At 36.0% G+C, this 69,380-nt stretch overlaps 3 protein-coding genes across 4 annotated transcripts; 1 reads left to right on the top strand and 2 right to left on the bottom strand.

Moving 5' to 3' along the window:
* Positions 1 to 20,135: 20,135 nt before the first annotated feature.
* On the bottom strand, positions 20,136 to 28,798 carry LOC127835553 (carbohydrate sulfotransferase 13-like). The gene is made up of 3 exons (XM_052361988.1): positions 28,687 to 28,798; positions 22,823 to 22,890; positions 20,136 to 21,284 (listed from the first exon to the last, which is right to left on the bottom strand). The coding sequence occupies exons 1-3, from the start codon at positions 28,796 to 28,798 to the stop codon at positions 20,136 to 20,138; spliced, it is 1,329 nt and encodes a 442-aa protein (XP_052217948.1).
* Positions 28,799 to 39,609: 10,811 nt separating this feature from the next.
* Positions 39,610 to 52,393, top strand: LOC127835154 (probable methyltransferase-like protein 24). 2 transcript variants are annotated; one of them, XM_052361464.1, is made up of 6 exons: positions 39,610 to 39,829; positions 43,918 to 44,018; positions 46,664 to 46,792; positions 47,608 to 47,682; positions 48,930 to 49,068; positions 50,026 to 52,393. In XM_052361464.1, exons 1-6 carry the CDS (start codon positions 39,713 to 39,715, stop codon positions 50,356 to 50,358), a joined length of 894 nt encoding a protein of 297 aa, XP_052217424.1. In that variant the 5' UTR covers positions 39,610 to 39,712; the 3' UTR covers positions 50,359 to 52,393. The 2 variants fall into 2 exon arrangements, with proteins under 2 accessions (XP_052217424.1, XP_052217425.1); XM_052361465.1 differs by lacking the exon at positions 39,610 to 39,829 and adding an exon at positions 42,976 to 43,052.
* Positions 52,394 to 53,922: 1,529 nt separating this feature from the next.
* LOC127835153 (basic salivary proline-rich protein 1-like) lies at positions 53,923 to 59,119 on the bottom strand. The gene is made up of 4 exons (XM_052361462.1): positions 58,952 to 59,119; positions 58,037 to 58,144; positions 56,617 to 56,727; positions 53,923 to 55,163 (listed from the first exon to the last, which is right to left on the bottom strand). Exons 1-4 carry the CDS (start codon positions 59,003 to 59,005, stop codon positions 54,324 to 54,326), a joined length of 1,113 nt encoding a protein of 370 aa, XP_052217422.1. The 5' UTR covers positions 59,006 to 59,119; the 3' UTR covers positions 53,923 to 54,323.
* Positions 59,120 to 69,380: the final 10,261 nt, after the last annotated feature.

Here is a 69,380-nt window from a genome sequence, read left to right as displayed (position 1 = left end):
CATAATAGATGCACATTGCCAGTGATAACAAACGGAATGGGTGGCGTCAAGGTAAACGTTACTTAAAAGGAAAAACTGATTCCGCAGAATAATGTTAAAATTACACCTACCCTTTACTTTAGATTTGGTGCATAACTATAAAGACGCAACACGACACTTATTGGAACAAATCTTTCTTTCCAGCACTTTATGCAGTTATCAAGTATATGACTTAGTGTTTTATTTATGTGTTTATCCTTTATTGCGCCTTAAGTAAAGTATAGGATTTTCTATTTGGTTGTGGGTTTTTATATTGGAGTCTAACGTGACATTTTACAAAGAAATGTAAATAAATATCGTATGATGACGTTCAGTTATTTTGCGAAGTCATTGCCGTGAGGCGCTATATGGCGACATTGATGGGTTGGGATTATTAACGTGTAAACCTTGAATGGACTGCACATTTTAACCTTCTCTATAACAGTGTCGATCGTATTAACAGGACATAATAGAAATGTATTACGACTTGTCAATAGTACATCGTCAGCCTAAACCTTGTCATAAAACACATATCAACAGGTCATGTGAATAGGAAGTTATCATTCAGCTATAAGAAGTGTACATTCAATCTATCGTAATACATGAAAGTATTTTGAGAAAGAAGAAATGCATTTTTTTAATATAATTTTTTTATGCGGCAAGGTGGTTATCGTGTTGTTATATTTATGGAAATATACTTAAATGGAAAATTGAGTATCTTGCGCATACAATGTGGATTATTATGCTAATAATAGTAAGAAATGACACACATATTTTGCATAGATTACATTGATTCCATATGGCGGAAAATTAAATAATCAGACACATACGTTTTATATCTGTATGTAAACGAATAATTCGTATTTATGTAAAACAAATGTTGGCAAGTTTGTATATAACAAATACCATATGGTTCATTATGCTTATAGTAATAAACGTAAGATTGATTGTTTTAAATATATACACGAACAAAAAACAAACAATCACATCCACAATCAAACAGGCAAACCTGCGGAACATAAAAATTCAGCTGGTCGTATTCGTAGTATGTACGACATTAAATAAAGACGTTCTCATTAAAAGAGCTTCTTTCACAAAAACATAAACGTCTTTAGAGTACATTTTCTCATAACACTTAGGAATTTATAAACCGATGGTAGCTTGAAATAATATATTAATTTTGTCCTGATATCATTATAACAAGGGCAGATTATCATTTAATGGCATTCATCTAATATGTCACGTGAGTTGCAATATCTTTCTTCCTTTGTTGTGCGATTATTACTGAACCTTCCAGTTTACATTCCACAAAAATATAATATGAGGCTATAAGGAAATGCATCTTTATATTTTTCATATTCAAACGATAATTCAAATTCGTTGTACAATATTAAAACAAACGTGGTTTCATGTCTCTAAATTGTGGTTTAAATTGTTCTCGCTAGGTCTTCAAAGAATTGATAACCATGAACCCAAATTTAAAAAAAAAGTAATCTTTGCACATTTCTGGTATAAAGATATCTTTTTATATGTTTTTCTTTTTTTCACTAGATTGCTCTTCCTTTTGAAATGACCTCGCAAAAGTAAATATAGCTACCGATATAATACTTTGACAATAAATATTTATTTAGTCAGTTGTTTAACACTACTCACACAAACGGCGTTGTGCAATATTCTAATGTCAAGAGTTCGTACAGATCAATGTATTGTCCTTCATCAGCACTCGATCAGCCATATATTACACATATCCCGCCAACGTCCCTAAACCCGTAGCCACGATAAAATACAAATAAAATAGTTAGATAAGTTGATGGTAAGCATGCGTGTAAAAACTTTCGCTTGGTAATATATTGTTAAATATCATGGATTGATTATATACGGATATTAATATCGTAACGTTATTGGTAAGATACCTACCTTTTAAAAATTGAATTCGTGATCATCCGCGTGCGCACCGACTGCTAGTGCTGCACACAGCGCCAAAGTGGTTTACTTTCTAATTAATATTATTCACGAGTAAACACGGGTGATTAAAATTCGTCATTGTTTTCAAACTTTGCACTATTAAAATCAAAAAACAATTTCAACTTCAACCCCTTTGCTGGCCTATGTATAAGTCTTAAATCAAGTGCAAAATCGCCGGACGACATATTTGGTATTGCATACGACACTAATAGATTGTTGAATCTTTTTCGTCAAAGGAGAATTGAATCGACCTTAAATGAACGTCCTCTATTCTAATTTCAAAATGAGACTCTGACGATAAGACACATTGCCTTCAATGCTTTCCTCTAGAATAGAGAGAAGTTATATTTATATTCCACCAAACGAGCGACGTCCATTACGATAAGAAATTAATATATTCAATTAAATGAGTCAAAATAATGCTTAAATATTTCCAAATATGTGTCTTGTTTTGTCAATTCACAACTTCTGCCCTAGCTAAACTCTAGAAATACAGAGTTGAAGTAGATTTTTAGTTTTGTATAGACGTTCATGCAAATTAAATTCACTATTATCAACTGACGTATGTGCGTAAAGATAGAAACGTTACTTGAAAGTAATTGATGCACAGTCGGGTCTTAATTATTTTCTGTTGAAAATAAAAGGTGTGTCCGTTTCTGTGTAGTTGACGGCACTTTTTTACACTGTGTTGTGAAATAGACTTAAACAAACTTTGTTTTTGATTGGCTGTAAATGCTTCTAGATTAGTCGTTATATGACGTTTGTAAATATTTCACCTTCCTACGCCTTATTCAACATGGTTGATTTAAGAACATGTAGTACCACTAATCAATGACATTTCTTGGTTTAAATGCTTATTTACTTTCGAAAACACTTGGATTTATGTATTGACCAAAGCAGTTAAATGCAAACAACGGCAGGGTAGAAACTAAGATTTATAAAAGTTTTGAGGCAATTGTAAATTATAAATATCACTGCTCTTAGTATTATGTATACCATCACTTGGGGATACTATTCATGTCCTGTTCGTCCGTCCGTTAGTTAGTCCACTGTAACATACTTATATTTCATTTTTATTAAATATCGAGATCACATTCAGGCCATCTTTAAGGAGAAACGATTGCTTTCAAACATTTGATTTTAGAATTAAGAGGGTTAAAATTAACGTTATATAGGTCCAATTTGTAAAAGGTTTTATTTAAAAACAAAAACATTCTCTTTGCCATTAATGCCCACACTTAACACATCTGTAAGTTATGATTAATGCGCGATTTTAATATTTAATTCTGCATTTTTTTATCCTGGGATGTGTAATGACATTGCTTACATAACATGATCTTTTTTTATGTCGTTGGCTAAACATACTCTTTGACACCATGCGAAAAGAGAACTGACCAGGTAGATTAAATTCAAATGATTTTAAATGAATATTATTTTCTTGCATGTGCTCAACGGTATATGATCTATAAAAAGGTACAATGAGGCCTTTAGATTTGAAGGTCAGTATATCGCTTTGTAATAAGTATGTCACAACTGATTTTGAACACCCTGATCGAACTGCGTTAAAAACTGACTAACTTAATTTCTTAATTACTGTCCAATGTGTTCCCACATTAATTTTGTATAAAAAAAATAAGCAAACTCATTTCACACACTTCAAATGTAGCAGGTATTTATATTAAAAACTTAAAGGTTTATTTACATGGTTTTATAAACTTCAATTTAACTTGGAAACAAAGATTTTGGATGAACGAACTCGTTTCCCGTGTTCTTAGTGAATAATTGAATATGGGAAATTATTTTGGAAAATGTTGACCATGATCTAAAAATAACTCAGTAAAACGTTACCATACCATAACTATAAAAACTTATGAATACTATGCTTTCATTAAAAACGGTTTGGCTTGCTGTAAATATGTGCATGCAATGGTTGCCTTGGCTATTTTACCGCCATATCTGATAAGAATAAAAGGACACAAGTTGGCAGCTTCTTACAAATATGCACAAGGTGCCAGGCGTTTTTCGGTTTTACTCGAGACTATTATGATATTATTCACATATTTTATGTACGTATTGACTACCCACACCGAACGAGTTCTCGGAAGAGCATTTGACACGATTATATATCTGTTTATCAAAACAACTGACAAAACGTAAAATTATATTGTTTCATGTAATCGTCAGGCCTTATGTGCATGCCTTTACTTTTACTATAAGTAAGTCAGGTAGGATTGAATCATTATATTCGTTTGGTCGGTCTGTATTACCATAACTTTGTTCACATTGTAAAAACACACTGAATCCAACTATTTAATAACATTAACCTAGACTCAAATATGAAACTAAACAATGTGACGTGTTGCACACAATGACACGTCGCTGCCTTTGAGGCCAATGCAAGAATTTTACATGAAACTTCAAAGTACATCATGTTTTCAGAAAAAAGTTCTGTTTAGACTGCATATTATTGTATTCTTAATCAAGAGACACAGGTATGTTTCAATGTTAAAATAAGATGGTATATTGCTACAGCAAACACATTGGAACCTTTTATGTAAGAGTTGAACTTGAGTGTCAAAAGCAAAATACATCTTCACTGACAACAGTTAGTTCAACCTTTATACAATCCTCTAGTGCATTTAACATTATTCTGCACACATTTTCAATTATATGAGAGAGTTTTTGAAGTACGTGGCTTCAGTAAAAGCCAATGTCATACTTAGAAAGCAAATTTCAAAGTACAACAGTGTTTGTGTCAAGACAATTTCCCGCAATTAATATTAATTACGCTATTTGAATAAAATTGTCATTAATGTTTACTTATTAGCCGATTTATCGCGCGCAAGACCTTCGCCAAGAATGTCATACTTAAAGATCAAAAGGAATAATGACTAAAACGACACGGTCAAAACATATTTTATGAAGCTTACCGATTTAAATTAAGTCCGTCGAAAGCATTCAAAGTGATATGGGCCGCGACAAGATTTGGGGAGTTTGGCGCTCGTTGATTTTGGCGAGAACAACTTTAACAAGCATTTGAAAATAATTTAGCAAAAAATGAACCCTTAATGGCTGCTGACAAGCGTATTGCCAAAAAAGTTACATAAAATAATGCAGACGTACAGGCCATTAATATCTTGATGTCATCAGGGTACCACGATATTTGTCAAAATTAGTAAGAACCATTTGAATCAAAATAGCACTTCATCTAAAGACAAACAATTCGTTGGTGTAAGCAATGTATTTTGTGCGCATAAAAGGATTGCATTAAAAGGGAAACATACATCGTACAGAAATGGACACGGATATAAAAATGTTCATTCTCAATTCAAAACTTATCAGTTCTTAACCGAGGGAAGAAAAGCTATGTTTCACCAAAAAAACTTTCCCCATTTATATCAATGAATTTTTGTGTGTGGTCGACTGTTATAATAATAACGTTGCTGCTGTTGTTGCATAACTCTGTTTACCTGAAGTATATAGAAGTTTACATCACATGTATGAAATCTATCATGCTGTAATACCACCGTGGCGATTGAAATTTCGAGCTCATGCACATGTATGGTCGCATTTTTTACATTTATAAAACATATTGTTGATATTATTGTATCTATTAAGTAACAGTATCGTCAACACATCGTGCCTTTATGACCAAATGAAATAAGAATGCATGAATAATGACCCCGAATATAAAGTCAAAAGTTTATTTAAGTCAACTATTTTAATCAGGCCCATGGATATTATTATGCATACTGTAAGTCCATATGGCATACGCACACACCAATATCTATTTAAAACAAAGATCACGATACGTTTGCTAATAGTTTCTGTGAGGTCAAGCGTATAATAATTATTTTGCGCCCCACGCTTACTTTATTTTAAAGCATTTGCTGACAGTTATAAATCCATCATACATAAGTTCGTGTGTGTGGGTTTTCTTAAACAAGACAATAAATCGAATATACCTTCATACATCATATCATACATTGTATCATTAAAGCCGCACACCTTGAAATGAAATACATGTTAATCGATATATATAGATGCAATTTGAAAGTGTGCAAAATTGTCATTAAATATATAGCCTAGTTAGCAAGTATTTTTTTTTTCAATTTTAAAACCGAAAGTAGGATTTCTATACGTATATGTATTTTTCGACAAACGCGATTATTTTAAGTTTTAAAGCGCAAAATAAACGGATTTCTTCCTTGTAACCACCAGAAATATTCTAATTGGCATAGATCAAAATTAAATCTATAGCGTAGTTAGCAAGCAATTTATTATTTTTCAAATGGTACCGTTTTTAAAACCGAAAGTAGGATTTCTAGACGTATACGTCTATTTCGACAAACGTGATTATTTGTAAGTTTTAAAGCGCAATAAAAGACGGATTTCTACCTTGTTACCACCAGATATATTCTAATTGGCATAGATAAAATATGTTTCTTATTTATACTTATATTTACTATGACATGTAGTTCATGTCAAGGTGTGTCGCTTTAACAACAACCTGTTATAATATGATATTTATGTTAATACTGTTTTTGAATATGTTTTTCATATTTTACTTTATTTTGAAAAGATGCTAATAATAATAATCTTGCACAAAACGGACATATTTCTTTCACGCACATAAAATTGGATTTGTAGGATTAACAACATATTAGAAATAAAATATTACTGGTCTACGAAGATCATCATAAATATTTAAAAATGATTGCAATGCTTATTACTGAAAATAAATGGATTGTATGCTCATTTACATGCAATTGTATTGATATGATTTTAGCTCGTCGATTAAGACAAAATATATATGGTCTTAGTGAAAATTGTATTGTGAGTTAAACCACACGCCTTCAGTTGGGACAAGTTACTTAAGCAATCATAGAGGTGAATGAAATGAATCTAGTGTATGAGAGCTTGAGCTTATCTTACCTTATTATAATACATTATGTGTGCGGTAAAATAACGGAACTATGATAAATATTGAATATGATTGAGGATCAAATCAAATGTTTACGTGGCGCATGGCATGGCATAGATTTATGGCCTATGCATCGGAATCAAACGTATCGCTAGCTATAGCAGGAATCCTCCAACCAGTCTATCGGATATTGTAATCAACTGCCGCGCTCACTGGTACAAGATGATAATAGATAGACATATAAAGTTTTCAATTAATATATACAATAGAAATGTATGTATGTGCATACCTTGTTTTTCCCAAACATAAATAATGCAGATGGTATAGAATGTAATCTGCATATGGGTTCTCATGTATGAACGTATTTATGTTCGCAGTTTTGTACGGATTATTACAAGGTCATGCATAAGAAATGTCCATTAACTCCAAGTTAAAATGTGAAGCTTGTTGATACTAAGTTTCACGTGTTCACGAGCTGAAAAGTGTCCTGATATCAAGTCTAAAAATTTAAACAAGTAGTTACAAATCATGTCATGAAAAGCGTTTCACGTGCTCAAAAGCCAGTCACATATTTCAAATTAACTTTCATTTAAGGTAAAACTAGTTATTTTGTTTGTGTTGGAATTTTGTTTGGCATTTTCAATAGTATTTCAGTAATGTTATGTCGGCAAGTTGATCATCACTTGTTCAATAGTAGTAGCCATGTTATGGCGGTAAGTTTAACAACTCACAAGTGCGTTAAATAGCTGGTTAACCATTACTAAGTGCACAAACTAATGCACGTACCTGGCAATCGCCATATTTGAATCAGAGGTATGAGAGACTAGCCGTAGAAAAATTTCATAACTAATGCTGACACAAATGTTAATCGGATTAGTAGTCGGGCGCTTTACCAACAGAACAAGCCGGTCCGTAAAGCGAAAGAATTTACGTCATAACTCCCGTCTGCAGTATACCTTTGTCCTGCATCAAAGGAATTTCAAATACTTGAGCACAAGTGTTTAAGAGGGCTTTTTGTACGCTAAGAACAAGGTAAGTTGGTCGTCGGAATCGCCGTCTTCGACGTTTAAAAGTTGTATTAAGCTTTAAACTCAACACGTAGGTCGGATATTGAATCTGGCCTTCATTCATGGTTACCAAATGTGTAGTCCTTTAGTGGGAAACATAAAAGGATAGACGGGATCCAGGTCAAGGTCGCTGTCACTTAAAGTAAAGAACAGTTTGAACTAACTAAAACAAAACAAAAAACGTCAAGAAACCGTTACTACACGAGAAATACAGTTTCCGCATTGAATAACCATTATTTTAGGTTATAAAGACAGTCTCTTCCTAGCGCACCCTAGAGATATATTCAATTGTGCATTAACTTCCAAATTGTTCAGAGAAAGGATTTCGATACATCTTACGAGACTTAAAGACAAAAATGCAATGTTTTCTTGCATCTGATGTACAGTCGACAGGGTGTGTTTGAAACAAAGCTATTATGCAATACTAAATTCACACCGACGTCAAAGAAATGAAATCGAAACACCTAATTGCAACATGTAAACAATGTCATTTATAAGACAATTATAACAAATATTTCTTTCCAGCAGCTTCCGCAGTTATCGGACGAGGTAAGAGTTAACCTTCAAAGGGGGAGTGTCTTAATTACTATTTAGTTTAAGTGTTTATCCCTTTAGTTTGCTCAAATTAAGAATACAATTTTATATATAGTATACTTTTGTTTATATAAAACATATTTTATGCGTCTAAGGTGACATTTTACAACGGAATGTGTATAAATAACGTAAACAAACGTCAAGTTACTTCGCGAAGACATGAGCATGAGACGATGTTTGGCGACACCTAAGGAAATTAATGTATGAGGCATCAGTGTTCATCTAGCATGAACTTCACTTTTAACCTTAGCTGTAAGCGTTTCACAAGTATGAACACATGTTTGTTTTCAAGTCTCTTAAATATTATTGAATTGTTTACATCACGTCTTGAATGAGTATATACATATAAACCTTGAGACATTTTAGTGTTAAATATTGAAAGGATGCTGTATCTTCTTTGCACATTTCTTGCATGAATATAACTTGCATACGTTTGCTTTCGTTTTTTCTCACTGTAATCCCCTTCTTCTCGAAAAAGCCTAACGAAAGTAAATAGAGCTTTTTGTCTAATATTTTGAAAACAAAGATTTTCGTCAATTGTTGTCGTTTCCACTCTACAAACACACACATCAATGTTTCATTATAATGTCTAGACATTCTTAAAATGAAAATGTGTCTCTTTATCAGCACTCGATAAGTATAGAAAATGTATTATGCCAACAAGCTTAAAGTCGCAGGTATATTACATTGGATTGGAGTTTTAAAGCCGACAAACAGATGAATGAGTGATTTCGGTGATTGAGCTGGTAAGTGGCATTACTTATGAATTCTCTGGACGAGTTTAATAAACGAAAGATATGATATGACTACCAGCTTCAGATATTTTATGACATTATTAAGATAAAACAAAACACTTTAATTTGCGAACAAGGGGTGATAAATGGTTCTAAAACGACCTTTATTTGACATTGAAACGTCATTTTGCCAATAACGACGTGCGATTTATCGGACGAAAAAGAAAGCAAACACAATCACAAATTTATATTTAACTGTTTTAAAACTTAAGTTTGTAATTTTTATTATTACATGTTAAATTGTTGTCTATTATCTCGGTTCCGTATTTATAACTGGCGAGCTATGTTCAATATTTGCAACGAAAATTGTTAGGTTTGCTTCATTTATGTGCAAATATGTTTGTAATTCTTTAATTGTCATTCAACACAAACATGATGAGCTGGTTTCCCCAAAAAAATGGTCACACCTAAAATGCTTTTGTTCCACCTTTTAACGTCTTTGACCGTTTTTCATCTACGTACACGTTACTGTTGCTTTTGTTACTTGCTGATGCGCCGTGCATACATTACAACACGCTCACTAGAATTCACATTCCGGTTATTCTCATGGTAGTGTGAATGTAAGCACGTGGTAATTCTTGCATTATATCAGCTTTAAATTGCTCTGGACCAACGAAAGCTATGAAAGAAATGAAATAACTAATGACAGAACATTGTCACCATCTATTATCATCCTTAAACGCTTTAAAGAAATGGATAAAAATAATAGTTGAACACTATTGTTTTAAATTTTCATTGACTCATTTACGACTTTATTTATGCTTAATTTGGATTTTAAAAGCTGACAAGGCTTCAATTTTTATTTTATTTTTATTTCATATTTTTTATGTTGCCGTGTCTTAAGTATATTTTGATATAATCCCTAAGCAAACCAAGTAACGCGATAAAGACAAAACAGCGTTGTAAGGCAGGCTGTGATGGTGCAATTGACAAATATATGACAAGTAAATTGAATGTCGCAACTGTTTTATTCTCACGTTTTCTTGTTGACTGTTATCTTATTTAGTTAATAAATATCTGAAATAATTTCAATCTTTAATAAACAGTATATTGACGGTTGTTATATGATGCAAAGTTTTATCAACGCAAATTAAAAAATAAATATACACAAAAATCGTGCAATCCATAAACAGTTGCATTTCGATTAGGGACAACAATTTAAAATCAAGACAATTTAGCGTATTGAACTAGTCATAAAGCACTATGTGGCTATGTGCTGTTACTATTAACAGTTATATGTTAAGTTATTTTCAAGCCGTTTATACGTGAACATGTGCATGTCTCTTTAAATATCCGTATTGATCACACACGATGTTTATTATCTAAATGTAAAATGGGCTACGATTATTCACGTATTTCAAAGGAATATTCATCAGGACCAGGTTAAACGTATCGTATCATACCTTGTTGTTCTTATTCAAACGCATATTACAATTGCAGCTGTGTACTCAGTACTCACATAAATGTCAACCGTTGTGACAATACTGGCGAATGCTAATAACAATACGATAAGTGAATACTTTTTTTTTGTACGGAGAATACAACTTAACAAGAAAAGCGAGGCACCGGCCTTTCATCGGTATGATACGTAAAGTAACGAGTTAAGAACATGCAGTTGTGTTATTGCCCGTCTAGCATTTACTAGTACAAGTGTTGAACCTGTGTCGGTTTATACAAGAACATGTGCAATTTAATCTTCATAATGATTATATTCAATTCCCCCAAAGCAATACGTCAACAAGTATCTCTCTATTTGGTTTACTTTTTTTGGAGTGTAAATAAGACTTATCTCTTAATTTTGTTTGCTTTGTTGTTATGTAAGTCGGACTTTTCTGTTCAATTCACTGACTATGTGACTGTATGTACTCCGAAAGACCCATTTTTCAGTCAAACAAGTTTTTTCTCAAATGACCTTTCACTAAACACTAAACACTAGTATGACTATAATTTGCCATTTTTATTCGCCTTTTCATGACCATGAGGAAGATGTGTTGAATGTCTGTCGTCTCGTAATGAAATTTCAATTCTCCATAACACTCACGATATAGGTGCATGCATTCATTCTTTGTATAGGACAAGAGCAAAATGATTATAACATCTGCGTAATGCGGACTAGCAGTTTGAAAGATGAATTATTAACTTTAAGTCCATCGCTTTATGATAATACATTAAACTACACTTGGGGACTTTTCTAACGCATCACTTTTCAAACTTGAATATGTCACTTATGAGTAAAGATATATATTTAAAATTTTACAAACAATCATTTGACTACATTCTATGCAAATTCACGATAAAATTATTCATCCGTGACGATTGGACGCTTGAGCATGTGGGGTAGGTGTGGTTCCATATTTTTGAGCGTGGAATTGTTGAAACGCGATTTAATTCTAGTTTTATTTCAATTTAATTATTTTAGGTGTGTTCTTACACAAGGAAAACATAAAATTAATTTACAAAACAATATAGCTCGTATGAATATTCAGGAGCGCAATCGCGCACTTTGCATTTAACAGGCTACCTTTCCCACTTGCTAAAGCGTCCGATCGTCACGGATAAATGATTTTATCGTTAGCTTGCCCATATTGTAGTCAAATGATCACATGTGCAATTTTAAATAAAAAATATTTACTGATTACTGAGATATGTAAGTTTTAAAAGAGTTGCGTTAGAAAAATCACCAAGTGTAGTAAAAGGCGATATTCATGTTATACCAATTTAAGTTCAATTTCATAATTCTAGGTAAGTTTTTACACAAGAAAAACATAACATTAATTAAAGAAAAAAAATATGGCTCGTATGAATATTCAGGAATGAAACGGCTCAATTGGCATGTTGCAAGCCGGTCAGTTATTAAGACGTGTAAGTTTATGCGTTTTACTTTTCACATTGTTATTATTTAACGTTGTACGAATTTGCGAATTTGACTTTTGAAGTAACGTGTTTAATTTGTTAAATTTTATATTTTGTTGTTTTTCAATTTCAATTAAATTATCAGGAATTATCAGATATGTGTTGAATTATTCTTGGTCCAAATTTCAACACAAGCCGTTCAAAAAATAAGGGAGCTATATTGATATGATTAAGTGATGCGTTATAAAAGTCTCCAAGTGTATATTTTACTTTCGATTTTGTTCTGCCTGCGTTCCAGATCGCCTTGGAATACAGCGTAAGATACAAAACTCCTAACGGGAAACTTACTGTGCGCTCATAAATAAAGTGAAACTCCAGTTGCATCCGCAGGAGATATGTCCTATACTTGAGGCAAGTGGCGAATAGGCGTACATTACGGCACATGGCATAACACAGGACAAAATAAACATCAGTAAATAAATCTCGGGTCTCTCTGTGTTTTTTCTTAAGCTGCGACACTGTAATATTAAATTAGATTCGATTGTGAAATCGACTGCCTATTCGTGTAGTTATGAATGAGGCCGTTACTTTAGTAGGCTGACAGATTCATAAGCATTTCAAACATGTTCATGAGAACTACGTCGAGTTTCCGACGCAGACAATCTCGCGTTTGCTCGTAAATGTTCGAATATCGTCGCGGGAAATTCACATGGAATATATTGTCACACACAAAAATTAAAAAAAAACGAGCATTTTGTATCTCGTCAAATCTATATAACCATACCATATCGAGCGTAAATATTTTGCCTATTGCTGAAAGAAACACTGATTTGTTATGGGTTAACTTTATTTTACGAAATAATTTACGAAATATTCGCTGATTTTGAGTGTTTATGTGGCTTTAAAACAAAACAAAAAGGCATACAATTGTAAGCACCATCATACCATATTGTAACGTAGTGATTAGTCATCATCGCTTACTTCTCGATCACTGAGTATGCTTTTCGACATTTTGCTTTCTTGAAAGTTTTGTACGCACCTGATTTACGCATTCCGTGAACAGCCAGAGCATTCTCTGTATCGGATGTATCGATATCGACATATTTGTTAGATTCAAATTGCTCCATTTAAGCTAGCATGTCTTCTTCTTTTCTAAATCCGAGAATAGTGTTGATAATATATATTGTAATCTTATAAAAATAACGCTAGAACTCACAGCCTTCGCAACATCCTTTTTCAGGTTTTTTGCGTGTGTTTGTTTGTGTTATGTCCTTAATTAAATGCTGCGTTGTTACTGTAAGGCTTTATATTGGGCTAGTTTGGCATTAATCCGTAAATCCGTGCAAGTTTCTCGGAAAGGTCTTATATCTTTGAATAATCATCATGCGATACGAAGACACCTGAATCGATTTTAGAAACCAGAGTCTTTTTAACGCAGTGGTTCAGTACAGTATTTGCAAATCCCTGTATTCTTTTTGGTGTTGCATTTGTGTAGCATACCTCGAGGTCATCATTTATGTATATATAATAATATAACAATATATATACGTGAACAAAATTATATAAACGCATTACTTGTTCATCAATAGCTGCAATAGTCGAATGAAGTAAGCCTCTTTGGCTTTACTCACATACGTGTCTCCACATGAGCATGAGACGATGTTTGGCGACACCTAAGGATAGTTAATGTATGAGGCATTTGTGTTCATCTAGCATGAACTTAACTTTTAACCTTAGCTGTAAGTGTTTCAAAAGTATGAACACATGTTTGTTTTCAAGTCTCTTAAATATTATTGAATTGTTAACATCAAGTCTTGAATGAGTATATACATATGAACCTTGAGACAGTTTAGTATTAAATATTGAAAGGATGCTGTATCTTCTTTGCACATCTCTTGCATGAATATAACTTTGCATACGTTTGCTTTCGTACTCACTGTATTCCCATTCTTCTCGAAAAAGCATAACCAAAGTAAATAGAGCTTTTGGTCTAATATTTTAAAAACAAAGATTTTCGTCAATTGTTGTCGTTTCCACTCTACAAACACACACATCAATGTTTCATTATAATGTCTATGACATTCTTAAAATGAAAATGTCGCTCTTCATCAGCACTCGATAAGTATACGCTCATACAGAAAATGTATTTTGCCAACAAGCTTTAAGTCGCAAGTATATTACTCATTGGATTGGAGTTTTAAAGCTGACAAATAGATTAATGAGTTATGATCATATAGGATTTTATAGATACAAGTGATGTACTATGATAGAGTTCGGTAATTGAGATGGTAAGTGGCATTACTTATGAATTCTCTGGACGAGTTTAATAAAAGAAAGATATGATATGACTACCAGCTTCAGATATGTTTTCAAATTATTAAGATAAAACAAATACTTAAATTTGCGAACAAGGGGTGATAAATGGTTCTAAAACGACCTTTATTTGACATTGAAACGTCATTTTGCCAATAACGACGTGCGATTTATCACACGATAAGAAAGCAAACACAATCACAATTTTATATTTAACTGTTTAAAACTTAAGTTCGTATTTTTTTATTAGTTCATGTTATATTGTTGTCTATTTCAACGGTTGCGTATTTATTACTGGCGAGCTATTTTGAATATTTGCAAAGAAAATTGTTAGTTTTGCTTCTTTTATGTGCAAATATATTTGTAAAATCTTTATTTATCATTAAAAAAAACATGAGGAGCTGGTTTAAAAAAACCGTCCCAAATGCTTCTATCCCACCGTTTAACGTTTTTGACCTTTTTTTATCTATGTAAACTTTACTGTTGCTTTTATTAATTGCTCATGTGCCATTAATACATGACAACACTCTCACTAGAATGCACGTTGCGGTTATTCCAAAGGTAGTGTGAATGTACGCACGTGGTAATACTTGCCTTGTTGCTTTGTTCTGGACCAACGAAAGCTATGAAAAAAATGAGATGACTAATGGCATAACATTGTCCCATCTATTATCATCCTTCAACGCTTCAAAAGAATGGATGCAAGTAAAAGTTGAACACTAGTTTTTAAATTTTCATTGACACATTTACGACTTTATTTATACTTAAACGGATTTTAAAAGCTGACAATGCTTCAAGTTGTCATCATATAAAGGTTTATTTAAATGAATTAAGTATGAGATTGATAAAGTATTGAAGTGTGATGTATTTTCACAATACTTGACCTATAAATATTTTCTTCGTCATACAGTACTTCCTTGGAACTGGTTTGTCGAACATGATGTACTTATATGTTGTTAGTTGGAATAACACGTATGTAGAACAACAATCGGTTACAGAAATGAAATGAAACGATCCTCTAGGCTATTACTGACATGAGCAACAAATGAAACATAGTGTAAAGTATTTTATGTTCTTGTCCGTTGTACGCGGCTTCAGATGAAAAACATCATACTGCACACAGAGCAGATGTTTTATTAGCACAATAAAAAACACATATGAACTAATGACGTGCCAAAGTTCCGATAGGAACAACATGGTATTTACCCGATGGCATTTATCATTCAATGCATTATAACGACTGATATATATCGTATTGTCTTTGATTTTCATACTTATTAACATGCACACTAAGACCAGAAGCATCGATCACTTTTAATTCTGTTTGACATTTGAACCTCATACATAGCAATTTTGTTTACAGAATTTCAACCGTTAAGCAAGTTGAAAATTATTTGAGTTTTGTATTATTTGTGCTTTCTGACAAATGGTTTACTAGTTGTATCGTCGCGATCTACATGGTGTAGGCATGTTTGTTGTTGATTCATTCGTTCATTTGTTTCGTTCTTTCGTTCGTCTGTTCGTTTGCTTGTTTATTTGTTTGTAAAGTTAAGTGCCTGTTTTTGTGTGTTGTGTTTTGTTTGTTAATTAGCAGTTTGTTTGTCATGGTTTATAGTGAAAATGTGTTTTGTTTTCAAATAATTTGGAAAAATATAACAAATTTTACACAGCTTTTATATTGTCTATGCTCGGTCGGTTCGTTCGTTCGTTCGTTCGTTCGTTTGATCGTTCTTGTGTTCGTTTGTTTGATCGTTTTGTGTTCTTTCCAATCGATAACAACGACCAATGTCCGTTCATGGTATTGGTCGGGTGCTTGGTTTTTGTTGTTGCCGTGTCTTAAGTATATTTTGGTATAATCCTTAAGCAAACCAAGCAACAAACTAAAGATAAAACAGCGATGTAAGGCACGCTGTAATGGTGCTATTAACCAATATGTGACAAGTAAATTGAATGTCGCAGGTATTTTATTCTCACTTTCTTACAAATGAAACTCATTTTGATTGTAGTCTAATTTAGTTAATAAAAGATCTAAAATAATTTAAATCTTTAATGAATAGTACATGGAAGGTTGTTATATGCTGCAAAGTTTTATCAACGCAAATTAACAAATAAATTTACACAAAACTCGTGCAATCCATAAACAGTTGCATCTCGATTAGGGACAACATTTAAAAAATCAAGACAATTTTGCGTATGGAACTAGTCACAAAGCACGATGTGGCTATATGCTGTTATAATTAACAGTTATATGTAAAGTTATTTTCAAGCCGTTTATACGTGAATATTACCATGTCTCTTTAAATACCCGTATTGATCACACACGGTATGTATTATCTAAATGTAAAATGAGCTACGATTATTCGCGGGTTTCGAAGGAATATTTATCAGGACCAGGTTTAACGTATCGTATCATACCTTGTCGCTCTTATTCAAAATCATATTACAATTGCAGCTGTGTACTCACATAAATGTCAACCGTTGTGGCAATACTGGCGAATGCTAATAACAATACAATAACTGAATACAATTTTTTGTTATCATTTTGTGTACGGATATTGCAACTAAACAAGACAAGCGAAGAACCTGCCGTTCATCGGTATGAAACGTAAAGTAACGAATTAAGAACATGCAGTTGTGTTATTGCCCGTCTGACATATACTAATAAGTGTTCCACCTGTGTCGGTTTATTCAAGAACATGTGCAATTTAATCCTCATAATGATAATATTCAATTCCCCCAAAGCAATACGTCAACAAGTATCTCTTTATTTGGTTTACTTTGATTCAGTGTAAGTAAGACCTGTCTCTTAATTTTGTTTGCTTTGTTGTTATGTAAGTCGGACTTTTCTTTTTATTTTGCTTACTTTGTGACTGTATGTACTCCGAAAGACCCATTTTTCATTCAAATGAGTTATTTCTCCAATGACCTTTCACTAAACACTAGTATGACTATAATTTACCATGTTGTATTCGCCTTTGACCGTGAGGAAGATGTGTTGAATGTCTGTCGTCTCGTAATAAAATTTAAACTCTCCATTACTCTCAAAATATGGGTACATGCATTCATTCTGTGTATAGTACAAGAGAAAAATGATTATTACATCTGCGCGATGCATACTTTAATGCATAGCAGTTTGAAAGATGACTTATTAAATTTACTTTAAATCCATCGCTTTATGATAATAAATGAAACTATTTCATACTTTCGATTGTTTTCCTACATGCGTCCCAAATCACCTTAGCATACAGCGTCTGATACAAAACTCTTATGGGAAACTGTGCGCTCATAAATTAAGTTTAACTCCAGTTTCATCAGGAGATATGTTTTATACTTGCGTCAAGTGACGCATTGCCGTTCATTAAGACACAGGGCATTACACAGGAAAAAAATGAACACCAAATAATAAATCTCGGGTCATCTCTGTGTCTATTTTTAACAAGCTATGACACTGTAACATTAAATTTGATTCGATTGTGAACTTGACTACCACTCCGTGTTATTATGCATGCGACCGTAAAATTGGTAGGCTGACAGAATTTCAAACACGTTCATTAGATCTACGTCGTGCTTCCGACGCTGCCCGAAGCCGATCTCGCGTTTGCTCGTAAATTTTCGGATATCTTCGCGGGAAATTTACATGGAATATATTGTCACACAAAAAAAACACTAGCATTTTGTATTTCGTTAAATCTATGTTACCTTAACACGTCTATGAGTATCGTTGACATTTTGCCTATTGCTAAAAGAAAGACTGATTTTTCATGGGTTATTTTTATTTTACGAAATATTTTACGAAATGTTCGTTGATATTGATTATGTACAGTACAGCTCTAAGAAATTATTCATTTCCCGCGGTGTCACCGCGAACGCGTTTTTGGTAGGAATCGCCGCGGACGTCGGAGCTTCACCGGTCCGCGATGATCGTCGTGTCAAGCCACCGCGGACGTAATTTACTTCGGCAAAAACACAGCAGGCATTCGTCCACCGTGGTCCGCGTTGACGATATCCGGCATTACACCGTGACCTTAACTATTTAATCTCAAAGTAGATTTTAAATATACAAACATGTATTTATCTTTCGAATATATATATACATGTATCATAGCGCATGTTTGTTTGTTTGTTTTAATAGTATTATACATGTTATACACATTCAATGGAGCCGGGATCAAATTTTGAAATGGAATAGCGTCGCTTCATTCTGATTCCCGCCGTATTGGCTAATATTAAATGGATTAAATGATTATCAGTGTTCAGATTTGTAAACTGTATATTGTGTTATAAAATGAAATGAGTTGGTTTGGGTAGATTATCGATTTTATTTCAAGGGTGATCATAGAAAATATGAGTGGCTGCGCCACTCGTGAAAATATATTTTCTATGATCACGAGTGAAATAACAAACGATCTTACACTGACGTGAACAAATTTTCTGCTTCTTTTATGCCCCCTTTTCAAGAAAATAATTAACAGCTGTTTCCCTTTTGCTGAAAAGTTAACCTTTCTCTGAGTTTCTCCCGTGGCGTGCCTCAATACATTGATATGACTTCATTTTGTTGACGAAATGACGGCATTTTGTTGACGAAATTACGTCATTATTCCAGGGAAATTCTTCAGTTAAACTCTTTTACAATGTAAATAAACGGTAAACAAAGCATAAAACTAAAAGAAAACGTTTTTGATTCGGTGGAATATCGATTTTGTTTCACTCGTGATCATAGTAAAAATATAAACAAGGATATAAACAAGGGAAGTACATCTTGATATGATAATCTAAAAATAGAAAAACAAATTCCGAAAATGTGTTCTTTTCATCGGTGAAAAGAACAATTGTGTTATTTTCACTGCTGTTATTTCACTGCAGAAATGTCATATTTTATCATTAGGTATAAAAGAAAAAAAATATGTTCACTCGTGTCTTTGCAACTCGTAAAAATACTAATTTCTTTGATCACCTGTTAAATAAAATCGAAACAAGGAAATATCCTGTATATCCCTTTAAATGTGTTATTTGATCGTTATACTTTTGTTATAATGAATTATTGATGCAAGATGCAGAACTTTCATTTTCACATAAGTGTTTATCATAGACAATAAGGGCAATATAACAAAGGACATTTTAGTACATTATACTTTATTATTTATTTTATTTACATTAGTTGAACATATTGTCTTAAGATTTACCTGAGATAAATACTTTGACAGAGGTTAAATGAGAATATCGTGCATTTTCTGCATAAGTGTCACATCGAGAAATAAGACTCTAACCTTTGAAAACGTCCACACAAGCATTATAATAATATAGGTACCGCTGGATTAACACCGCAATTTTAGCCGACTTTCAATACAAACTATAAGGTTATGCAAAGGTCGCAATAGGTGTATCTAGGGATCATCTACCTTTTTTGAAGAACACAGTAAACTGCTGGCACACCTTAATATGGCCCATTATAAAAAAATTAAAGTATCTGCCATAAAGCGTAAACTGGTTGATAAAAAGGACCGGCAGTGTTCTAAAGCGACATAAGGGTGTGATTTCAAACTCATTCAGGGAAAAGTCTATTTGCGTATACTGTATTTTGAATGCATATTTAAACACGTCCTCAAGTTACAGATGGATGTGAAAGAAGCTAAACTCTGGCTTATAGTTTTCTATTTTTTCAAATGCTTTGGGGACGAGTTCATAGTCAAAAAGTTTAGCGTCAACGCTTAATTCGTTTGTAAGTTTCAGCAGAACGTCTGCGGATAGTGTTGAATAAGCTTCAATGAACGCCTCTCGTCTATTGGACTTCCTGCTTTCCGGTGGTCCCGAATGCGCATGCGCAGTAAGCAAATTCCGTTTGTATTCGTCAATAGAAATATCCCTGTCGCCTTCTCGGATGAAAGGATACTCCACGTCTGTGCTTATGATTCCCCGAATCTGCAACTTCCGGTAGCATCGGAAAAGTGCCTCGTGCATGGACATACACTTGGTAATCGCTTTCTGCATTGAGTACACATAATCCGCAGCGTCAACTATCGCGTCCCGCTCGGTTTCAGTTTGAAAGTCGGTAAACCGAACTTCAGAATCAAGTTGTAATTCCTTCAACAAGAACAGTGTATCCTCTTTGAACGTCTCCAGCTTACCAATGTACTCATAGTCAATTTCGCACGGTCTGCAGTGTTCAAAGTTTGGCACAAAGTGCGCGTCTCTCCTAAGATTGTTGTGTTGCGAGTAAATGAAGTAAAGCACGAACTCTTCGAACGTGACGTCATGTCCGCACCTTTTCGCCTCCGCCGTGGCATTCGCGCGGAATGTCTGCGTAATGAACGTGCCGATAAATGCCCAGTAGGCGGCGTTTGGCGCGAACAGCTTGTCTACATATCCGGACAGAAGACGCTCATACGGCTCTCTGACGAACATAAACTTTTTGGAATTTTTCAGAATATAATGTATCCTGTCGAAGGGCAGTCCCTTAGCGGTGAGGTACCCCTCGTAAGCCCTAATTCCCTGAATCTCAAATGGGTCGGACACGTTCTTAAACCCGCTTAAAATCTGGTATACCCGCTTCCAGAACGTTGATCCAATTTTCTCGATCGCGCAGTAAACCAGGTTGTGTTTGGTATCAATGGTTAGATGCTCCTTTACGGCGTTCTCCGAATTCTGCGTACCGAAGTAGCTCGGGAGGTCCGCGCACTGGTCCTGTAGATGACGCCTCCGCTGCGCGAACCGCTCCCCTACAGCTGTGTGCTGTGCAGGTGCGTCTGTAAGGTACCTCTGAAAAACAACAAGACCGTTTCTTTTTATATGGTGAACATGGATTGTATTCATGTTATTTGAGAATACGGTTATGTTAGACCTAAGAGCAATTCTTAGGTAAGTATCAACAGAGGCTATCAAAATGTCAAGGATTGTTAGAAAGAAAGACGACATTATGTTATAAGAAGTTTGTTTCAACCTAGTTATTTTAGCTCGATTGCATAGAAAGCATATGGCGTGTTTTAAGCCCTCTCGAGATCGTTCCTGGGACTAGAACCAGTAATGTGTGTCTACGGGGGAGAGCTTAGGAAAGCTCCCACACTGGGGATCAAATCCGTAACCTCCCGGCGCTAGGCGGACACGATGTCCACAACGCCACGGCGACCTATAAGAATGCTTACACTAAAACTGAATATAGACGTTTAATACACTACAATTTTAGCAAAGTATGTATTATAAGGTATATAATGGTTCTGCAAGGCGGATTTAGATACTGCTTAAAAGAAGAAAGAGGACGTACAGAAATTGACTCGGGTGCAAACGAGCCCATCAGTAACAGTGTCTTTATATTAAATATGCCGTTCCTTAAAAGCGAGAATCGACACTAATATTCCACCCTAAACAATGTCCACATAAAGACTTGTCATTCGCATTTACGACGAGAACTGGAAATATCATTATGTATTATCACCGTGTCGTTTGTAATTTACATATGATATGTAGGCGCTATTTAAAAAGTGCATATATTTATTCCATTTCGAAGGACATCGTGCTGGGACGACTCGTTTTTGTTCTTATTTATATTTTGCTTTAAAGCATCGGCTCACAACACACAAATATAATCAACACGATATAAACGCCTCATTTCCATAAAAAATGACCATGATATACTATGAAAAATCCATTATAGTCATACATATTTACCAGATGTATAGACATGTCTGTCCGTGAATTATTAATAGAAATTATGTTCGTTTCCTTTTGATGACTAATGCACATATAAATGACTGTAACTTAATGATTTGATCATTGTTGTGCGCGCCATTCGTACTTTGATTGCAATGCTTGACAGCTACGAATCTATAATAACCATGTGTATGTGTGACCGGTTGATGAAAACAAACATCGCTGTGGACTAGGAATATTTGTGTCAAGAAAACGCCCACATAGACGGATGAGATAAAACATCGCTCTGAGAAAAACGGGGCTTCATGCATGTGAGTACAGTTTCATCCCACATTAGCCTGTGCAGTCCGCCTGGAAGACACTTTCCACAAAAACAAGATTTTCGCTAAGATGATACTTCATTTAAACGAAGATACAACAAAAGCGGAAACTGTCGTCCATGATTGGCCTTTTACACCTAGTAACATATATATTTTACGTCTATATTGTAATTGAAAGATCATTGTTCTTTAGTTCGGTTATTGTTGCGTTCATAACACGCATTTCAAATACCCACCTAAAAATCATGTTCATAAAATTTAATATGTGACCTTCTAATGATTTAGGTTACAGAGAGATGGCAGATTATATAATGGCATAAATGTATGTACCTTTAGTATAGATCCTCCACCTAGCGTGTCGGACACTGCAACCTTCACTGGCCGCTTGCTGGTATGGACTGGAACAAGACATAGCTTATTTACTGAACTTATAAATGAAATAGAATAACTATATAATGCCCCACACTATCATTTTGTGGGGCACATAGAGTATGCATTGTGTGCACGCTTTTTGGGATTCTGATACATCTTGGTCCTGAATTGAAGGATTTTCATGACGACGGAAATGTTAAGATACTAATGCGGTTTGTTGCGCTTAGGACCCATATCTCTGGGTCAAACGTGAAAATCAAACTGAAAGGTTTTATAAAATTAAAACATATAGACCAACAAAACCCCCGTGAGCATCTTTTTTAAAGCCTCGTAAACACTCCATATAAACGAATATTTCCAAATTAAAGTTAACACATACAAAATAAGTGTTCCTTATAGCAATAGCCAAAATTGCAACGTTATATGTGGTCTTTTAACATATATTTAACGTGTAACACAATGCTCGTTTATTCGTTTGTGTGACAATATATTCCATATGAATTTCCCGCATCGATATCCGAACATTTAATAGCGAGCGGTAAATCCTGGGTAATTCAATTGAAATTTATTGTCACACTCAAAAAAACGAGCAGTTTGTTTCCCGTGAAATCTTTGTTGCAGTGCTGTTTGTTTAGATTTCTCTCCATCACATGCATCTCCAGGTCCAGTTTGGTTATATAAAAATAATAGATTGTTTGGCAATGATTTGCATGCTGTTGGTACTGTAACTAAGTGCCACTTCTATCAACAAAGCAGATGAAGATTTTTTAATTTGACGCTTTCACGACTTTGTTTATGCTTACTTATCTGAATAAAATGCAAATGAGACAGCTGGATGACATCTACGTTGATTGGCCATTTTTCCTACCAGCTAGTTCTAGATAAAGTCATGAATAATAGCCTTTTATATATGTAATAAACAAAGATTGCAAATAGTAATTGCTACTTGTAATGAGGTTAAACATAATAACAATAAAATTGCGTCATTTTGTCCTTCAAAAATACTAAGAAAAAAAATGCAGTCTTCATTAACAGTTGGGTTTATATTTATGAAATTAAAAACAATAATACAACTTCTTAATTATCAAACCATTGGAATTCTTAACAATCCTTTCTTTGTCTTTTTACGCCACTGATGCGTTCAATATTGACATACTGGCGACTTCTTTAAAGATGATATGCTACACTAGGTGGGGGAAAGCCAACCTTAAGGAGTTGTGTATTAAGTTGAGTTTGTGCTAAGTGTTTGTATTGACATTTTGGACAATACGCGGAATTTAATAAGGTGACATGTATCGTTTAACAGTAGACAAATTGTATTTTGAAGAATTGATGGAATCTATGATTGATTCAAAAGCTAATACATATATGTATTACGAGTCGTAGGAAATTTAATGCCGCAAACAACATCGTAAACACTATTGTTTAGTACAATAAATGGTGCTACTATCTTGCCAATACACCGAATATACCAGCTCAAAAATGGCATGCACTTAAATCACAGTTGATTATTGTTGAATGTAGATAAAAGGTAATAAATATGTATTCATTTTAGCATGCACGTTATTTTGTTGACGGCGATTGTTGAACTTGATTTTGTAGTAACGTACTATTAATTTGTAGTAACGTACTATTAATTTGTAGTAACGTACTATTAATTTGTAGTAACGTACTATTAATTTGTAGTAACGTACTATTAATTTGTAGTAACGTACTATTAATTTGTAGTAACGTACTATTAATTTGTAGTAACGTACTATTAATTTGTAGTAACGTACTATTAATTTGTAGTAACGTACTATTAATTTGTAGTAACGTACTATTAATTTGTGCAATTACGTTTCTTATTTCTTTCAGTTACTTTTTCACGCATGTTAATTTTGTATACTATGTGCCTATGGTTTTGTCACTATTGAAATCATAATTACCCCCAATCACCAACTTTTAAGCCTCTTACCCAGATCGATTTTGTTTAACTTTTTTGATGACATGATCTCAAATGTGAGCGGGGCTACAATTGTGTTATAATAGTGATATTACAGAAACCTGGCGAAGTTTATTTGTCAGTATAATTATAACTGTGTCTTATTTCACAAAACATCAGACAAGTCAAAACTATTGCATGTTCAATAACCTGATTGAGCGATCTTCGATGAAATTACAACACATACAACAGTTTTAACATATTATACAGTATTATAGGATCATAACCTGTGTAAATAATTTAACACGAAATGTGCGATATTCATAAAAAGCACAAACATACACGTAAAATGTCAAACTTACTTATATGAATACGTGCAGATTTGGTACAATGTTAGTGGTAGGTGACACACCGATGAATGACTTTTGTTTGCATTAGGTTCATACAAGTGCTAAAACATCGATCACTATTAAGGTTGGATTACGCTCATTCCATTTTCCATAGGATCCAATAATAAAACTGCCAACTTTCATTGCATTTTTCTTGCCTTTCATATTAATCAAATTTTCAAAACATCCAACCGTTCTTGCATCCATCTTATGTGTACATTTTTTATTCAAACACATATTCACATTGTAACTTATTACTCGCATAATTGTAATCAGTTGTAACAGTATTATTTAATGTAAACAAAACTTCACCAGTAAGCATACAATATGCATGGCGTCTAAAGGGGCATTTTAACAGATTTTGGCATGTTTTGAAGTTTGTCAGTAAATGCTTTATATTGATGAATGTAAACATTGGATATAAAAAGTTCCAGTAAAAAATCAAGAATACAATTAAAAAAAGAAAAAAAGGTAACCCTCAGCAGGGCTCGAACCACTGACTTATGGAATCCTGGAGTAAAAAGTCTACGACTTAGACCACTCGGCCATCCTTCCAGATACAATTAATGATGTATTGTATACTTTATATAGGCAATCCTCGTAGTTTCCGAAATATAACAACAACAACAGAACTGTCCAAATTATTCATTCGTTTCGCGTTGCAACGCTTTATAATTTTCGGGTTTTTAAATCGTCAAAAGATGCATATAATGATATTTTAGAGCATGGTAAATGTTCAGTATTACTGTTTCCTTCACAAATATCATAAATATAACGAAAATTTGCGAATCTGAAACAAATTTTTTCAATTTTTTGTCAATTTACCGAAACGTGAAAAGGCCTGTTTAACAAGAAAAATATTTGTTTTGGAAATTTCTTTACAACTATTTTCCAACTTTAACTGTTTACTTCCACACAGTTCAGTCCTTACTGTCTGATGAAACAAACAATAAAACTTACAGATTTTTTGCACTGATTAATAAACACCAAAATCATCTAAGCAAGGCAAGATACATGTTTTGCCTTGCATGTAATTATATATATATATATATATATATGGGATGGGATGAAACATACAATGGCATGACGTTAAAATCGTGATATTGTCAAGTTATTTGCGATTGTAATTAAAATATCATATATGAAGTCATCATATATGTTGATACATGTCAAACCGTTATAATAATGAGGTAAACGTATATCGTAACTTTATGGCAAATATAAGTATGTGAAGGTTAATTAATGTTAAGGCATTACGTTCACGTTGACGCATTGCTGTATATAATTGTGTGTGTTGTTTCCGACATTTTAAAATAAAATATATGTCCCTGACTATCTAATAAAACGATAAATTAATCATCATCAGCATGAACATCATCTTCATTAAACGTGCTGAACACACAGACCTTTTTGCAAGCATGACACATCAATAATTCGTTTTGGGTCTGAGTTGTCGACAATTGATAAATACTCTTGTCGCAATTAATGGTCTGGTCTGGTAGATATGTCCTTATGGTCGGTCTGGTTTATTTTGGTAGCTGACCTGCTTTAAAGGGAAAGTTTTTCTTAGCGTTTTGGTGATTAGCAAGTTGGTGTATTCTTTAACTAAATGGACCACCGAAATGCTACTTTGTTTTCTTTTATAAAGATTTATTGTGTTTTTAAAGATAATTACATAAATTATGATGATATGTGAACGGCTTTATTGACCGACCTAATACCTCAAACCTGTTTCATTTTATTTTGTGTTCATTGTTTGCATGTTAGAGTTAAGAAATATCTGTTATTAACGTGCAGCGACCATGTCGCTCACTTCAAGACCAAGGTCAAAGAGGACACTAGAAGTTTACAATTATTCCTCAAATGGGTATAAGTATATGTTCATCTCCCACTCATGTTATGCATTATGGGGATTCAAAATTCATTGGCACGACTGATCAACATTAAAAACGCACGTCGCGTGCAAAACTAATGTCGCTCATTTAGAGGTAAATGTCTAAGTTCACACTTTAAGGTTACATATATTCTAAATAATTATGTATACAGTGGAAGAACATGTGTGTGTGAATTGGCACAAATGAAAGTACAATCATGTTGCTTGCTGAAAGGTCAAAGTACAAGCAGACTCTTAAAATTATAAAATATTATTCTAATGGATAAAGTGTAAGTACATGTTCGTTTCATCCCATAACGTGCTTTGTTTGGATTTCGAAATGAATTCGCAAATGTTACGTACACTAATCATGTCTCACACATAAACGTCTCGGTCACATTGGACAATCGGATGTCGTAAATATTCCCTATATGTAAACCTGATAGCAGACTGTCTTGTCTTTTTTATTGTGCATGATGAGATTTCGATATAAAATGGAAATGCTAATGATCGTGTCAGGACGACATGCCACACGCACCAATGACACTCGCTTTAACCCATTTATGCCTAGTGGACACTTCCCATCCTTCTAAATCGATTCAATTTATTTCCAAAATAAGGGATGTATAGTATATTTATTTCTATATTTAGAATATTTATTACAGAAATTCCTTTAAGCAAACAGCGTAGACCCAGATGAGACGCCGCATCATGCGGCGTTTCATCTGGGTCTACGCTGTTTGCCAAAGCCTTTTTTCTAGACGCTAGGAATAAATGGATTTAGGTCAATGTTGCAATTGTGAAAAAGACCTTTATTTATAAAAAAAAAACAGTTTCGAAGAATGAATCAAGTTGTGTAAATTGAACACGTTATTTATGTCAGACAAAATTCGTTTCTATGCCCGGTAACATACTGCGCCGGCGACCAGCTTTATGTTGACTTCCATCCAGGAAATTTACCTATGACAATTTTTACATTACTCATGCAACAGTCTTAAAACCACAAACTACACTAGGAGATGTCAATTAATGCAACTTCGAGCGAAAATGGAATAAATGCATGCATAATATTAAAAAAATATGAAATATAGTTAGCTTTTAACTTGGCGTAGCTAAACTTGGTTGTTAAAAATAGGGAATAATGCATAGAAGCATTATAACTAGATACTTATTTCGTCCTCTAGACTGTTTATGTAAGTATCCAATTGCATACCGAGAGTATAACAACATATTAAGCATTACAATAAGCATACTCATGATAAAACAGTGTTCGCCGTCCTGGAACACTCAAGCAAAAGCTTAAACAGGTTTCAAGGCGCGCCAGACAATTACATATTTTTATATTTTTAGCTATTGGATTAAATGAATGAGTAAACGTAATAAAGTATTATCAGTATATAAATGTGAGATTATTTTGTGCTTCTGCTAGTCTTTTAGGCATGTGATAAATTGCATAACAAAAACATAGCAATAAATAAAGTGTAACAATAAGCATACACATGATACAACTTAGGTGAATGCATAAATGTTTTAAAGTAATAAAGCTTAAATACCATTGTTAAAAGTGAGACAGGCGAAGGGCCTGCATTATACCTAGTGAATATATATACGTGTAAACGTGATAAATGTTGGTTACCGTTGTTAAGAGCGAGGTAGACGAAGGGCATGCAGACTACGGCCATAAGCAACACGAGACATCTGGTGGAGGTTCCGACCTTCTTAACCAATCTAAGCACGAGCATCCGCATCGTACCTCTTACACGCCTTCTTTCAAAATCCGCACACCTTAATTGTGAATAATGTAAGTTATGTTGGCGGATAACTCACACTTTGTCGGCAAAATACTTATGTTCAGTTGGTAAAAACTCCTCGAAATCCGTTGGTCAAAACAATTTAAACGAAATGAACCCTTCACTCGATTGTAAGAATGTAAATTCAGCTGGGAGTACCCTATTGGCGAACAGCCACTTCGACGGTTACGTCGGCGAACATCCTTCATACAGTCGGCAAGAACTCAACAATTCGTGGGTCAAAGTCATACACGCCAGAGGTTAACAACCTAAACTAGGTAAGGTGAGAAACTAAACCAAGTCGACGAAAACGCAAAACTCCGTTGGCTGAGACACCCCAATCCGTCGGCCAAGCATTCGTCTCTCCGGAAGCGAGCAATAGTGATAGTTACGCGGCGACGAGTCTTCGTTTTGTATCGTTTCAACTTTTATACAAAACGAAAAAGAGAGTTTAAAGTTCTTCCCAAGAAGTAGTTACTGAACATGCTTTAAAGTATACAGATTTTACTGCGCCGATTTTGTCGTATAAACTCCATGAGTGAATCTTTAACACAACTACATGTATGCTAAACGTGTTCACTGTACATAATAAGTTAAACGGTGCGAGTCCTCACTCATTATTATATGAATATTCGTATACACTATACTGACACTCTTACGACAGTTATTCAGGCTTCCCCAACGCCTTGGTATTCGTGTAATAAACGTTTAAACCGAATAAATATGCAAGTAACGTCGAGCTCATTAATGTTAACATTTCATTAACAATAAAATCCGTATCAAATATCTTTTTGCATTCGTAGTAAAAGCCCGGTATCTATATATTTATGTTTTTTATATTTGTATTTATTTAACGCACTGATTTTTAAAAATAATCCTTTGGAAATCAAACATTAGGCGCTCTTAAAGCACACATCGTGTAGCACTCACCAACGTAACAACTAAATCTCAATAAAGACGTTATGTTAATGAGACGATTTGGCCCGAGGCATGACGTGTAAAACAACAACATGACAGAGACTTAGGGCGGTTGTCAGCATGACGTTTTTTGTCTTGCGTTACTCAAACGCCTCGATCTTAAACCTTGAAGATATACATACACTAATATGTCCAGTTGTCAATGCGCAAAAACCCAATTAATGTCCTTGTTAACGCGATTATTCAGTGTTGCTTTTAATCAATGCATAGGTTAATGAATTAACAGCGGTCTTATGTTTCGGTATATGTTCTGTTGTCCTAGCGTTGTAAATGTTTTATTGCATGCTTAAGTTCATCAACACATATAGGCACAATCCTGTTTGGGTTTATCCTCTTGCAACTGAGTTCAAAGTATGTCCACTAACTAACTTGACAAAGGTCACTATCAGTCAATACAAATTCAATCTGCAAACAGTTTCAGCCACTATTTTGAACATCATGCATGCAGTGATGCCTTTCATAGGGGCATAACCAAATATGTATTTGGTAATTTGCACGTATGATGTACACGTTAAGTGATGCTTTACATTGAGGAAGCAAACTCAAGTAAATGGTTGTGCATGAGTAAATAGCATTACCTTGTTATCTCACTTCCCTTGCAATATGTATCGACCGGAGCGTTTTTACATCTAAGTACTTCAGTTTTTCCTATATATAAGTGTATATATAATAAACTAAATTCTCTATTTCTGCTAACAAATTAACAACCTGTGTTTATATATCAATGAGCCTTCGTTTGTGTCAAGTTCCAATTTAAAAAAGGATTGAACGACCAAAGTGTGTCTTATATCTATTAAGAAGCCTAGGACATCTCTATCTTGTGATCTTACAATTAGGGTCTTGTACAAAATCAAGTTCTTTAGTTTTCCGCATATATATGACAGTGCCTCAATCACGTTGTTGTACTGTTCAGAAAATTTCTAGCACAAACAAAAAACTGTTGACCCACCGTTGAAAAAAAAGACAACTGTGTATGCTTGACCTACTTCTTTGGTGGCAGAAACCGATGTATCAAGTATATGTGGCGCACTAGAATTTTTGCTTATTTTAACACACAAATAGTCTGTTGAACTTTTGTTTGCCATACATATTTGATAACAACCGGAAATTCATGGGAAATTATCAAAGCAACTGCCAACTACCATGCAGTAAAATCAATTTAATGCGTTGAATTACACTGTTTTGAAGTCATACTCGGGTCGTTTGTCAAAATGAATAAGCTTGGCTCAAATTTTGGTTTGGAATAGCATGGTCTGATATATAACTCCTTTGGTGTGTCTCTTTTATCTTTTGTCTTGGGCACCTGAGATCGCACGTCATGCGACGAATGAGTCTGTCGAGGTCTCTTGCAACACAATGTCGTGTGTGGAAGGTGTTGCACCAGCACCAAGCGGTGTTTCGTCAATCGAATCAAAGTTATTCCATCAAAAGTATAAACTATTGTTTTCAGTTGAAATGTTTTGGATGATATTGCTCCTGAATTTATGGTCGCATTCCACATGGCTGTTTTTCAAGCTCAATTGCCTATGATATATTTGTGCATGACCATAGCGGTTCAATAGTGTGACCAGTTCCGGTTTTTCGTGTAATAAAACGGAAATTCCGACAGTCATTGATACGAGAATATCCTCTAAGTGCTAGATGCATAACATAGATCTTCGGCAATGGACCTTTTTTGTTGAACATTGTTGCTAACATGTTTGTCTTGAATTTCATTCTTGACTTGGTGGATATAACATACACAAAGAAACTGACTGTTGGAGGGTGCCGTTCCCCTGAAAGAGTCCATCTTGCTAAGGTCGGCCATGACATAGGTTATGAATTTTGGCATGATATCAGAATAAATCTGCGTAGAATCATCGAACTTTCACACGGTCGCCTTTCGTCAGATGCAGCAAGTTCGAACCCCTTTACATACCGTAATTACTGTAAGTTTTCGGACACTTAAAATATTATTTTTTCGTGTACGAAAATTTAGAGACATATATGTTATGTTTGTTTGTCAATTATTATATTGAAATAAAACCAATTAATACATGTGCAATAATTGTATTGTGTTGTACTCTCCTGTCTCTGCTTTAAATAAAATACAACTTCACTTCTTTGCAATATCTTACCTGAAATTGTATATTAAAACGTTATTATAAGCAACCATACTGCTTCCTGAATACGATATAATTTCAAATGCTGTTGGGTGAAACAATTGTTTATTTCCGGTAGACACGCTAATCTACCCAATACCGTAGTTGTAATGGTCCGTTGTCCGCGGGGCATTCTATGACAGGTTTTATTATCTTAATCCGGATGTAAAACTCCATGATCGAAAAGTCCCAGATAAGCGAAAACAGCGCAGAAATCTAGTAAAATAGCTCTGGTAAATATTTTGTCCGAACAATTGGAGTCATTAATTATGGACGAAAACCCGTATGTCCGAAAACTTAAGTGTCCGAAAACTGAGTGTGTCCGAAAACTTAGAGTAATAACGTTATGTTCTCCCTCTACATCAGCCCATAGACTTGTTCGCATGATGTGTTTAAAGATTCAGGCTCCCACAGTCGGATTTTCATCTAAAAATTGTTTCAAGTTATCTTAGATTTTATAGGTTTTTATTGTTTTCGTTATATAAGAAGGGTGGTATTGAAGAATGTAGAGCTATGGTATCTTTTCTTAACGAATGGGAGCCAAGTACAATATGCTCTTCAACATAATACGTTATTAATTGTAAAGGTTTGGTATGAACATATTGATTAATTCTTGCTTCTAAACCATTCATGCCTTTATTGCGTGTCCTAGAGCATGCATACTTTCTTTTGCGTGCAATATGGTACATTGATTCACGAGCAATATGGTACATTGATTCACGTGCAATATGGTACATTGATTCACGTGCAATATGGTACATTGATTCACGAGCAATATGGTACATTGATTCACGAGCAATATGGTACATTGATTCACGTGCAATATGGTACATTGATTCACGTGCAATATGGTACATTGATTCACGTGCAATATGGTACATTGATTCACGAGCAATATGGTACATTGATTCACGTGCAATATGGTACATTGATTCACGAGCAATATGGTACATTGATTCACGAGCAATATGGTACATTGATTCACGAGCAATATGGTACATTGATTCACGTGCAATATGGTACATTGATTCACGTGCAATATGGTACATTGATTCACGTGCAATATGGTACATTGATTCACGAGCAATATGGTACATTGATTCACGAGCAATAAGGTCTTGATCCTGAACATAACAAAGCAACAGTTTATAACAATTGTCAATTGCTGCTAATTTTAGTGATTTTTCGGCGCATACAAATAAATTAAAAAAACAATTCCCCTCACCTTTTGAGTACATTTTGTGACAACATTTTGTTTCGTCTGCGCAATTAAAAAAACAACAAAAATACAAAAAATAGCGGGATTCAAACACGGAAGTAACATTGCTATAAGATTATAGTTGATATTTATGATTGTGTGTATCTAAGATTCATTATGTAAGTGGATTTTTTATGTATAGTTTCGTAATGGAACGGTCTAGGCTGAAAAACCTGTTATTTAACAAGAATATTGCTTTAAATGATACCATAGAAGCACGCAATAAAGGCATGAATGGATTAGAAAGGATCAAAGTTTGAAATCATTTAATAATTCAAATGTCACATACTGCGAAGATCAAGAGTTTAGTTTGAAAGTGATTTTGTGTACAATAGCGCTTGAGTATTAATACCGAATATTGAATAATACATTATTATTGAAATTAGAAAACGTGTTTGGTGGACTTAATATGCCATGTTATGTGTACTTAACGAGATCAATTAGTGTAAGGGAGATAACATGGTCAGTAAAATACAACAAACAGTTATTCTTATATTCCATATCTCCTGTATACTACCACTTCTTCTACTACTACTATTTCTACGTCTACTACATCTACTGCTGCTGCTGCTGCCGCTGCTGCTACTGCTGCTGCCACTGCCACTGCTACTGCTACTGCTACTGCTACTGCAACTACTACTACTACTACTATTACTACTACTACTACTACTACTACTACTACTACTACTACTACTACTACTACTACTACTACTACTACTACTACTACTACTGCTGCTCTTACTACTACTACTACTACTACCACTTCTACAACTGCTACTACTACTACTACTACGACTTCTACTGTTGCTGCTGCTGCTGCTGCTGCTGCTGCTGCTGCTGCTGCTGCTACTACTACTACTACTACTACTACTACTACTACTACTACTACTACTACTACTACTACTACTACTACTACTACTACTACTACTACTACAACTACTACTACTACTATTACTACTACTACTACTACTACTACTACTACTATTACTACTACTACTACTCCTCCTATTACTACTTCTACTACTACTACAACTACTACTACAAATTTGCATTATTGACTTATTCAATAACTAAACTCGAACAAAAAATAACACAAGTAGTCTTTTAAATGTTTCGTACTTATCGGGTTTAAGTAACCCATAAGGTCAAACTCTAGAACATCACTGCATACTGAGTTGTTAACTATGTCAATAAATGTAATTATAATTTTGTTTATGCCTAGTAAAATCTAAAATTATTTTGGCCGTGCTCTACGAAAAGAGGTTTTAGTGCATGTGCGTAAAGTGTCGTCCCTGTACATTCCGCACAGGCTAATCAGATACGACACTTTCCGCTGTATGATATTTTTTGTTTAAAGGAAGTCTCTACTAAGCAAAAATCCAGTTAAGACGGAAAGTGTCGTCCCTGATTAGCCTGTGTAGACATCACAGGCTTCTCTGGGAAGACACTTTGCGCTCATACATAAAATGCTCTTTTCACAGAGCACGGCTCATTTATAAAATTTTAGAAAAATGCATTCCTAGAAAATATTGCCTTCACCTGGACTCGACCTCAGAAGCACATTTCAAATGGTTCATTCAAGCTTAAAAAGATAAATTCGTCCGTTCATGCATTATTATTATCATTAATGCATTATCATCTATAATCTTATAAGTGTTTTGAACACATAATTATCAGAGTACGTCATTCTTACATGGATGTCTTAACCAATGCGACATGTGTGTTTTTGCACAATATTGTAATAAAAACTTGGTGTTTTTATTGATTGATTGCGTTGTTGCCGCGCATGAGTTATCTCTTTCCCACGCATGAGTTATCTCTTTCCAACGCATGAGTTATCTCTTTCCCACGCATGAGTTATCTCTTTCCCACGCATGAGTTATCTCTTTCCCACGCATTGTTGTATAAATTCTACATCTAGGTATCACTTTAAAAAAATTATTAGTTACGAGAGTCCGTTTTCTCGTCCTCTTGACATACTAAACCGCACGAGTGCTTTATTTATATTCACGACTTAATAAAAGTAAAGTGTGTGTTTATCATTGTGTCACCTCTGTCAGTTGAGGGTCGGCCAGTTATCACTAATGAGCTATTTTTACTTACGAATATCTTTACCCACGATTCCTATCGTTAACCCAATTATGCCTAGTGTCTAGAAAAAAGGCCTTGGCAAACAGCGTAGACCCATATGAGACGCCGCATGATGCGGCGTCTCATCAGGGTCTGCGCTGTTTGCTTAAAGGAATTTCTGTAAGAAATATTCTAAATATACAAATAAAAATACTAGGCATCCCTAATTTTGGAAATAAATTGATCGAATTTAGAAGGATGGGAAAGTCAACTAGGCATAAATGGGTTAATGCTGGTCGATTGACAGGGAGGCAAGCGGACCCCTCGATGTTACCAGCTGTTGAGTAGGCAACAGGCCGCGTCAGAACATCGAGTGAGGTTCGAACCATCGATATCCCGCTCCGTAAGCCAATCTCCTATTCAATAGGTCAAAGGGGCTGTCGACATTATATTATGTCGTTGACTCCATAGTGCGTCAATTTGCTATCACGCCTGACTTAATAAGCCGTAACCAAAAGTTATGAACTAACATCTCTTTCGGACAACAAAATAAGTCATTTGCAAGAGTAAGTTGTCCAGTTCTAATGACTCCGACAGTAATCAGCATTATCTTTATGCTTAATGCACTCAAAATACACGAGCATTTTAATGTGAAATCGATTAAACTCTGCAAAGAAACTTCGGCAATTGCTGTTCCAATGTCATACAAAGGGGTTATAACTTAACTTAAACGATTAGATGCAACCTCCGCGCAGAGATTTGACTTGACTGAAATCAGCACAGCTCGATCAAATCAAGTGTCATTTGGAAGTCAGGTCCCAAAATATGCATAAAAGGAAGTCAGTTCAAAAAAGGGGGCGTAAACCAAGTTTTTGGGGCAATAAATTAAATAGAGATGAAACGGCGTACGGAAAATAAAATAATCGTGATTTAAGTTATATTTGTTGGTAAACGAGCTACAAAACTGTGTATTTTAATCCGATTTCGCGAATGTTACGTTAGTAGACAACATATTTGTGGACGATTTTTCTTCATTAACTTTTTTGTTCAGACGACTACGATCTTGAAACAAACAAAAAACGAGGGACGCGCAAACATTGTAGAGCCGAAATGGTGTAACCATTAAAAAGAAGTATAAATAAGAAGTGGCTTACCTGGTGAAAATATCCGCTACTCTTTCACGAAAACACGCGAAAATGACGCCATCTTGGAAGTAAGTTCCAACTAACCTCACTTAACCCGGTAAGCTCCGGTATCCGCATGACCTCCCCCCTGCAAATCTGGTAGGATTTTCTTTTGATTGCAGAGATTGTTTGTGAGATCAAGGAACGACAACTCTGTGTGGTACGGAATCCGGATAATGCCATTTATAATCTCGCCCTACTTTCATCAAGGGCGACACTAGACACACGAAGCGATCCACGATATTTTGCGCTACAGTCGCGGCGACGCACGATATTTTTCGCGACAGTCGCGGCAACGCACGACATTTTGCGCGACAGTCGCGGCGACAAACGATATATTTAACACGATATATCGCCTTTTGGGCTACCCACACAAGGGCGATATATCGTGTATGTCGAACGTCGCCGCGACTGTCGCGCAAAATATCGTGCGTCGCCGGGACTGTCGCGCAGTATATCATGTATCGCTTCGTGTGTCTAGTGTCGCCCTTGATGAAAGAAGGGCGAGATTATAGATGGCACTATCCCGATTCCGTAGCGTGGAGATTGAAAGATTGTATGTGAGTGCATGGAACGACAACACTGCGTGGAGATTGGATGCGATGCGGATATAATTATATTCGTACCTAAGGGAGAGAAATGCGCGCGAAAGCAACACAAAAGTTATCACTCAAGACCACTGTTGTATACCGTTTTATCAAACTTAAAAGGTGAAGGGGAAGGGGAAAGGGAACTCACACTTCTTTTATTATTATTTTTATCTTGAGTTTCGTCATATTAATTTTTGACGTTATTCGAATAGCAAAGTACGTTTCTTGGTGCAGGCTCGTACCAAGGTGGTGGGCCCAGGGGCCCGCCCCCCCCCCCCCCAGCTGGCTGTCGAGTTATTTTTTTTTTAAATGGGCCTACTGCAACATTTAATCTCATGAAAGGGCCTAAAGTACAGTTTCACTCAATAGAAAAGAGCAGACGTGTTTTATTGTCCCTGTTAAACCAAAGACCTATCTATAGGTCTTTGGTTAAACAAAGGGAAAAGCGCTAATTTACTCGCCAGTGGAGATAAGCCCCTAGGCAATGTTTCCTTATCGCCTTGTACACACATCACCTATCAGTCAATTACCCCTTGTGATCCTGAATGCTTCATCTATCGATGATTGATTTAACAGGTCTTTTGATTGGCCAAGGAAAGAAAAGCAGCGAATGGAAACAACTGATACAAAAGTCCGTAGGTCTTGAAATTGCTGACGTTAATAATTGGTGAAAAACAAACAATATTGGAAGCAATAAGAGAGGTGATGTGGATAATCGTCTTTGTCCAAGTCAAAGACCCATTACTTCGTCAAAAATGAATGAACCGGAACGAAACTGATACTTCATCCGTAAGTCATGTAGGTAGACTCACACACCCAATATCGGGTAAATATCTTAAGGCTATTTGAAAAAAAGGCCGGAAAATGAAATGCCGGACGGACGGACGGACGGACGGTCCGAATGCTATATGCCATCCTACCGGGAGCATCAACATCAGCTCTATATTTTAAAAAGTTGCGATAAAACCTCATGACAACGGTTATTACAGTTCGATTGGTCATTGTCGGCTCGGGTACTCTTGAAATGTACTCCTAGTACTCTTAAGCATACTTTAATGTATCCCGGGACCAATCGAGCGTTATTATAGAGATTTGTTTAAAGTCCAAAGCCCATAACTACGCCAAACATTATTGGACCGGAACGAATTTCACACTTCATCTGTTGGTTATGTAGGTAGACTCACATACCAAAATTCTGCTCAATATCTGAAAGCGTTGCGTAAAAGAACTCCGCAAAACGGTTATTATAGAGAAAATTCTTATCAAATGTTGGAGTTGTAGAGATTGTGATGGTTTATCTGTGTTGATGATGGTGAAAGTAAAAATGTGTAGTAGATGACAAACATGTTATTAGGAATTTATTTTTAAACTTTAGAGGAGGTTTGAATTCAAAGCGAAAATACTATTGTGGTAATATGCCAGACATACTTGGTTATACATTTCTTAATAAAATTGTTTGATTTTCAAAGTTTGCTTTCCTTTTTCATCAAAAATCATGCATTTCTTAAATCTAAAGCTTTAAACATTGGTGTGAATTTCACACCAATCTTTAAAGCTTTAGACTTCAGAAAGTTGATGATTTACATGTTTTATAATTCCATTAATTTATGTCACAAAATAAGTTTTTTTCAAGCATAAAAATTGACCTTAAAACGTGCCACATTAAAAAAATCGGAAGGGGAGACCCCTCCCGCACCCTCCCCACTTGCCAGTCAAAATATCCTGCGTACGGCCCTGTGGTGTGTTTAATAATGTGTTCAATGAAATATACTATACATAAACCAGTTCCGTCATATTAACAACTAAACGTTAAATAAGTTTATTGGTGTGTTAAAAATATATAAATAAACAAATAATAAACGAGTTTGGTTATCCGTATTTTGTTCTTGTTTCGGTTATTTAAAATTCGGAAAACGATCTATTATGTGTTGAAAAACGCTATAAAGAAAACAGCTTGGTGTTCTGTATTTTGTTTGTGTTTAAGCAATTTGAGAATTGGAACACGAACTTATATATGTTTATTTTCCTTTTTCGTTTTCGTTAATGCAGACCGTAAAAAGGAAAAAGGTACCGATTTGTAATTGTTTCTTTTTTGTATAACAAATTAGGAAATCAGTACATAGTTACACGATTATACATGCTGTATGATAATCTTGAAAATAAATAAATGAACAAAACATTACATTTTCATTCTGGATACGAATTATTTGAAGAAAATAAATGTTAAATATATAATTGTAAACGCATGTAAAATTGTAATGTCCACACTGAGTATACTTGATTTTATATAGATGATGTTGACTAATACTTTAACACATTTATTCCTAGCGTCATGCGGCGTCTCATCAGGGTCTGCGCTGTTTGCGCCTCCCAATTTAGAAGGATGGGAGAGTCCACTAGGCATAAATGGGTTAATATAAGTTCTCGAACAGAAAACGCTTGAGGGGTGTCTATTTACCAAATCTAAAACTGCCATTAATTTTTTAATTTTACTTCCTCGTGCCGCAGGCTTCTGTAGTGTCATCGTCACCTTAAAAAAATAATAGTACAGCATTTGGACAACACAAAGGCTAAGCGTACAAAACTGGTACCTTAATTAATTGTCATGAACACATATGCAATAATTTAAACAAATTATCGTGTTGGTTAAAATGGCTGAATTTTCGAAGAAACGTATTTTATTCACCGCCGTAAGTGCTATGTGTGTTTTGACCGTATTGTCTTTGTATGGATATTACACAGAAATATCGTGTGAAGGTTCAAACAACGTAAGTATAGTGTGTTATTATTTACATAAAATATATTTATGAACATATTTGAATAACATGCAAATTTCCTAGGGATATCGTGTGGAAGTTCAAACATCCTAAGTATGGTTGAATAAAAACAAATAAAATACATATTTTAATTTATTTAAATTACATTTTAAAGCTATTTATGCCTCCCCGCCCTTTTTCCAAGAGAATTTTTAAGGCAATAATGATGAAGACGATGGTAGACGTCCGGCAAATCTCTCTGGCGTATGTTATCTTTTATAATACATATGATTAGATTGGTAACTTCACTTAAATGTATTATCAAATAAGTTTTTCTTACTGATATAAAATTTACGACGTGTCTCTTGTGATTTAATATCTGTGACGAAAAACACCAATTTCCGCTATACTTCTTGGTTTTTTATAGTGCAATGTTATTTAAAAAAATAAATAAAAAATTAGCGAGCGAATCCAAAACATATTTTGGATTGTGTGTCCACTGGGGGCTGACGAGGTCAAATCGTAGTCCGTTTCGCTACGACGTCGGGTATAGGTTTTACTACGAAAACATTGTGTAAATATACTTCTTAATTAGGCGAGTTTCATCTTTTCTGGTGTTTATGGATTAGAGAACGGAACATACAGTAATAGTATGTACTTATTTTCAATAACAAACTAATAACAAATACGCGTAATTGCAACCTTTAAGTTTATTTTAAGCTAAAATCGAAATATTTTGATTTGAAGCAATGCATAAGGTGGTTATTCTGTTAAAATAGCTAATTACGGTTACTTAAATAAAATAAAACTACATGTTTCTTTGATTCAGTGTACATTACACATTTTAAAGTGCAAAACAGGTTGCGAACATATTTTTTAATTATTCAAATGCTTTTTTTCGAAGGAAATTACAAGTCACTTTATGTATAGGTTTCGCACAGAGTAGGTATTGGTTGCGCAACGAAGTACAAATATAATGTATAGGATGCTCAACGAAGTTTCTGTATCCATTTCAGGACAAATCACATGCAGTTTGCAGTTACTGCAGACTGCCATTTCCCAGTGCAAAAGATGCCGTGCTTCACTGTGCGCATGAACATCCAAACGAAAAGGTTGAACCCGGTGAAAGTCGGTAGAGTCCCGGCAGAGTCCTGGTATACCGTCACTACGCCGACACTCACCGGGACTATACCGGCATCAGACCCCGGCAGAGCTGCGGCAACGCCCCGGTTTAACCGGGGACAACCGGGACTCCACCGGGAAAATATTCAAATGTTTCATACCGGTTGTTCCCGGTACAGTCCCGGTTGTTCCCGGTGCCAAGCCGGTCGTTGCCGGTCCTACCCGGTGACTCCCGGTTCATCCCGGAGGTATTAAACATTTTAATACTTTCCCGGTGGAGCCCTGGTGGAGCCCCGGTTGTCCCCGGTCGTCCACGGTTCATCCCGGTGGAGCACCGGTTCATCCCGGTAGGGCCCCGGTTCAACCCGGTAGATGCCTGATCACGCACTGGGGCTCCGCCGGCATCATAGTGAGACTGGGCCTTAACCGCATTGTAACACGAGGTAAATTTACCGGCTGTCATGTACGCAGTAAACAATAACCTGTGACAGAACCCACTGCCACACCTTTACAACAATATATTGGTTATGCAATTGCGGATTTGTGGAATTGGGGTCCTACTTTCCACACCTTACGGCTGTTACAGGTGTGGATTTTACAGGTAAAATCATGTATACGAACATGAAATTCATCTCAAAATTAGTTGACGATAACCGATTTTCAAGAAAATCGCTTTGATATATACAATGTAAAAATCAAATTCCGTATGAGATAAATAATGATCGAAGTTGGGACATGGGATTTACTTTGACATAAGCAGAGTTTTGAGATAAGCGAGTTGGGGATAACGAGAATCGAATGTTATTTGATAAAGAGTACCGTATGCTGAAAACCTATCGTCGGTCTGTATCAAAATGAACGTATAAGGGATTGTCACGAGGTAAAGATGCGTAATTTTTATTGAGACCGACGACATTAGGTTATCGACTTTCAACTGTCATCTTATATTATATGGATTTTCGAGTGTAATCGTTTCATTTGGCCTAGTCGTGAATTTAATTATATCATAATAATGTGCAATACAATGTCGACTGTGCGCTTCGAATCATGTTGTGCCGTTGTTACTACCTCTTCCTCAAAGGAAACATTCAGCCACTCCATGACTCTGTATTAACTTTTTTTTTCCATTATTTTGCCTTCGAGAGATAACCAATACGTCTTCTGTGAGAAACGCATACACGCTAAAGCGTTGTCGTAGCAAGGCTTATACGTATACTGTCAGAGACATGATCATGCCTAATAATAATATTTAGCCTTTATTTCTGATAACTGAGTCACCCTACACATTTCTAAACACACCAGTGGCTTAACGATACATAGATCAATATGGAAATTGTAAAATTGTGTTAATTAAACACAGTTGTAAACCTTAATTGCATTTTTAAAAGTGAAACTTGACTTCGCTTTGAAAATCAGCGGTATATTTCATGTTTAACCGCATAAACCAGACACATCTTGGATTATAATTTGATGTAACAAACCTATGAAATGTCATTATGCTTAAATTCAGAGTTTTGTTATTAGAAAAGCATGATTTTACATGTTTAAAACACAATTTTCGACTAATCCGTTCTCGATGTCATATGTTTTTAAACAATGTTGTCGTAGTAAAACATATACCCGACGTCGTAGCGAAACGGACTACGCTTTGACCTCGTCAGCCCCCAGTGGTGTCTGCCATTCATAATTTGAAACTTCGATCGGAATAAAATGCATCGCTTTGACCAGTCATCAGATTTAATCAATAGTGTTTTGGTGAGCATGTTGAGCATTCGATACAAACGTTTCTAAAAGGTTTAACCCATTTATGCCTAGTGGACTCTCCCATCCTTCTAAATTGGATAAATTTATTTCCAAAGTTAGGGATGTCTAGTATATTTATTTCTATATTTAGAATATTTCTTACAGAAAGTCATATAAGCAAACAGCGCAGGTCATGATGAGACGCCGCATTATGCGGTGTCTCATTTGGGTCTACGCTGTTTGCCAAGGCCTTTTGTCCAGACGCTAGGCATAAATGGGTTAAACTAGGTTCAGATCAATGTATGAAAGGAAGTGTCTATCGTTACAATTGTTCTATTGTTACAAGTATTGGATTTAAGTTGTCATTGAGGTAAGCATGTTGTTTATTTAATTTAGTGTGATTACTCCTTTTAAAGCTCAAATAGTTTCATCGATATAATCTACAGTTTCAATTTTAACCCATTTATGCCTAGCGTCTAGAAAAAAGGCCTTGGCAAATAGCGTAGACCCAGATGAGACGCCGCATAATGCGTCTCATCAGAATCTGCGCTGTTTGCTTTATTGAATTTCTGTAAGAAATATTCTAAATATAGAAATAAATATACTAGAAATTTTGAAAATAAATTGATCCAATTTAGAAGGATGGGAGAGTCCACTAGGCATACATGGGTTAATGGATTTATCTCTTTTCCCCATTGTGTCTTACGTTCCACTTTTTTCGATTGTTCGTTGATTATTTTTTTGCTGAATTGTATACTATGAGTATCACCGTTGGCTAAGACTGTGTGTGGGCGACATTTCGTTCAGTAGAGGTCGCGATATCGGTTTCATTTCGTTTTACTTCAGGGGTCAGTGGTTTGAGCCCAGTTTAGGGTTACTTTTTTCTTTCTTTAATGTTATTAATTTTTTACTGGAGCTTTTTATATCCAATCAATATAAATCATTTAATGACAAACTTCATTACATGCCACTTTCTGTGAAAAGGTCTCTTTAATGTATGTGCGTAAAGTGTCGTCCCAGATTAGCCTGTGCAGTCCTCAAGAGAAAATCAGGGACGACACTTTCCACCTTAACTAGAATTTCGATTAGAAGAGGCTTCTCTTGAACAAAAAAAAACGATAAAAAAGGAAAGTGTCGTCCCTTTACGGATTGCATAGGTATCTTAGACAACGCTTTGCGCGCATGCATTGAGTACAGGTTTCGCAAAACGCGACACATTTCATATGATTTTAAAGGGGCAACACAGACAGCGGCTTGAAGCGGCGGATTTTACGATCCCCAGCGATGACGTGTTGGCCAACATGACTAGAGCGGACTGGCTAAACGTATTCTGGAAGTAAGAGCATAGATACATAATTCGTGTTTATATAGCATTTTCGTGTGTGTTTTTTCGTGTTTGACAAAACGAAAATCGAAAATACACTCATATCAGTTCTTTTTCCGATTTTCAAATAACCAAAACAAAATCGAAATACAGAAAAACGTATTGTTTTGGTATAACGTTTTTGCTGGACTTATTATAATACAAAATGTACGAAACGTATTTATCGTTTCATACACCGTTTCATCCGAGTTATCATCCGGAAACCATTTTACTGTGTCGAGTCACCGTGACCTTGACCTTTGACCTAGTGACCTGAAAATCAATAGGGGTTATCTGCGAGTCATGATCAATGTAACTATGAAGTTTCATGATCCTAGGCGTAAGCGTTCTTGAGTTATCATCCGGAAACCATTTTTCTGTTTCGAGTCACTGTGACCTTGACCTTTGACCTAGTAACCAGAAAATCAATAGGGGTCATCTGCGAGTCATGTTCAATGTACCTATGAAGTTTTATGATCCTAGGCATAAGCGTTCTTGAGTTATCATCCGGAAACAATTTTACTATTTCGGGTCATCGTGACCTTGACCTTTGACCTAGTGACCTGAAAATCAATAGGGGTCATTTGCGAGTCATGATCAATGTACTTATGAAGTTTCATGATCCTAGGCGTAAGCGTTCTTGAGTTATCATCCGGAAACCATCTGGTGGACGGACCGACGGACCAACCAACCAACCAACCGACCGACGGACCGACCGAGTCGTGTTCTGAGAAAACTGGGCATAATGCATGTGCGTTAAGTGTCGTCCAAGATTAGCCTGTGCAGTGAGCACAGGCTAATGAGCGACGACACTTTCCGCCTTAAAAGGATTTTTAGATTGCTAAGAAGAGACTTCATTTAAACGAAAAATGTCATAAAAGCGGAAATTGTCGTCCCAGATTAGCCTGTGCGGACTGCACAGGCTAATCTGGGACGACACTTTACACACATGCATTATGCCCAGTTTTTTCAGAATACGACTCATATATACAACCAATTTTTTTCAACTCGGTTTTAACGATTTAAATATTACTCCAAATCATTATATATTTATCGATGGCTAAGTAAAAGACCTAAGTGCTTATAAAGATACAGGTTTTCCAGCATTTAGTAAATGTCGTTTTCGTATTACCGATAGTAAAACAGACAACTTCGGTTTTGAACTATGTTAGAAATAACAACCCATTGTTTGGCATAGATGTTTGTATGCATTTAGTCGTTATTAAGGGTAATTCAAATAACCAAGTGGTTATTTGATGTAACCGAAATATAACTGCCTTCGGCAAATAAGCGTATACAACGTATCAATATGTCAGAAATGTCGTTAACATACACAAAATGAAGGTAGAAGACCTAACAGAAACTTGGGGTACCGGTACTTCAGTTTTGATACCTTTGTCATTTGCAAGAGTAAAATCGACTAAAACGCTTCGGGTCGGATACATAATAGTTTGCTACTTGCTTAATCGAAGGCGCCTATTGCCATCCTGCTAAGCGCTTGACATAAAGGATTGGAATCGTGAGTACAAAAGTCTATCCGTAAAAGTGTCTTATGAATCAAGACAAGGATGTCCTCAACTAACAATGGTGACTTTATGATAACACTTGGTTATTTTGATAAGTTTAAAATAACTTTTCCGTGATATAACCGACTCGTGGTAATGACTTATTTAGCTGTGGTAACCAAGAGTTAACCAACATGTAGGAACCACTTTGTAATCGTTTTAAATTATATCTAGATAAATTATAGAAATTAATATAATGATGCGTGTGAACGAGATTATTAACTCGTGACAACGACACAATCAATAATAAAAAATCTGCGGTTTGAGTTTAGTTACAAACTCGATCCTTGCTTATATAAAGTAAAAAATACATCTCCTCACAGCATGAGCACGGATGGCCGAGTGGTGTATGCGGCGGCCTTTTTACTCTAGGACACTAGGAGTCAGTGGTTCGAGCCCAGTTGAGAGTCACAATTTTTTTCAATTGTATTCTTGTTTTGTTTACTAGAGATTTTTAGATTCAAATGTTTAAATGTATCAATATAAAGCATTTAATGACAATCTTCAATACATGCCAAAATCTGCGAAAAGGACCCTTTAAAGTAAGCAGATTTATTTTCCGTATCTTGTTTTTGTTTTGGTGATTTGAATATCGGATTACGATGTGTTTACTTTCGTGTTTCTTTTTGTCGTGTGACCTATTTCAAATGTATTCGTATTAAATGTGTGTTTTATTATATTCTAATAATGGTTTAGATCCTAATGGAAGTACGAGAATATATAGAATTAACTTTTCCGAATCGTAGAAGTATTCCTTATATATCTATATAAAATGCTAGCAAAGTTTTTTGTGGAAGTATATAAATGAATAGTAGTTACGTAAACTACTAAAGAATTATTCTTATAACAATTTAATAAGAATGCTAGATTAACCCTTTGTTGACATGTGAAACAAACACATCTTTAGCGACAATCTACATATTGCAAAATTCGTAGTGGAAATATGTAAATAGATATCTGTTACTTTTCCCAATGGTAGAAGCCCTATCATCTTGTGATATCCTATTTCTTGAACACCTTTTAACGAAGGAACTCATGCGAAATATGATGCAGGTACATCAACCGCCTTCAGGCGCTGTGCAAGGACGTGATTAGGGTGGGGACTCTAAATGACGGGGGTAAGGAGATATGTGTAGACGAGCCATACAGACCGCGGGCTCCTTGCATCATATACTCGTTCGGGTAGGTGCACGTCGACATTACATTCCTGTTTGAGGTGTACAAAATATATAACTTAACATGTATACGGTTGGCAGAAACATTGGCGATTATGTTTAAGTACGTTTATTATGTAAGTGCAAAATGCGAAAATATTGCCACCCACAAAATTGAGTGTATATATTTATAATTTATATGTATACTTACTTGGGTGGGTGGACATGTTTTTACATTGTGATTGTACTGATCTTACAGATGTACGTAATTGTGCTTAGGAACATCAAATATTATCTAGGTGTTTTCTCATTAAGGCTAGTGGCACATTAATAACCGTTTGGGAGGGTTCACACTACATGTATTTGGCTTGATGTACTTTATTCCTACGGGTTAGTTTACATTTTCTGGTTAGTTGCACATCAAATACTTGTTTGAAGGTGTGTATATTTAAATTGACTTGTAATATATAATAGAATTATTCGATTAAGTGTAAATAATTTGGCTTGGTGCACATTATATGCATCTTCCAAGGGTGTACATAAGTTTGCTTTGAGCACATTGACTTATTGCACACTATATACCTCTTCGGGTTATGTATAGAAGTTGGCTTGGTGAACACTATATACACCTTCCCAAAGTGTATATAAGTTGGCTTTTAGTACATTGACTTTTTGCACACTTTATACCCCTTGGTGCAATTTATAGAAGTTGGCATTATAAACACACTCGACTGGGTGTACATAATTATGCTTGGTATGCATTATGCACTCGTTTGCATGGTATACATAATTTGGTTTTATAAACAATGTACAAATATTAATTTTGTTATGCTTTCCTTTCAGGATTAATAATAACTTTCTGTTTGACAATGCTGCCGTGGACTTGTTCGGTTGTGACGTGTATTGCTTTGATCCTAGGTATGTGAACTATCGTAGATCTAAATCAATCTCTTTCACATCTGCTACCTTTCATTCACCTTTGTAGTGTGCTCAGAAAGAAGTTTCTTATAGTTTTTTTTAACAATCCGACTTACGGATGTTTATTTCTGACATTCAGATAAAGGAAAAAGTTAGTGCTTATTGGTGGCCCATGGCTTGTTAATGCTCGATTAGTCATGGTCGGCTCGGTTACTACTTAAAAGTACCCTCTTAAGAATACTTAAATGTACCCTGGGTGCGGAAAATATACTTAAACGTACCCAGGAATTCTAACGCTAAATTTGTCGTTGTGGGCTATTTTTTTACAAATTATTTATGTTCATATGTATGAAAATATTATGTAAAATAGCCTCTGTATTAGCGAAACTCATACTCAATAAAGAATATCGAGGCAGTTTTTTTTTCAAGAATTGTGTTTCGTATTCAGTAACGCGTTTTACGACATAATATTTTGGGCGGAAATTAAACTCGAGTACAGTCTAAAATGGCCGGGTACGTTTAAGTATATTTTCCGTACCCGGTGCACATTTTAGTATACTTAAGAGTACGCGGGATACATTTAAGTAGTACGCGAGTCGACAGTAACCAGTCGAGCCTTATTAATATACATTCGATTACAATGACATCGATTGCTTGCAATTTTGAAGTTAATATTAAAATATTAGACTGACGGTTTACCCGACTTTTAGTCAACTGTTGATGTAACTTCCGGCATGGATCGGTTTACTTTAGGCTAAAAACCATATTCCTCAAGTAACGGAACATAATATTTCCACTAATTAAAATTTACATTAATATAAATGCGTGGTATAATCTCAACGTTATTGTCTACATTATTAATGGAAACCTAGATCATACATTTTCATATAGCTATTACAAAATTGTGGAATAGATCTTTATGTTTTGATTGTAATATAAAACAAACAAAACACTGCAAACTATGTTGTCAGATCAAGTTAAAAATAAGCAATGTTCGCGCTTTCTTGTGATTTGACTAGTAACAATGCGCCGTTCTAGACAGCATGTATTGGGACTAAAGAGTTGATAATCTGGTAAACAAATGTATGTATCGACAACTACTAGTATTTGTCTTATAATAGTAATTAGGAAACAATTAGGACCGATTTAAATTATATAAATGGCACACATTTTCAATATTTTAACATTCAAAACATAACTGACACAAATCGACCTAATTCCACGCAGAAATGTTTGCTTCTTTCCAGCATGACGAATAGCTCTGGTCGTGTTTCGGAACACGTCTGGTTCTATAAGTTGGGCCTAGCGGGAGAAAATAAAGTGAGTTCGAAAGGATGGAGTCTAAAAACACTGGACGCCATTAAACAAATGCTTGGACACTCGAACGTAAGACGAAATCATTTTATTTATAATATGGTAAAATACTTTAGTTAACTTATTCGTTTAATGTATTCAGATCCAATTTTCAGGTATATGCATTAAGCAGAATAAACATGGTACGTAATCTAAAGTGATGTGGAATCTGGATAGAGCCTGCTTTGCTTGTTTTTGGCACGTGCTTAAAAAATAGCTTAAAAGTGTAGGAACAATCCACTCAACATTTTGATAGTAGAAGAACTCATATTTTAGGAACGTATGATGATGACCTTTTCATTTGGTTCGGTAAATGGTTTCTCTTAAATAGTTACTTGAGTGATCATGGTTACATTTTTATCAAGTACTAGCTAGACACATTAAACGTACGTAAAATTATTTTAAAATTGTCTACTATAAGGGATTTATAATGTGGACATGTTTTATAATACCTTTATAGAAGATTTAGCAATAACCCCAAACAGAGACCGTCATCTGTCATTTTAAGGCTGATTCCGCTTTTCAAATTCGGCGTCATTTTCCCCTTCAAATGTCAAATTTTCTCACCAAACAATATCTTCTTAAAACTATTGAACATATCCAATAATTATGCATATATGTATTTGTGTCATTATGTAATTGAAAAGAAACCCCATTAAATAAAATATTAAACACAAATTATCCCATCTCATGGCTTTGTGTGGAATTTCGATTGTAAAAACCATGCGAAATACTGATGATGTTATATCTCATTTTATTTAGTTATGTATGTCTTACTAATATTATGATTATAATTTATATCATAAATATCGTCGTCGCCATCACCATCACAATCGTCATAATAATAATCAACACCAAAATAACAACAACAGCTTGAAGACTTATGTTTAGACATATAAGTAAACAATTTAGTTTATAAGTGTGTTATGTATAATTAGAGTCAAAGAATTATATGATGTATTAATACCGCTTTTCACTGTACCCTTTCAGAAAACCATAGACATCCTAAAGGTCGATATAGAGGGCGATGAATGGGCTTCATTTCTTCAGATGGTCCCGGCGGGGTCGCTTCGAAACGTCAAACAGATTGCCATGGAAACGCACTTCCTGTCCAAGCATCCGCACTTGTCGGAGATGTTCGGAAATGATCAAATACCCGGAAACATGCAGTTGTCTGCCCTTAGACAGCTATACGAGGCGGGTTTCCGGATATTTATGAGGGAACGCAACCTAGTGCTTCACCAGAAGTGGCCTGGGCTGACAAGACCGATCACCAATCTGAATGAAATTTCCTTAATCCAGGAAAATTTCGCTTATGCGTAATAATTGGGCTTATTTTCGGGTGCCCGATCGACCACGAACAATTTCCGAACATAGCATCATAGTAGGATATTTAATTGATTGTCGTCATTATCAGAATATCAATTTGTCGGACGTCATTTCAAAGATCATCAACTTGTTTGGTGTTATTTTTGGATCACAAAATAGTTTGACCAAAGATTTTAAAACAAGCTAAATGTCGATTAAATTGTCGGATGTGTTTTGTGTTCTTGTATTTGTTATGCCCCCGGTAGGAGGGCATATAGTGATCGGACTGTCCGTCCGTCTGTCCGTCTTTCCGTCACACTTTGCGTTTAGGTTTCGAAAAATGCTCATAACTTCTATGTCCCTTGAGATGTAACCTTCATATTTGGTATGCATGTGTTTATGGACAAGGCCTTTCCATACGCACACAAATTTTGACCCCTGTGACCTTGACGTTGATCTTAGGGTCCGCGTTAAGGTTTCGAAAAATGCTCATAACTTCTATGTCCCTTGAGATATAACCTTCATATTTGGTATGCATGTGTATATGGACAAGGTCTTTCCATACGCACACAAATTTTGACCCCTGTGACATTGGCCTTGAACTTAGGGTCCGTGTTTAGGTTTCGAAATCTGCGTTTCGGTTTCGAAAAAAGCTCATAACTTCTATCAAGCGTTTATGGGGGCATAAGTCATCCAATGGTGACAGCTCTGGTTTTTAATTATGTAATGCCCTTATGATATTAAACACTTGTGATGTTTTGAGGCTCGGCATTTAAACGGCGTATCTGATACCACTTCTTCTGAACTTTTATTATAGTTTTTCATTTATCAACGTTTTATCTGTTTTGAAAAAAAATCGTTCAATCTCGTAACAACTTTCACCGTGAACATTGCAGAGTAAAAAAAACGTATCGAGCATGAAACAATTATAATTGTAACGGATTGACAAGGATATCGAGAACTATTTTACTTGCGCAAATGTTTGAAAGGTATATTTTATTAGGCATCTATTTATATAAATATTTTCTTTATGAGATAAAATATTTAAAATTACCGGAGAAATAATTCCCGATTACTTTTCTCAAAAGCGTAAATAAAGACTTCCTTTTTGAAAATGCTTGATTGATCTGAATGTCTTTGTCATGTCACGTGTCATGTCACGTGTATAATAGAAAATCATCAAACAGAATTGAAAATGAATGGCAGATTAATGTTAATTCTACCGTTAGTGCTAACTAATTTATAGTAATATTCAAATTGAAATCGTTACATTTAATTAATTTTAAAATTATTTTGAAATGCCTTACCTATGAGACAATATCTGGATGCTGCTGATTAAACCCACGTGGCATTAGAGCTGATCATCATAGTACAAAATGCATGTTAAAGTCCAGAGTATATGCAATAAAAATGTGTGCTAATCCGAGTTTGAAATCGTGTTTTCCATTCCACCTTTTCATTTCAAACGAGTTTTTATTTGTTGAAGTTATATTAACAATAACCAAATTATAATATAGTCACAGGAATTAATCATAATGTACTCGGTCAACCCCTACTTAATAAAATGTTGTCAACACGTTTCTATATACATTATAGATGACACACGCCAAAATCCTTTTTTGCAAGCGCTTTGGCCACAACGAATTGAACATTTGTTCTACGGATTTTATTCCGACCCCCCACCCCCCTAAAAAATGGAGCGAGCTAGAGAAATAAAAATAAATTTATTTGTATTATATTTTTGGTTTAATCACGGGCGGAAAATAAAAAATACATATATTGTCTATGTAAATTGATGTGTTTTGCCAAATAAATTAACGATATCTTCAAAATACCAGTACAAGATCATTTAGTAGTAATAAGTGAGTTTAGCCCTTATCAAATCTTTGTAAAAATAAATAAAGAAATCTCCAATAGCTGTTCTGCTTACTCACACCAGGTAGTGATTACTTAAATTTAACACGGTACACTGTAGTTACAACATGAAACAATAAATAATACAATAAATAACAAGAATAAACAGTGATTTTTTTTCTTCGCGTTATACATTACAGCCTTTGCCTTTTTGATTGGAGATAGAGTGCGATAAACCATGAAATTGGGAAAATTGAATCAGGATTATTATGATTATAAATAACAGTTAACCAATTGTTAATAAGTGCATGCTCAACTGCTGTGTATAATTTATATTATAAAACTGCTAGAGAATTAAACTACTGTATGATTAACTCAATAAACCAATAAAGTTTATTTATACAGTTTGGCTTAATTCTTTTTTCTTTTTTTTTGAAATTTTGGGCAGACATGTTGGAAAAAATGCCCCGGGTGCAAGTTAACATTTCCATTTGTGTCTTTGGCCGACACGACAAGACAGACGAACGCTGCCATTTTTTTAGCAAAAATCAATCTCATAACGCAAAGCGTTATAACAGTCTATGTCGTAAAATGCGTAGGCTGAACTAAACTTAATCACTTAATAAATATGTGAGCAGCAAAATTATTGCTGTGGACGCAATATAAAAATAAAAGTATTTTTATTTCGTTTTAATATTTTAAGGTGCGGCAAATCCGACGAACATTTAATCAATTCGTTATGGCCTCAACACCGGTTACAAAAGGTAATTTACCTGAGGTTAATTTATTATTGTTGTGCAATATGATATCCGTTTACATCTGTGTAATTGATATACATTTGGCACTTCTTCATAGGAATGAAGATTCGTTTTAACATTTATGTAATGTCAAGAATTTCAAGTCGTATATCTGGTTTCTGATCTGCGTCTGATTTCAGTAGGTCAGTTGTCAGTTACTTGCATTAACCCATTTATGCCTTGTGGACTCTCCCATCCTGCTAAATTGGATCAATTTATTTCCAAAATTAGAGATGTCTAGTACATACATTTCTATATTTAGAATATTTCTTACAGAAATCCCTTTAAGCAAACAGCGCATACACTGATGAGTCGCCGCATCATGGGTCTACAATGTTTGCCAATGTCTTTTTTCTAGACGCTTGGCAAAATGGGTTAATATGTGCACCCAGGACTGAACACCGCATGATAATTGTGGGTTGATTCACTATCTGCAGTGATTTTACTGAAATTAAACATGGTTTAAAACGGCCCAAACAAACTTACTTAAAGAACTCAATCAAATTATAAGTTATTTATAATTTTTAATAAATTATTTTGAAATGCCCATATGTGTGTGTACATATTGTGAGATTGTTTATTTATACGTGTTTCTGACTCGTTTCATTACGTAAATAATAATCTATCCAGAGCTTTAAATTTTGGGGAACGTGACTGATGAATCAACCACTACAGGTGACTACGGTAGTAGTTGAATATTCGTGGTTCAATCATCAGGATAACCGTAGCATACTTTGTACAAAACGACTTATCTATAACACAAAACTCTTCTGCTTTATTACGGATGATTAAATAAATTAAATTGAACATTTGTAACAAAAATAACATAAAAAGCAACATCAACAACACAACACAATTAACAATAATTCTTACATCAACACACGCGGACACAGTAAGACACAATAAAAGACACAGCAGTAAGACACAATAAAAGACACTGCGTTTTATTGTTAAAAACACATTCCACTTATGACGTCATACATTTGATGTAAATAAATAGGCACATAACGAATCAACAAAGGCCTTTTACTTTGAAAAATAAGCAACAAAAAATAAATACAAAACAATGAGTTTATATACAATTTCAATAAGCAAACGGTATTGGTCAAACAGGAATGCCATGGTAGCATTGAACTTGAAGTTTGCGTAAGATACTGAATAATGGTGCTTATTTTTAATAAAAAAGCTCATTGTTCTTAATCATGCAAACTGACTGTTCGCAATATAAAACATAAGTGTATTCTCACAGCATAGAACAAAAAGGATACTATACTCATTGCATCCGAGATTATATAACATTACAAGACGGCCAGTGGAAACGCCGCATTTTTAAGACCTGTTGAGCGCCGCTGGAGCGGGCGGCGTGCGCATGTCAGGGTCTTCCGGAACCGGGTAACCAGGTTCAACTCGTGGAGCGGCGGCGTTTCTCTGCACGCCGCTCATCAGTAACAGACGCAGAAGTTCCAGTGGCGGTGGTGGAGTTGCCGTGTTTCCGATTTGCGGCACTAAATAGCGACCTTCTACACCCTCAACTGTTTCCTGCATTCGGATCTGCATCGGACGCGGCGTCCCCTGCAGCTGCCCTTCAGGGTTTCCTAGAAGCAAGGGTGCATCGCCTGTTTTAGGTGCCTGAGAGACTATTGGAACCGGCGCGTTTCGTTCTGGCGGAGCATCACGGTCTGTGTAAACTTCTTTTGGGGGTGGTAGTAATTCGTCCTTGCCGGTGTTAATGGATGGAGGGTCATGATCCTGAGAAATGTCAAGGAGACGTGGCGCTGCAACGAGTTGTGCCTGGGGTAAATTGTTCGACAGCGGTGGGGGAATCAAACCATCATCTGTGTTCCCAAGCGGCGGTGGGCCGTTGTCCGTATCGATGGTGTGGTGGCTCGGCCCACCCACTGGCCCTGGCGGAAGTCGTGTAGGTGGTTCAAGGAAGCCGTTGTTCAACGCCCCGGGAGGCACAGGATTTCGTTGATTGGTGGAAGAGTCGTCGTCCTCAGTATACTCGCACAGTGGGCTTGGCTCTGAAATTCGGGGCGAGCCAAGGGTCGGCGGCGGGGAATCGCGTAACTGGTTCAACCAGATGATGTTGAGGCGCCTCTTGCAGTAATCAGTTATTTGTTCGCCTGCCTTCTCTTTGAGCTTTTCGATTTGAATTGGCGAACATTTCTGAAATAGTTATACTATCTAATGCGATCAACACAATACTTCCATAAGCATGGGACAATAATGGACATCAGCAGTACTTCCAGTTATAAGCAGTATAATCATTTACTCCCCTATCCGCGTTGCATCATACAATGTAGACAAAGAAAGGAAAGGTAACCAAGTATTCTACAGTTATGACAGATGAAGAAGTTGCAACTAAGTTATCTATATAGTTATCGTATATGTTTGATCGAGGCGTATTGGAAATGGTGTCCGTTTAGCGACCGCGGGGTCATGAGTTCGATCCCCAGCATGGGAGCGTTCTTTCGATCCCCCCTCCCACCAAAGACAGAATTTTTTTTATAAATTTGTTATACCAAGAAAACGGAAGCTTTCAATATGCATTGGGCTTTCGATGCATTCGAACTTGAATACATAGGTATAATCGTAGGTACCGTAATTACTCTAAGTTTTCGGACACTTGAAAATATTTTTTGTTCGTGTCCGAATATTTAGATACGAAAAATATTCAAAAAATACAAGTGTCCGAAAATTTAGAGACAATATGTTATGTTTGTTAGTCAGTTATCATATTGAAATAACACCAATTAATAAATGTGCATTCATTGTATTGCGTTGTACTCTCCTTTCACTGCTTTAAATATAATACAACTTCACTTATTTGCAATCTCTTACCCGATATGGTATATAAAACGTTATAAAAACAAACTGCTTCCTGAATACGATATCATTTAAAATGCTGTTGGTTGAAACAATTGTTTATTACCGGTATAATTGATAATCTGCCCAATAACGCAATTGGTATGGTCGATTGCGCTCAGGGCATTCTGTGCCAGATTTTATGACCTTAATCCGGTTGTAAAACTCCGTGATCGAAGTGACCCAGATACGCGAAAGCAGGGCAGAAATATAGTAAAATGGCGCTGTAAAATATACTGTCCGAAAAATTGGAGTCATTAATTATGTATTAATTATGTATGTCCGAAAATATAGAGTCTTAAAAAAATATTATTTTGGCTAAAAAGGAGGGTGTCCGAAAACATAGAGTGATTACGGTATATACGTTTATGACATAGGGACTTATGGCTTCATAGAGAATAATAGGTAAGTGTTGATTATAGATCAGGTTTATCATGCGAGGCTTAGAAAACAAAAAGCACGAGCCTTGGCGAGTGCTTTTTCGTTTTCGTGCCGAGCATGATAAACCTGATCTATAATCAACACTAATCTATTATTCTATTTATCCTACTTTTTATTTTGTAAACCTTTTTGTTTTAACAAAATTAGTTTGACTGGATAATTTCGCTGGATTTATGACGTCATTTCGTCGAAATATTTCCTGCCGTTGATTATAGATGATATTTAATCAACGGGGCTTTAATCAACCGAATTCGCTGTAAAAGTGGGATAAAAAGTTATCTACAATACGACATAGGGACATGTGGCTACTTACACTTGCCATTCTGAGGAACTCTTCTCTCTCCTGTGGCTCCAGTTCCCAGAACGGGTCGTAGTCGTTGATGAAGCAGGCACGTATCTTGCTATCCCTCAGCGCGGTCAATTTCTGCGCACAAGAAGCACTATTGAGTCTCGTTTTGGGAAAACGGTGCTTAATGCATCTGTTTAAAGTGTCGTCCCAGATCAGACCGTGCAGTACGCACAAGGCTTATCAGAGACGACAATTTCCGCCTAAACTTTATCATCTTTGAGAAGAGACATCCATCAAGCATACAAACCCATAAAAGCATAAAGTGTAGTCCATGATAAGCCTTCGCGGACTGCACAGGCTATTCTAGGATGACACTTGACGGACTGCACTGGCTATTTTAGGATGACGCTTGACGCACATTCGATTAGCCCAGTTTCTTTAAACGATGTTAAATAATTTTTCAATTCATCGTCTCGACAAGCAGTCGTCATCTCCATTATTTTATTATTTATAGTATAACATTTAAGCTGTAAAATATTTTCGGCATTTGAAACCATGATGTTTTACATTACATATAATATATCCCGTTTTACTAATGGATAATGAATTATAATAAGTTATAATTTACAATTTTACGTATCATTGTTTGTAGTAATCTCATTAAAGCTGATTAAAAGATTTTATTGCCAAAAAGTAATACGAAAATCAGCTAGATGCATGATTGTCTCTTTAATAAAAAACTAAACAATTTTACATAAGCAAGACACCGATTACAAAAGGCACTTGAACAGTGTTATATCAGTGGAAAGGTCAGGGTGCAGAATCAACGGGGTTTTCAGCGGCTTACACACGGGCTGGAATGAATGTAAACACACCGTTAAGAACTTTTTTGTGTGTGCAAATATCTCAAATTAGTGAAATGCATTTGCTAACATATTTCGTGCATAAAAGACAGTTTTCTTGCAGTTTGTGCCGATATCTTAAGGTATAAGGATAAATCCTTCAATACGTCTGAAATCGTTGACAAAATTTCACGTTTTGTGAAGCAAAACCTTTTAAATGTACATGAATGCAGTAAAATTAGAATTTTGAACAAGAACACATGCTTATTAAATGAAGTAATTATGACGTTTTTACATTGCCATAAGCAGCATAAAATATGCCTTTTGTGTACTAGTTGAAATTCTTAAGAAAATTGTTTTACCGGTGTGTTTACATCCATTAACGTTTAATTGGGAACACGACAAAGTCACGTGATCATGCACCCTGAAGTTAATATAATACTCATCACACATTAATGACTCTCCTGTTGCGTTGATAGGAACTATATCATTTATAAAAAACAGTCGTTATTATTTACTGATGTATCCGCGTTTTTGGAAAATTTTGTCCGGAAAGATGTATATTAATATGGGACTTCAACAAAAAATATATAAAAAACCACCTTTGTCTTGTCTGAAATGCGGCCTTGGGATTCGTCATACCCGTTGAGTACTTCCTCCACGGGACGGGAAGTGATGATCTGCCATGACTTCCCGCAATACAGCAGCGTCTGAACAACAACAAGCAATGGATAAATGTCAAACACTTCCCTGACAACCTCGAATTTGAGTCACGCTTGTGTAGGTGAAGAGGCTTTTCATGAAAAACATGGAGCATCCGAAAATCGCCACACTAGAACATTAACGAGGCACTTTAATACAAAAAATTCGGCGCGGATTGTATTGTTTACTTTCTCGACAAAATTTAGTTATTTCTTGGTGAAGTACTTCGTGTATCGGGTAGACAATACATTATGCAATGTGTAATATTTAAGCAGTGTATTGAATACAGCAATATTTTCTCCATGAGCACCATTGGAAAACGAATAGTTAGTGGTATAATGTTAGTGACAGGGTCAAGTCCCAATGTTGTTTTTTTTTAAACAAATTGAATTCTATTTGTTTTATTTTTAATGAATATTTATTGTTTATCTGTAAATAATTGCTATGGCGTTTTTTGTTTCCTCAGTGATTTTTTTTAATTTTCAAAATGATCGAACAAAATTTTGATCGCTACATTAAAAACACCATGTATCTGTTTTCAAATATCCTAATATTTCATAATTAAAAAAAAGTAAAAAAGCACCTCAAACGGTCAATTAAAAGATCGTCATATATGATATAGCCAATCCCATGTAATAAAAGACGGCCATCGTAAAGCGTTTTGCAATTATTAAAAAAAAAACAATAAAATGATCAAATACATGTATCAAACAACATGCGAAATTAGCCGTCGTTTGTAAAGCAATAATAAAATTCAATGAAACAATTTAATACTTATTCTCTGTTTGTCCAATTTAAACAGTAAAAAATATTACCTGAAAAATCAGCGCCAAACATAATATCATATTTGAAGCTTGCGTCGAAAACATTTCTGTCTCACGATTAGTGTACGTTTTGATAAAGATTTACCGAGCCGCCGGTTAAATAGGTAACCTTAGTTCACGTGGACAAAAACTTACAAATAAAAACAAGTTATTGATGTTGACAATTAGTGGAAATCTAAACATATTATATTATACGTTATCGTCTCTTTGAAAAGCTTTGTAAACCCGAATATAGTCTATCAGCGATTAGCGAAATAAGGTATGATCATTAATATGGTAATCCTGCCATCACGTATTTGCCTAAGAGAGTATTAAAAGAATCTAAATTTGCAAATTTGAATAAATTGCTGATAACAGTGTTTAAAGAATAAAACGGCAATTAATTCGTCACTACCTCCCAGTTTGGTGAATTCTTATTTAGATTGCAATTTATATATCCGTATCTGCCATTGCCCATTGCCAGATATAGACGTTACGATATCGTTTCTCTGGTTGAAGTAAAAATCGTGAGCGCGGTTTCGACAGCATTTGATCCCCGACTATTTCAGGGGCTCGTAAATTACCGTTTTTGTTATGGAGAATAGAAACTGCATGGCATATGTGGAGTTTTTTCCCCGACAGGTTCGACACGAATAAATTTAAAAATGACCCCAAATCGTCGTAAATATCCCATATCGACAATTATATATCCAAGGATCAAAATGGTTTACATAAATTTATGGGCAGATTTATGGTTTAAGAGGATGCACTCTGTTAAGAGCATTCCGCAACGTTTAGTGAGTTTTGATGTGAATCTAAATGCGATTTAAGGCATTCCTTGCATATCTGGTTAAACACAAAGCTCGTTTTTATTAGGCCTTACGTACGTACAATTGATTGACGGATTCTTCCTATTATGGTATATTGACAGTAGATATAAAACTTCTTGAAAACTGTGTGTGTTGTGTTAATTATATAATAAACAAAAACCCGCTTAAAAACAATATCTTTTATTAATAAAGTAGATTTTTTCAAACAATTACACGAACATGCCATACATAAGATATAAATCACATGGAATAAATTGAAATTTTATTCATTGGTGACAAAGTTAAAACACTTTTACGGACGTTCATGCGTTGTGGAGAAAACGCTGTCTAGAGATCTTTAGCCTCAACAAGGACCCGTTTGCATCAAGCTTTGCTCGTTATTGAGACTTAAAGTTAGAAAAAAACGCTTTTTGTTAAAAATCGTTTATTTATATTTAACCAGGTATTCTGATATTCTTATTACATAGATCTACACCATTTTTATTTTTATTTTGAACAATTTGTTCCAGATATTAGATGTATTGGTAACCACAATATTTGCAAATTCAGCTATTGAAGTATTTTAGTCTATTTTGAATTGTTAATTCCAAGACAGAGATGGTAAGTTACCCGATTGCGGGGATAAAATCTTGACGTCAACTATTCACATATACGCCACTGAGCAACTTTTTATCAACTTGAAGTCAGACTATAGAACGCTATTAAGGAGTGTAATTTACTATCCATTTGCTACATTAAACATCGAACAAAAATGGTCTGAAAACTTTACTTTGTCTTCATTTGTATGTAAACAAATTCACACCACCATACGGTTATTGCCAAATTTTGACAACAGAGACATGATTTTCACACACTTAGTACAGGACCACTATCTAAAATGCCATTACTTATTCTGTACCTATGGAACTTGTCCATTAGGATAATACAATTTTTGAAATTATTTTAACTAATAAAGTCTATACTAAAATGCGATGTCTGTGACGTGGCCAGTTTGTACCAAAAGGAAATAATTTGAGCAAACTCTGCAGAGTCTTATGATACGTACTAAATACATGTTTACATAAAGCTAAAAGCTTTTATGATATTTTGCTTCGTGCCCATATTAAAAACGTGACCCCTGGCTCGTGGTAAGCGTTCACATAAGATAATGATTTTAATAAAAACAATTGTGAAGACCCCTCGATGCATTTTCCGAGCAGAGATTTGACTAGTTCCTTGCATAGCTCGCTATCAAATCCCTGACGTTTTAACCAAACACGTGATGATAGATGACGTCTGACAGAATCAACGGCATTGATACAATTTTCCCGTTATTATTTTACGTTTTTAAATTTATGTAATTTTTTTATAATGAACCTAATCTAATACAACATTTTTCAAACAACAAAAATAAAGTAAAATCCGTCCAGATCTGGAAGGATTTTCCTGTGATCGCAGTGGTTATCGCAAGTAACCGTGTGTGTGTGGGGGGGGGGGGGAGGGGAGGTGTGTAGAATATGGCGTAGATGATGCCAGATATTGAAGAATGTGGCTACACAGTTCCACAAAAGAATAATTGTGAAGGCTTACTCTATAGAAGTCACGGTTAAACTGGTGACCATCGGGGCGAAACAACGGGCATATTTTGAAAAAAATGTCGATGACATTTGTATGAGGCTTAACACTAAACATTATAGCATTGGGATTTGCGGTTTCAGACAATATTTTAGCTTTTTTTCTACATGTTTATGTGTTTAATGGTGACCCAACTTGGCAGGAATTGTTTTGACCCCATGGGAATAGTTATAAAAAAAATACACAGCATCTCTAGACAATGCTATATTACAAACAAGAAAGCCTTAGCTTTAAAATTACAAACAAGTAAATACAAATATTTTTAAGATTTGTCCTACATATATTTGTATTGCAGCGGACTCCCGCGGCGATTCTAGCTATGAATCAATGAGCATGATTTGAACAAACTTTGAAAAGGACCTTTAGTTGATGCTACATGAAAAATAACAGCAATGGTATCGCGATTTCAAACGAGAAGATTTAAAAGGTTTGTTTCGATAGTATGTGTAAAACATGAGGATCTCTGAGGTGAGACCGGTTTTTACCTCGGGGGGTGGGGGGAGGGGCAATTTAAACATATCTGTAGAGGACCTGAATATGATGATGCATACCAAAAATGAAAGCAATGGTCTTAGCTGGGACAGAAATAATATCTTAAAGGCTTTCCCTATACGTGTATTATTCTACTCAAAAATGGTGACCACTGGGGCGAGGCCAGTTTTGGTCCCCATGGGCATAATTTGAACAGACTTTTTACAAGACCACAATACGAGTTTACATACAAAAATATTAAAGCTCTGTGCCATCATGTGCCATGCTGTTTCATAGATTATTGAGTGTTCAAGTTTTAAAACCAATTTTTGAGCCACGTCACCAAATAAATCAACGGACCAGAACGATTTTATTATTTTTAAAGATGACTACCCAAGGAACAATCATGTGAAGTTGTTCTGCCCTGCGGTTTAGGAGATGCCGTTTGATGACAACGAACATGAGCCGAATACGTAATGCAGCGTGCCCAATAAACGACACCACCCACTTACGTTTTTTTTGGTCAGATTTGATGTCGCACTGCCAGAAAAGGTGCTTACGTGACATAAGCCACATCGGGGAATATTTATAAAGACGTTAATTTCGTTCGGTGTTTATTTAATACGGGCTATCTCTCACAGACAAGTTTAACATCACATTATGCATTTTTCACCTACACGAAAACTTTTTTTCAGTCCAGATAGACAGGGTGTATTCTCATGAACAGCCAGCTTCTCAATATACCATTCACAAATGTACTACTTTATCGCGTATATCAATTGAGATAGCATTCTTTTGCTCGGAGTTATCCGTATGCATTAATTTTGAAGGTGACTCATTGCCATTCAGCTTGATTTAGAACCGAAATAGACACAATTACGTTTGCAACATGAAACGATTTATCAAACATTTCAACAGCAGAAGAAATACGGCTGCATGATCCTCTTAACTCGTGTCATTTATAAACACCTATTCTAAAGACAATGTAGTCTAGAGTCTAGATTCTATACATTCATTTTACGTTTTTTTCTCACATTGCATCTTGGAGTGAATGATGAAATACCGCATCAAACAAACGATTCACTATATGTTAAAATCAAATAATACCACGAATGCACGATAAGATGAAAGTGAGTATCAAATGCATTTAGTTCCCTACCAACAACTGTTGTTGTTAAAGAGAAAAAATGATCATAACACAGATGAATTAAACCAACGAGTAAAACAACAAGAGGGCCATGAAGTCCTTATAGCGCTCATTTAAGTACGAGTGGAACAACAAAAGGGCCACGAAGACCTTATTGCGCTCATTAAAGTACGAGTGGAACAAAAAAAGGGCCACGAAGACCTTATTGCGCTCATTTAAGTACGCGTGGAACAACAAAAGGGCCACGAAGACCTTATTGCGCTCATTTAAGTACAAGTGGAACAACAAGAGGGCCACGAAAACATTATTGCGCGCATTTAAGTACGAGTGGCACAACAAGAGAGCCATGAAGACATAATAGCGCTCTTTAAGTACTAGTAAAACAACAAGAGGGCCACGAAGACCTTATAACGCTCTTAAAGTACGAGTAAAACAACAAGAAGGCCACGAAGACCATATTGCGCTCTTTAAGAACGAGTGGAACAACAAGAGAGCCACGAAGAATAATAGCGCTCTTTAAGTACGAGTAAAACAACAAGAGGGCCACAAAGACCTTATAGCGCTCTTTAAGAACGAGTGGAACAACAAGAGGCCCATGAAGACCTTATAGCGCTCTTTAAGTACGAGTGGAACAACAAGAGAGCCACGAAGACATAGTACCGCTCTTTAAGTACGAGTAAATCAACAAGAGGGCCATGAAGACCTTATTGCGCTCTTTAAGTACGAGTAAAACAACAAGAGGGCCATGAAGACCATATTGCGCTCTTTTACTACGAGTAAAACAACAAGAGGGCCATGAAGACCTTACTGCGCTCTTTAAGTTCGAGTGGAACAACAAGAGAGCCATGAAGACCTTATTGCGCTCATTTAAGTACAAGTGGAACAACAAGAGGGTCACGAAAACATTGTTGCGCTCATTTAAGTACGAGTGGAACAACAAGAGAGCCATGAAGACATAATAGCGCTCTTTAAGTACGAGTAAAACAACAAGAGGGCCATGAAGACCTTACAGCGCTCTTAATGTACGAGTAAAACAACATGAAGGCCACGAAGACCATATTGCGCTCTTTAAGAACGAGTGGAACAACAAGAGAGCCACGAAGACATAATAGCACTCTTTAAGTACGAGTAAAACAACAAGAGGGCCACGAAGACCTTATAGCGCTCTTTAAGAACGAGTGGAACAACAAAAGGGCCATGAAGACCTTATTGCGCTCATTTAAGCACGAGTGGAACAACAAGAGAGCCATGAAGACCCTATTGCGCTCTTTAAGAACGAGTGGAACAACAAGAGGGCCATGAAGACCTTATAGCGCTCTTTAAGTACGAGTAGAACAACAAGAGAGCCACGAAGACCTTATAGCGCTCTTTAAGTACGAGTGGAACAACAAAAGGCGCACGAAGACCTTATAGCCCTCTTTAAGAACGAGTAAAACAACAAGAGGGCCACGAAGGCCTTATAGCGCTCTTTAAGAATGAGTAAAACAACAAGAGAGCCACGAAGACCTTATAGCGCTCTTTAAGTACGAGTAAAACAACAAGAGGGCCACGAAGACCTTATAGCGCTCTTTAAGAACGAGTGGAACAACAAGAGGACCATGAAGACTTTATAGCGATCTTTAAGTACGAGTGGAACAACAAGAGAGCCACGAAGACATAATATCGCTCTTTAAGTACAAGTAAAACAACAAGAGGGCCACGAAGACCTTATAGCGCTCTTTAAGAACGAGTGGAACAACAAAAGGGCGGCCATGAAGACCTTATTGTGCTCATTTAAGTACGAGTGGAACAACAAGAGAGCCATGAAGACCTTATAACGCTCTTTAAGAACGAGTGGAACAACAAGAGGGCCATGAAGACCTTATAGCGCTCTTTAAGTACGAGTGGAACAACAAGAGAGCCACGCAGACTTTATAGCGCTCTTTAAGTACGAGTGGAACAACAAAAGGGCCACGAAGACCTTATAGCGCTCTTTTAGAACGAGTGGAACAACAAAAGGGCCCCGAAGACCTTATAGCGCTCTTTAAGAATGAGTAAAACAACAAGAGAGCCACGAAGACCTTATTGCGCTCTTTAAGTACGAGTGGAACAAAAAGAGAGCCACGAAGAAATTATAGCGCTCTTTAAGTACGAGTGGAACAACAAAAGGGGCCACGAAGACCTTATAGCGCTCTTTAATAACGAGTGGAACAACAAAAGGGCCATAGAGACCTTATTGCGCTCATTTAAGTACGAGTGGAACAACAAGAGGGCCATGAAGACCTTATAGCGCTCTTAAAGTACGAGTGGAACAACAAGAGGGCCACGAAGACCTTATAGTGCTCTTTAAGAACGAGTAAACAACAAGAGGGCCACGAAGACTTTATAGCGCTCTTTAAGAACGAGTGGAACAACAAGAGGGCCACGTAGACCCTATAGCGCTCTTTAAGAATGAGTAAAACAACAAGAGAGCCACGAAGACCTTATTGCGCTCTTTAAGTACGAGTGGAACAAAAAGTGAGCCACGAAGATATTATAGCGCTCTTTAAGTACGAGTGGAACAACAAAAGGGGCCACGAAGACCTTATAGCGCTCTTTAATAACGAGTGGAACAACAAAAGGGCCATGAAGACCTTATAACGCTCATTTATGTACGAGTGGAACAACAAGAGAGCCATGAAGACCTTATAGCCCTCTTCAAGAACGAGTGGAACAACAAGAGGGCCATGAAGACCTTATAGCGCTCTTTAAGTACGAGTGGAACAACAAGCGAGCCACGAAGACCTTAAAGCGCTCTTTAAGTACATTGTGGAACAACAAGAGGGCCAAGAAGACCTTATAGCGCTCTTTAAGAACGAGTAAAACAACAAGAGGGCCACGAAGACCTTATATCGCTCTTTAAGAATGAGTAAAACAACAAGAGGGCCATGAAGACCTTATAGCACTCTTTAAGTACGAGTGGAACAACAAGAGAGCTATGAAGACCTTATAGCGCTCTTTGAGTACGAGTAAAACAACAAGAGAGCCACGCAGACTTTATAGCGCTCTTTGAGTACGAGTGGAACAGCAAGAGGGCCATGAAGACCTTATAGCGCTCTTTAAGTACGAGTGGAACAACAAGAGGACCACGAAGACCTTATAGTGCTCTTTAAGAACGAGTAAAACAACAAGAGGGCCATGAAGACCTTATAGCGCTCTTTAAGAATGAGTGGAACAACAAGAGGGCCACGAAGACCTTATAGCGCTCTTTAAGAATGAGTAGAACAACAAGAGAGCCACGAAGACCTAATTGCGCTCTTTAAGTACGAGTGGAACAAAAAGAGAGCCACGAAGATATTATAGCGCTCTTTAAGTACGAGTGGAACAACAAAAGGGGCCACGAAGACCTTATAGCGCTCTTTAATAACGAGTGGAACAACAAAAGGGCCATGAAGACCTTATTGCGCTCATTTATGTACGAGTGGAACAACAAGAGAGCCATGAAGACCTTATAGCCCTCTTCAAGAACGAGTGGAACAACAAGAGGGCCACGAAGACCTTATAGCGCTCTTTAAGTACGAGTGGAACAACAAGACAGCCACGAAGACCTTAAAGCGCTCTTTAAGTACGAGTGGAACAACAAAAGGGCCACGAAGACCTTATAGCGCTCTTTAAGAACGAGTAAAACAACAAGAGAGCCACGAAGACCTTATATCGCTCTTTAAGAATGAGTAAAACAACAAGAGGGCCATGAAGACCTTATAGCGCTCTTTAAGTACGAGTGGAACAACAAGAGAGCCACGAAGACCTTAGAGCGCTCTTTAAGTACGAGTAAAACAACAAGAGAGCCACGCAGACTTTATAGCGCTCTTTAAGTACGAGTGGAACACAAAAGGGCCACAAAGACCTTATAGCGCTCTTTAAGAACGAGTGGAACAACAAGAGGGCCACGAAGACCTTATAGCGCTCTTTAAGAATGAGTAAAACAACAACAGAGCCAAGAAGACCTTATTGCGCTCTTTAAGTACGAGTGGAACAAAAAGAGATCCACATTGATATTATAGCGCTCTTTAAGAACGAGTGGAACAACAAAAGGGGCCACGAAGACCTTATAGCACTCTTTAATAACGAGTTGAACAACAAAAGGGCCATGAAGACCGTATTGCGCTCATTTAAGTACGAGTGGAACAACAAGAGAGCCATGAAGACCTTATAGCGCTCTTCAAGAACGAGTGGAACAACAAAAGGGCCACGAAGACCTTAAAGCGCTCTTTAAGAACGAGTAAACAACAAGAGAGCCACGAAGACCTTATATCGCTCTTTAAGAATGAGTAAAACAACAAGAGAGCCATGAAGACCTTATAGCGCTCTTAAAGTACGAGTAAAACAACAAGAGGGCCACAAAGACCTTTATAGCGCTCTTTAAGTACGAGTGTAACAATAAGAGGGCCACAAAGACCTTATTGCGCTCCTTAAGTACGAGTGGAACAACAAGAGAGCCATGAAGACCTTATAGCGCTCTTAAAGTACGAGTAAAACAACAAGAGGGCCACAACGACCTTATTGCGCTCTTTAATACGAGTAAAACAACAAGATGGGCCACAAAGATCTTATAGCGCTCTTAAAGTACGAGTGGAACAACAAGAGAGCCATGAAGACCTTATAGCGCTATTTAAGTACGAGTGTAACAACAGGAGGGCCACAAAGATCTCATAGCGCTCTTTAAGTACGAGTAAAAAACAACAAGAGGGCCACAAAGGACCTTATAGCGCTCTTTAAGTACGAGTAAAACAACAAGAGGGCCACCACAGACCTTATTGCGCTCCTTAAGTACGAGTGGAACAACAAGAGAGCCATGAAGACCTTATAGCGCTCTTAAAGTACGAGTAAAACAACAAGAGGGCCACAACAGACCTAATTGCGCTCTTTAAGTACGAGTGGACAACAAGAGAGCCATGAAGACCTTATTGCGCTCCTTAAGTACGAGTGGAACACAGAGGGCCACAAAGACCTAATTGCGCTCTTTAAGTACGAGTAAAACAACAAGAGAGCCATGAAGACCTTATAGCGCTCTTTAAAGTACGAGTGTAAAAACAAGAGGGCCACAAAGACTTATAGGCTCTTTATGTTCGAGTTTAAAACACCAAGAGGGCCACAAAGAACTTATTGCGCTCTTAAAGAACGAGTGGAACAACAAGGAGAGCCATGAAGACCCTTATAGCGTGGCTCTTTAAGGTACGAGTGTACACACAAGAGGGCCACAAAGACCCTTATTTGCGTCTCCATTAAGTACGAGTGGAACAACAAGGAGAGCACACAAAGACATAATATCCGCGCTTAAGTACGAGCTAAAAACAAAAAAAGCGAGCCACGAAGACCTTAAAAGCGCTCTTTAAGTACATTGTGGAACAACAAAGGGCCAAGAAGACCTTATAGCGCTCTTTAAGAACGAGTAAAACAACCAGAGGCCACGAAGACCTTATATCGCTCTTTTAAGAATGAGTAAAACAACAAGAGGGCCATGAAACCTTATAGCCACTCTTTAAGTACGAGTGAAACAACAAGAGAGCCATGAAGACCTTATAGCGCTCTTTGAGTACGAGTAAAACAACAAGAGAGCCACGCAGACTTTATAGCGCTCTTTGAGTACGAGTGAACAACAGAGGGCCATGAAGACCTTATAGCGCTCTTTAAGTACGAGTGGAACAACAAGAGGACCACGAAGACCTTATAGTGCTCTTTAAGAACGAGTAAAAAACAACAAGAGGGCCATGAAGACCTTATAGCGCTCTTTAAGAATAAGTGGAACAACAAGAGGGCCACGAAGACCTTATAGCGCTCTTTAAGAATGAGTAGAACAACAAGAGAGCCACGAAGACCTAATTGCGCTCTTTAAGTACGAGTGGAACAAAGAGAGCCACGAAGATATTATAGCGCTCTTTAAGTACGAGTGGAACAACAAAAGGGGCCACGAAGACCTTATAGCGCTCTTTAATAACGAGTGGAACAACAAAAGGGCCATGAAGACCTTATTGCGCTCATTTAAGTACGAGTGGAACAACAAGAGAGCCATGAGACCTTATAGCCCTCTTCACAAGAACGAGTGGAACAACAAGAGGGCCATGAAGACCTTATAGCGCTCTTTAAGTACGAGTGGAACAACAAGAAGCCACGAAGACCTTAAGCGCTCTTTAAGTACGAGTGGAACAACAAAAGGGCCACGAAGACCTTATAGCGCTCTTAAGAACGAGTAAACAACAAGAGAGCCACGAAGACCTTATAATCGCTCTTTAAGATGAGTAAAACAACAGAGGGCCGTGAAGACCTTAATAGCGCTCTTTAAGTTTACGAGTGGAAACAACAAAGAGGCCCCGAAGACCTTATAGCGCTCTTTAAGTACGAGTAAAACAACAAGAGAGCC

The sequence above is a fragment of the Dreissena polymorpha genome, chromosome 6, assembly GCF_020536995.1.
Source record: "Dreissena polymorpha isolate Duluth1 chromosome 6, UMN_Dpol_1.0, whole genome shotgun sequence".
Classification (NCBI taxonomy): Eukaryota; Metazoa; Mollusca; class Bivalvia; order Myida; family Dreissenidae; genus Dreissena; species Dreissena polymorpha.
This window is presented reverse-complemented; position numbering and strand designations above follow the sequence as displayed.

Bases quoted from the DNA above. Each gene is read 5' to 3' on its own strand.
- LOC127835553 (XM_052361988.1), bottom strand. From the start codon at position 28,798: ATGCGGATGCTCGTGCTTAGATTGGTTAAGAAGGTCGGAACCTCCACC. The intron at 22,891-28,686 runs GTAACCAACATT...GTCTTGTTCCAG, and splicing joins CTACCTCGCTCTTAACAACG to TCCATACCAGCAAGCGGCCA. The intron at 21,285-22,822 runs GTACATACATTT...GTTGTTTTTCAG, and splicing joins GTGGAGGATCTATACTAAAG to AGGTACCTTACAGACGCACC.
- LOC127835154 (XM_052361464.1), top strand. From the start codon at position 39,713: ATGGCTGAATTTTCGAAGAAACGTATTTTATTCACCGCCGTAAGTGCT. The intron at 39,830-43,917 runs GTAAGTATAGTG...ATGATTTTAAAG, and splicing joins CGTGTGAAGGTTCAAACAAC to GGGCAACACAGACAGCGGCT. The intron at 49,069-50,025 runs GTAAGACGAAAT...GTACCCTTTCAG, and splicing joins AAATGCTTGGACACTCGAAC to AAAACCATAGACATCCTAAA.
- LOC127835153 (XM_052361462.1), bottom strand. From the start codon at position 59,005: ATGTTTTCGACGCAAGCTTCAAATATGATATTATGTTTGGCGCTGATT. The intron at 58,145-58,951 runs GTAATATTTTTT...GTTGTTGTTCAG, and splicing joins GTTTGGCGCTGATTTTTCAG to ACGCTGCTGTATTGCGGGAA. The intron at 55,164-56,616 runs GTAAGTAGCCAC...TAACTATTTCAG, and splicing joins AGTTCCTCAGAATGGCAAGT to AAATGTTCGCCAATTCAAAT.